The sequence below is a fragment of the Globicephala melas genome, chromosome 8 (assembly GCF_963455315.2).
Source record: "Globicephala melas chromosome 8, mGloMel1.2, whole genome shotgun sequence".
Lineage (NCBI taxonomy): Eukaryota > Metazoa > Chordata > Mammalia > Artiodactyla > Delphinidae > Globicephala > Globicephala melas.
This window is the reverse complement of record NC_083321.1, coordinates 83,469,456-83,541,544: the sequence shown is the minus strand read 5'-3', so window position 1 is coordinate 83,541,544 and position 72,089 is coordinate 83,469,456. Positions and strand designations below refer to the sequence as shown.

The window sequence follows — 72,089 nt, the reverse complement described above, 5'->3', positions numbered from 1 at the left end:
CTGGGGATTTTTTTTTTATTCAACAGAAAGTCACAAAAATTATAATCATCCTCATCAGTTCACTCAGTCCCATGTAATTCATTTTTTTTCATCTTGATCTTTTGTTAGCACTTTTATGAATTCATCAGTTTTCCATTAGAGTTCTGAAAATGGTTACTCATTCAGTTCAGCAGTATAGTCAGTTACCAGAAATCTGTACTTGTCAGAGTCTTTTCCATGCAAATTGCAATTCTTAAGACCCCAAATAACTCTTTTTTTTAAAGATTTTTTTGATGTGGACCATTTTTAAAGTCTTTATTGAATTTGTTACAATATTGTTTATGTTTTAGTTTTTTTGGCCACAAGGCATGTGGGATCTTAGCTCTCTGACCAGGGATCAAACCCACACCCCTTGCATTGGTAGGCAAAGTCTTCACCACTGGACTGCCAGGGAAGTCACTAAACTCTTCTTATTTTTGTTGACAGGACCCAGTCATAAACCTTCTGAGTAAAGCTGGAGGCTCAGAGATCTATATTTGAAGTGTAAATGTGAATAAAAAAATAAATCTCATTATGCAGAAGAGATCAGCAAAGAGAGTTGCCTGTTTGAAACTTGGTGGAGATGAAAAATAGCATTCAAAGATTCATAACACAAGCTAGCCAATATGAGTTTTGCAATTTGAATTCATGCTACCTGTGTGTGACTCAAAAAACCTCCAGTGTGGAATTTAATTTAAAATGGTCCTAGTCTGGTAGCTCCCCCAGGTAGAAGTAACTCATCTTCGAGGGAATTCAGCTCTAATCTAGATATCAAAATATTCACAGATAGGGACTTCCCTGGTGGTGCAGTGGATAAGACTCCGTGCTCCCAATGCAGGGAGCCTGGGTTTGATATCTGGTCAGGGAACTAGATCTCACATGCATGCCGCAACTAAGAGTTCACATGTCACAACTAAGGAGCCGGCTAGTCATAACTAAGGAGCCCACCTGCTGCAACTAAGAGCCAGTGCAACCAAATAAATAAATATTTTTAAAAATTCACAGATAATATTCTGAAGACTAGAACAGTTTAAAAGAAATCAGGCACCATTAATGAGAAATAATAGAAGCAATGAATAGCAGGCATTCACCTATAAAATTCCAGCTTTGGGGATTTTAAGGCAGAATGTAAAATAACTTTACTTAATGTGTTTTTAAAAAATGAGGGAAGCTTGAATATATGAGGAGGAAACAAATCGATTTGCATAATAACCTCTAGAAATAATTGATATGAAAATCTCAAAATTGGTTTAAACCACAATCACATGCAATTAAAAAGAGAATTAACATTCTTGAGGATAGATTTGAAGTAATTATCCAGAATAACTTCAGAGACAAGGATATGGAAAATATGAAAGAAATGAAGAGATTTGGAGGAGAGAATAAGAAAGTCTGATCTACATTTAGAAGGAGTTTCTGAAGAAGATAATAAATAGGGAAAGGGCAATATCCAAAGAGATAATGCAGAAAAAAATTAATTATTAAAAAGTATTTTCAGGTCCAGGAAGCCCAACAAAGCCAAACAAATCCCAAGCAAAATAATCTACATCTAGATACATCATAATGAAATGCACAACCCCAGGGAAAAAGAAAAGGTAGTAAAAAGTAACAAGAAAAAAAATCAGATCACCTACAAAGAAAAGGTAAATTAGACGGTTGGCTGGCTCTCAATTGCAACAGTGAAGACAGGAAAATATATTCAAAGTGGTGAGAGAAAATATTAGTCAATTTAAACTTCCATACCCATCAAAACTATCTTCAAAACAAAGAGGATAAAATAAAGTTATTTTCAGACAAGCAATAATAGAGAGATTTTACCATCAAAGCCACCCTCTAAAGGAAGTTCTAAAGATATAACTCAAGTAGAAAGAAAATAAATTCTTTTTTTTTTTTTTGCGGTACACGGGCCTCTCACTGTTGTGGCCTCTCCCGCTGCGGAGCACAGGCTCCGGACGCGCAGGCTCAGCGGCCATGGCCCATGGGCCCAGCCGCTCCGCGGCATGTGGAATCCTCCCAGACCAGGGCACGAGCCTGCATCCCCCGCATCGGCAGGCGGACTCTCAACCACTGTGCCACCAGGGAAGCCCAAGAAAATAAATTCTTGATGGAAGATCTGGCCACATAATTTTGGTGTCTCAGTGAAGGATTCTGAAAATGCAGAGCTCCTTGTTAAAAAATTAAGGATTTCAAGATGGTAACAGCAGAACATGAAATCAAGCATGGGGCCCTTCTGAGCAGTGGGCCCTATGTGACTGCACATGTCACAGACCCATAAATATGATGCTAATCAATAAGTCTGTGAAACAATAATAAATTTATCTACTTGTGAGGGAGAAAAAGCAAGCTAGAATTAAATTACTAGACAATATCATAAAAATTGGAGGAGTTATTAGAGTACTCTAATTTTCTTGTATTGTTTGGGAAGAGGATAAAAACTGATTAATTTTAAACTTTGTTAACTTTGCATGTTAGAATAGCTAGGACAACCATAAAAGAATAAGTGTAGAGTATATAACTTCCAAATAAGTAAAGGAGAAAAAACATAGCCAATCCAAAAGAAGGCAAGAAAGAGGAAAAAAAAGTGTCTCATGACACTTTGAGACAAGTTGAAACCACATAATAATTTGGTCTGAATAAATCCAAATATTCTGGTAATCACTCTATATGTAAATAGACTAAATTCCAATGAAATGACAAAGATTGTCAGATTGAAAGACAAAACAAAATCCAGCTATATGTTATTTCAAGAGATGTATAAACGTCATTATTATGCAGACATATTGAAGAGCAAAAAATGGAAAAAAAATGCCAGGCCAATACTAACCAAAAGGAAGCTGGAGAGACTATATTAGTATCAGGAAAAACTGACTTTAATATAAAAAGTTATTACTATAGATAAAGAGTACCATGTCATAATGATAAAATATTTAACTCACTAGAGATATATAACAATTTAAAATTACTACGTACCTGGTAACAAAAATTAAAAACATCCAAAGTAAAGATTGGCAAATCTACAAGGAGAAACTGATAAAGCTCCCATTATAGAGGGATTGTTTAACGCACTGGTTCAAATTTTAGTATACATACATCAGAAACCATGGAAGCCTTGTTAGAACACAGATTGCTGGGCCCACCTCTAGAGTTCCTGATTCAGTAGGCTAAGGGTAAAGTTTGAGAATTTCCACTTCTAAAAAGTTATCAAGTGCTACTGATGTTTCTGGTTTAGGAACCACATTTTGAAAGTCACTGGTTTAACAAATGTTTCAATAATTGATAGATCAAACAGACAAAAAATCAGTAGGAGATGCAATATTTGAAGAGCACCATTAATGTTTGGTCTAATAGACATTAGAATATTAGAGAATACACATTATTTTAAACACACGTGAAATATTTATGAAAACTGACTATGTAGTAGGTCTTAAAGCTAGTCTTGGCAAATTTCAAAGTTTTGGTAACCTATAGGCTACATAATCATTAATTAAGCAATTAAATTAAGACTCAATTACAGAAAAATAACTTAAAAATAGCTTATTATGCTTGGAAATCAAGGAATGTTTTAACTCATAGAAGAAATAGAAAAAATCATAATGGAAGCTGGAAAACACTTAGAATTGAACGATAGCAAAAATATCATCAACTTGTGAGATTCAGCTCAAAATTAATGGGCTTAGCATACAACTTAAGAAGTCAGGGATATAGAAGAATAAACCCAAAAAATGTAGAAGGAAAAAACAATATAGATTGGAACAAAAGTTAATGAAATAGAAAATAAATATAAAACAGGGAGGCTTTAAAAACATTTCCCTGAGGAAGGAACCCCTGAGCTGAGTTTTGAAGTATAAGAAGGCACTAGCTAGCCTAAGCAGATATCGAGGGTTATTCTAGACAAAGGGAAAGCATGTGCAAAGGCATAGCCATGCAAAACGGCATGGCATGTTTCATGAACTTCAAGTAACCTGGTATGGCTAAAGGAATGGGTGCTGAGAATCAGTGCAGGAGAGTGAAGAAAGAAAAAGGTTGTGAGAGGGGAATTGAGATTAATACATTAAAATTTGTAGAAGATATGTATGAAGAGATTTAAAAAACTTTCTGGAGGGGGGTACCTGAATGCTCTATGGTTTAACCTCTTTGTTGAGCTCTAACATGATTATCAAGGCACTTATGGGGCTGTTCCTACTAGAAGGGCAAGACTCGCTTTGTGGGCAGGGGAACACTAAGTTAAATAAACAAGACAATTTTAGCTAATTTCTGAATTAGTTTGCTTGGTTTGCCATAACAAGGTACCACACTAGGTGGCTTAAATAACAGAAATTTATTTTTTCACAGTTCTGGAGGCTGGAAGTACAAATTCAAGGTGTCAGCAGGGTTGGTTTCTTCTGAAGCCTTCTCCTTGGCTTGCAGATGGCCATCTTCTCCCTGTATCCTCACATTGTCTTCCTTCTTAAAAGGTCACCAGTCATATTGGATTAGGGCCTACCCTAATTACTTTGTTTTATTATCTTTGAAAGATCTTATCTCCAAATATAGTCACATTCTGAGGTACTAAGCATTAGGACTTCCACCATATGAATTTTGGTGGGACACAATTCAGCCCCAAACACTCTCCACTCTGCCCACCCCCAAATTCATGTCCTCACATGCAAAATATATTTGCCCTATCCCACCAGCTTCAAAAGTCTTAACCCATTCCAGCATCAACTCTAAGTCCAAAAATCTCATCTAGATATTATCTTAATAATGTATGGGTGAGATTTGGGGTATGACTCATCCTGAGGCAAAATTCCTCTCTAGTTGTGAACCTGTAAAACTGAACAAGTGTAGAGAGGGTGGGAGGGAGACGCAAGAGGGAGGAGATATGGGGATGTATGTATATGTATAGCTGATTCACTTTGTTTTACAGCAGAAGCTAACACACCATTGCAAAGCAATTATACTCCAATAAAGATGTTAAAAAAAAAAACCAAACTGAACAAGTGGTGGGCAGGCATAGGACAGACATTCTCCATTCCAAAAGGAATAAACTGGAGAGAAAAAAGGCATCACAAGTAAGTCCCAGCAAATCAAAAACTAGCAGGGGAAAATTTCATTATACTTTAAGGCTTGAGAATAATCCTCTTTGGCTTGATGCTTTGTTCTTTAGGCCAGCCAGGGTGGCCCTGCCTTCCTGGTTTACCAGGGTGATGGCCCTGCCTTCTTGGTCCTGTTTGACTTTAACATATAAATTTGGAGGGAACACAATTCAGCCCATAAAAAATTTCTATGGTAAAAATATAATCAATCAATTTGATAGAGAGAGACTGGGAGACAATGGATTAATTTATGTCAGGGAAGTCTTGTCTGAATATGTGACATTGGACCTGAGACTATGCTGAGATTATGCTCCAATAATCTGGAGGCAGATTTTTCCAGGCAGAGGAAATAAGACAGGCTTGGAATTTGAGAAATAGAAAGAAGAGTACCATGTGCAAGTTGAAGAGACAGGCAGGAGTATTGTAAACCAGAGTGAGGAGCCTAAACTTTATTCTAAATATAACAGGCAGCATTGGAGGCTTGTAAGCAGGAGAGTGGCCTTATTTCATAGGCATTTTGGCATTAACTTTACAGAAGCAAGAATAGAATATGTAAGAAGATATGGGAGTCTACTGCAGTGGTCTAGACTAGAGATTTTAGTGGTTTGGCCTTCAGTGGTGGACATAGAGAAAAGTTAGTGAATTTAAGATATATTTTGGAAATGGAAAAAGACTGGCTATTGGATTGAATGGGGAGGATAAGAGAAAAGGAGCATTCTTAGCTTGAGAACTGATTGAGGTTCTCTATACTGGGATGGGAGTGAATGGGAAAAGAGTAGGAAATGGGGAAACAAAGAGTTTTGTTTGGGCCACTTTTGAGATGCCTTTAAGATTTCCTCATGGAAATGTCAAGTAAGCAGTTAGATATATGAATCTGGAGCTCTGGGGACACCAGTATTGGAGTTAAAAATTTGGGAGTTGTCAGCCTACGGATGGTATTTAAAACCATGTAACTAAACAATAAGGTATAGTTATGGTTAATTACATACTTTAAATTTCTTCAGATGATTTTTTGGTTCCCTTATTTAAAAAAAATTTTTTTTTGTTCAACCCCACGTCTGTTTCCTTTTCACCGATGCTTAACTAATTATTTCAGAGGTTGGACTATCTCAGGAAAAAAGATTCAGACAATAGTAGTGGCAATAGTATATATTTAGTAGACCCTACAAACAAGATCTTTTACTTAAAAATTTTTTTTTTAATATTTTGACCTTGCTGTGCGGCCTGTGGGATCTTAGTTCCCTGACCAGGGATCGAACCTGGGCCCCCTGCATTGGAAGCATGGAATTTTAACCACTGGACCACCAGTGAAGTCCCAAGATCTTTTAAAATAAGGGTTTTCTCCCAGCTTTACAGAGATATAATTAACAAAGAAGTTTGTATGAGTAAAGCATACAATGCGATGATTTGATATATGTATATATTCTGAAACGACTGCCACATTAAGGTTAGTTAACACATCCATCACCTCACATAGTTATCATTTTTTGTGTGTGGTGAGAACATTTAAGATCTACTCTCTTAGCAGATTTTAAGTTTACAATAAAGTATTGGTAACTTGTCACCTTGCTGTACATTATATCCCCAGAACTTATTCATCTTATAACTGAAAGTTTGTACTCTTTGACCAACATCTCCCCATTTCCCCCAGCACCTGGTAACAACCATTCTACTCTGTTTCTATGAGTTAGTTCAACTTTTTTAGATTCCACATAGTGGAATTATTTTAAGACCATGCAAAGTTTGTCTTTCTCTGTCTGACTTACTTCAGTTATCATAATGCCCTTGAATTTCATTCATGTTGTTGCAAATGGCAGTATTTCTTTTTATGGCTGAATAATATTCCATTGTATTAAAATAAGGCTTTTAAAATATGGGCTTTGAGATGAACTTAAATACAGATTACACTTGGAAAGTTCCCATTTACTTTTCATAAAAATGACTTCAGGAATTAGGGGGATCAAGATGGCATAGTAGGAGGTCATGGAGCTCACCTCCCCCCTACAAACACAGCAAAAATACATCTACATGTGTAACAATTCTCATGGAAAACTAACTGGAAAAACTGACAGAACTCCTATACAACAAAAGCTGCAGGAAAGATTGCCACATAATTGGATAGGATGAAAAAAAGGCATCAGGTTGGACCTGAGCCCCTGGGAGGGATCTGTAAGGAAGAGAAGGTCCACACAGGGGGACCCTCATTCTGGGAAGTGAGCAGGTCAACCCACAATCTGAGCATCCCAGTCCTAGGGTCTTGCCTGCAAGGCCTCTTGCCTGCTGGGAAATCTGCTGAGACAGACAGAAGGGCTGGAGAAGCCTGGTTTTTATTTGTGAGGAGTGCACACATGCTGGCTTGTTAACAATCAGGGCAGAAAGAGCATTGCCCTGGCAGCTGCTGCTTCGCTGCACTTATCAATTCCAAGGCACAACACTCTGGCCCTGCTCACTCCACACCACAGCCTGGCAAAAGATCTGGGCAAAGATTTTGTCTAGCTATGTGGAGACATATTAGGGCACCTGAGGTGTGATCCAGGTGAACCTTGGAGCCCATTGTCAGCATGTGCACAAGGTGGGGAGGGGCTGCCCTGAACATCTTCAGTGTATGCACAGGGCAGTACCACAAGAGGGCACAGTGGCTAAGCTCTGCATCTTGGGCAGACAAGCCATGGGCAGGAGTACTCAATGGTTTGTTTTCCAGTGAGGGCACTTAGGCCCTGCCCACTCCATACCACAGCTTACAATAGATCTGGAGCAGACAAGTCCTGGGAGAAGTCTGCCGCAGAGGCAGCCCAGATCTCGGGGCAGCAGAGCCACCTTAATTCCTGCAGTCACAATGCCCTGACCCCCTGTGCCCTGTGTAGTCACAATGCTACTCCAAACCACAGCCTTGCACTAGATCTGGGATGAACACAAGAGAAAAAGAGATGCAACATTGGGCTGCTTCTGAGTGGAACCACAGATGCTACACAGGTGGCACATAGGTCCTCTGTGATCATATGGGCTTCACTTCCTTCAGCAATCACATCCTTTGTGGCAGGCCTTGCACTCAAGGGCAATGGAGCCTGATAGAACCTGAGCCTCAGGGCTTCTACTCCAAAAACTGGGGAGCAGAACTTGCCCCTGACAGGGCTGTGATAGCAACAGAGCACAGAGGAAGCCCTGCCTCATTCCTGCACAAGGTTTAAATCCCCTAACACCAACCACACCCATTCTGCACGGCATCCATAACAAAACCAGCCCTCACACAAAAAATACTGGACACACACAGTCTACATAGGGATGGCCCCACATAAAAACACCCCTTCAAGACCAGAGTAGATAACTGGTTCTCTTAAATTCAGAGACAGAAAAAGTTAAGTAAAATGAAAAGGCAGAGGAACTACTCCCAATTAAAAGAATAAGAGAAATCTCCTGAAAAAACAATGAATGAAACAGACCTCACCAGTCTACTAGACCCTGAGTTCAAAAATGAGGTAATAAAAATTCTAAATGAATTTAAAAGATTTTCAATGGAAATGCAGATCACTTTAACAAGGAATTAGAAACCAAAAAAATGAACCAATCAAAAACAGACAATTCAATTGTCATGATAAAAACCAATAGAGAAGCAATAAGTAGCAGACTAAATGACACTGGAGAACTAACAAGTGATCTGGAAGACAGAATAATGGAAATCACCCAATCCAAACAGTACACAGAAAGACAAATTAAAAAAAAAAAAAAGAAGAAAGTAACATACAAGATCTATGGGATAATATAAAGCATTCCAACCTACGCATAATAGGGGTTTCAGAAGGAAGAGAGAGAGAGAAGGGGATTGAAAATGTATTTGAAGAAATTATAGCTGAAAACTTCCCAAACTTAAAGAAGAAGGAAACAGATATCTAGGTATAGGAAGCACAGAGGGCCCCAAAACAGATGTACCTAAACAGACTCACACTAAGACATATCATGATTAAAATGTCAAAAGTTAAAGATAGAGAGGATTATAAAGGCAGCAAGAGAAAAACAAAGAGTCAGTTAAAAGGGAATCCCCATAAGGCTATCAGCTGATTCCTCTGCAGGAACTTTATAGGCCAGGAGGGAGTGGCATTATATATTTAAAGTTCTGAAAGAGAAAAACCTGCAACCTACGGTACTCTACCCAGCAAGATTATCATTTAGAATAGAAGGAGAAAGAAATAATTTCTCAGAGAAGCAAAAACTAAAAGAATTCAGCAATACTTAACCTACCCCAAAAGAAATATTGAAGGGTCTTCTCTAAATAGAAAAGAAGCAAGAGTCTACGGGAAAGGGGAAATCACAATAGGAAAGGCAAACATATAAAAGGTTGAAAATCACTTAAATAAGCCAGAACATAGATTAAAAAACAACTTTAAAAATTGTAAAATGACTTTTAACTACAATTAATAGTAAAAACATAAGCATGAAGGTTTAAAATAGGACATCAAAGTCACAAAATGTGGGAGAAAGGAGGATAAAAATGTAGATCATTTAGACTGTGTTTTAACTTGAATGACTATCAGTTTAAAGAAAATAGATATAGTTATGGGTCAACATACTTGAACTCCATGGTAAGCACAAATAGAAAACATACAATACATTCACAAAAAACAAAAAGGAAAGAACTCAAGCATACTACAAAAGAAAATCATCAAACCACAAAAGGAAAAACAACAAGGAGAACAACAAAAGAGAACTACAAAGACAACTGGAAAACAAGGATTAAAATGGCAATAAGTACATACCTATCAATAATTACTTTAAATGTCAATGGACTAAATGCTCCAATCAAAAGACACAGAGTGGCAGATTAGATAATAAAACAAGAAACTATGATATGCTGACTACAAGAGACTCACTTCAGGGTGAAAGACACAAACTAAAAGTAAGGGGATGGAAAAAGATATTTCATGCAAATGGAAATGGCAAGAGAGTGAGGGTAGCAATAAACATATCAGACAAAATAGACTTTAAAACCAAGGCCATAAAAAAGACAAAGAAGAGCATTATCTAACGATAAAGAGATCAATACAAGAAGAGGATATTACACTCATTAACATATATGCACCCAATATAGGAGCACCTAACTATACAAAGCAAATACTAACAGACATACAGGAAGAAATTGACCATAATACAATAATAGTAAGAGACATTAACACCTTACTGACATCAATGGAGAGATCATAAGGCAACAGAGATCCTAAATGGCACAATTGACCAGTTGGACTTAATTTATATCTACAAGATCCTACATCCAAAAAAAACCAAAAACAAAAACGAAAACAAAACCAAAATACAGATTCTTTTCAAGTATGCATGGAACCTTCTCTAGGATAGAGCACATACTAGGTCACAAAACAAATCTCAACAAATTTAAAAGGATAGAAATTATTTCAAGCATTTTCTCTGAACATAACTGTATGAAACTAGAAATTAACACAGAAAGAAAACTGGGAATAGAATAAACACATGGATAGTGAACAACATGCTACTACAAATGGGTCAATGATGAAATCAAAGAAGAAATCAGAAAATACCTTGAGACAAATGAAAATGAAAACACAACCTTATAAAATTTATGGGAGGCAACAAAAGCAATTCTAAGAGAGAAGTTCATAGTGATACAGGCCTTCCTGAAGAAACAAGGAAAATCTCAAATAAACAACCTAACTTACCACCTAAAAGAATTAGAAAAAGAAAAAACAAAACCCAAAAGCCCATAGTCATCAGAAAGAAGGAAATAATAAAGATCAGAGAGAAAATAAATAAAATAGAAATTAAAAAGCAATAGAAAATATCAGTAAAAACAAGAACTGGTTATTTGAAAAGGTAAATGAAATCAACAAACCTCTAGCTAAGCTCACCAAGAAGAAAAGAGAGATGACCCCCCAAAAAAATAAAAACAAAATAAGAAATGAAAGAGGAGAAATAATAACTGATGCCACAGAAATACAAAAAATAATGAGGGAGTTATATGCCAACAAATAGGACTACCTACAAGAAATAGACAAATTTCTAGAAACATACGGCCTGCCAAAATTGAGTCAAGAAGAAACAGATAGTTTGAACAGACTGATCACTAGCAGTGAAATAGAGTCTGTAATAAAAAACTCCCTGCAAACAAAAGCCCAGGACGGGACAGCTTCACTGGGGAATTGTACCAAACGTAAAAAGAAAAACTTATACCTATCCTTCTTCAACAATTCCAAAAAATGGAAGAGGAGGGAACACTCCCAAATTCATTCTGTGAAACCACTATCACCTTGATACCAAAACCACACAAAGACACTACAAAAAAATATAAATTACAGGTCAATATCCTTGATGAATACAGAATCCTTAACAAAATAGTAGCAAATCAAATCCAACAATACTTAAAAAGATCATACACCATGATCAATTTGGATTCACTCCAGGGATGCAAGAATGGTTTGGCATAAGCAAATCAATCAATGTGATACACCACATTAGCAAAAGGAAAGACATAAACCACAAGATTATCTCAATAGATGCAAAAAAAAAAAAAAGCATTGGACAAAATTCAACATCCATTCATGATAAAAACTCTCACCAAAATGGGCATAGAGGGAACGTATCTCAACATAATAAAAGCCATTTATGGCAAACGCACAGCCAACATAATCCTCAATGGTGAAAAGCTGAAAGCCTTCCTGCTAAATTCAGGAACAAGACAAGGATGCCCAACTAACTATCTCTATTCAACATAGTATTAGAAGTCCTAGCCACAGCAGCCAGACAAGAAAAACAAATAAATAGTATACAGATTGGAAGGGAAGAGGTATAAATGTCACTATTTGAAGATGACATGATACTTCATATAGAGAACCCTAAAGTCTCCACACAAAAACTGTTAGAACTAATAAATAAATTCAGCAAGATAGTGGGATACTAGATTAATATACAGAACTCTGCTGCAATTCTTTACAACTAATAACAAAATATCAGAAAGAGAAAGTAAAAGAAAATAATCCTTTTTAGAATTGTGTCCAAAACCAAAAACAAAACAAAACAAAACCAAGGAATAAACTTAACCAAGGAGATGAAAGACCTATACACTGAAAACTATAAAACATTGATCATGGAAATTGAAGATGATTCAGAGGAATGGAAAGATATCCCATGTTCTTGGATTGGAAGAATTTACATTGTTAAAATGGCTATACTACTCAAAGCAATCTGCATATTTAATGCAATCCCTATCAAAATACCCAGGACAATTTTCACAGAACTGGAACAAATAATCCTAAAATTTATATGGAATCACAAAAGGGCCAGAATTGCCAAAGCAATCCTGAGGAAAAACAACAAAGTTGGAGGCATAACAGGTTCAGACTTCAGACTATATTACAAAGCTCCAGTAATCAAAACAGCATGATGTTGGGACTTCTCTGGTGGCACAGTGGTTAAGAATCCACCTGCTAATGCAGGGGACATGGGTTCAAGCCCTGGTCCAGGAAGGTTCCACATGCCATAGAGCAACTGAGCCCGCATGCCACAACTACTGGAGCCAGTGTGCCTAGAGCTGTGCTCTGCAACAAGAGAAGCCACTACAATGAGAAGTCTGCACACCTTAATGAAGAGTAGCCCCCGCTCACATCAACTAGAGAAAGCCCACGCACAGCAATGAAGACCCAACACAGCCAAAAAAATAAATATATAAATAAATTAATTAATTTTTTTAAAAAACAGCATGGTATTGGCACAAAAATAGACATATAGATCAATAGAACAGAATATAGAGCCCAGAAATAAACCCAGGCATCTGTGGTCAATTAATCTATGACAAAGGAGGCAAGAATATACAGTAGAAAAAAGATAGCCTCTCCAACAAGTGGTGTTGGGAAAGCTGGACAGCTACATGTAAATCAATGAAATTAGAACTCTCCCTCACATCATATACAAAAATAAACTCAAAATGGTTTAAAGACTTAAATATAAGACATGACACCATAAAACTTCTGGAAGAGAACATAGGCAAAACTTTCTCTGACATAATTGTAGCAATATTTTCTTAGATCAGTCTCCTAAGGCAAAACAAATAAAAGCAAAAATAAATGGGACCTAATCAAACTTAAAAGCTTTTCATAGCAAAGGAAATCAACAAGACAAAACAACCTACAGAATGGGAGAAAATATTTGCAAATGATGCGAATGATAAGGGGTTAATATCCAAAAATATGCAAACAGCTCATACATAACTCAATATCAAAAAACCCCAAACAACCCAATTAAAAAATGAGCAGGAGACCTAAATAGAAAAATTTCCAAAGACATACAGATGGCCAACAGGGACATGAAAAGATGCTCATTGTCACTAATTATTAGAGAAATGCAAATCAAAACCACAATGAGGTATCACCTCACACTGGTTAGAATGTCTATCATCACTAAGTCTACAAATAATAAATGCTGGAGAAGATTTGGAGAAAAGGGAATACTCCTACACTGTTGGTGGGAGTGTAAATTGGTGCAGCCACTATGGAAAACAATATGGAGTGTCCTTAAAAAACTAAAAATAGAGCTACCATATGATCCAGCAATTCCACTCCTGGGTATATATCTGGAAAAAATGAAAAGTCTAACTCAAAAAGATACATGCACCCCAATGTTCATAGCAGCACTATTTACAATAGCCAAGACATGGAAACAACCCAAGTGCCCATCAACAGTTGATTACTTTAAGAAGATGTGGTACACACACACACACACACACACACACACACACACACACTGGAATATTACTCAGCTGTAAAAAAGAATGAAATATTGCCATGTGCAGCAACATGGATGGATGGACTGATATACTCAGTGAAGTAAGCCAAACAGAGAAATACAAATACTACAAGATAAGAGTTATATGTGGAATCTAAAAAATAATACAAATGAATCTAGGGAATTCCCTGGCGGTCCAGTGGTTAGGACTCCATGCTCCCACTGCAGGGGGCACAGGTTTGTTCCCTAGTTGGGGAACTAAGATCCTGCAAGCCTCGTGGTGCAGCCAAAAAAGAAAAAAAAAAAAAAAAAAGAATCTGTATACAAAACAGAAACAGACTCATAGACATAGAAAACAAACTTATGGTTACCAAAGGGGAGACGGAGGGAGAGAAAGACAAATGAGGAGTACAGGATTAACAGATACAAACTACTATACCTAAAATAGATAAGCATCAAGGATTTATTGTAGAGCACAGGGAACGATATTTGATATCTTGTTATAACCTGTATTGGAATATAATCTGAAAAAATATATAACTGAGTTGCTTTGCTGTACACCTGAAACTAACACAATATTGTAAATCCACTATATTTCAAATTTTTATAAATGACTTCAGTTTATCTTAAACGTTGGTTCCAGTTTAAGGGAGTCTTATATATTGATATCTGCTTTAGAATTTTTCTTCTTTTTGATCCTTTTCAATAAAAATGTTGAAGTTCATTACTATTATGGTATTTTTAGTATTCAAATATGCCTCTCAGGGACTTCCCTGGTGGTCCAGTGGCTAAGGATCTGCCTTCCAACGCAGGGATGCCGGTTCGATCCCTGGTTGGGGAACTAAGATCCCACATGCCACAGGGCAACCAATCCCGTGCACTGTAGAGCCCCCGCACCACAAGTAGAGAGAAGCCCGCACACTGCAACAAAAAGCCCATGCGCCACAACAAAAGATCCCGCATGGAATCTCTCCTGGTGGCGCAGTGGTTAAGAGTTCGCCTGCCAATGCTTTTTGAGAAGCATTTTCTGTTTAGAAAATACATATAACTTTGCGCATAACTTTAGAATCCACATTAGTGGTCGACTACGTTTCCTGGCCCCATTTTCCTGTGGGGGTAATATGTTGAGCCAAACATGACTTACTGAAAAATATCTAAATTGAATACTTTTCAAATTGCAAAAGTAGTATATGCCCATAGTAAAAACACAAAACAAAGATGTATAAAACAATTCTCCCTTATTCCCCTCCTCAACTCCCCCCCATTCCCACCACCCTCACAACTTAAACCTGTATCAATATCCTGGTGTGGGGCTTCCCTGGTGGCGCAGCGGTTGAGAGTCCGCCTGCCGATGCAGGGGACACGGGTTTGTGCCCCGCTCCGGGAAGATCCTACATGCCGCGGAGCGGCTGGGCCCGTGAGCCATGGCCACTGAGCCTGCGCATCCGGAGCCTGTGCTCCGCAACGGGAGAGGCCACAACAGTGAGAGGTCCGTGTACCGCAAAAAAAAAAAAAAAAAAAAAAGCCTGGTGTGTATTCTTTCACACCCTTCTTTTGCTCATATAAACACAATTGAGCATAAAGATATGCATATAGATGTATATGTTTATATAAAGATATTAAGTTACTTGGTGTTTTTTACTAAAAAGGAATCATATTATACAATTATTCTGCAACTTACTTTTTTCACTTGACAGTACCTCATGACCACTTACAAGTTAGTGTATATACTACATCTGCAATTGTTTCTTATGGTTGTTGCAACAAGTCACCACCAATTTAGTAGCTTAAAACAACACAAGTCTATTCTCCTACAGTTCTGGAAGCCAGAAGTCCGAAATCAGTTTTACTGGGCTACAGTTAAGGCTTAAGTCGGCAGGGCTACTTCCTTCTCAAGGCTCTAAACTTCTACTGGCTGACTTTATTCCTTGGCTTGTGGAGACCCCTCCATCTTCAAAGCTATCCCTCCAAGCTCTGCTTCCATTATCGTATCACCTTCTCTCTTCTTAAACAATTAAAAAAAAAATCATTTCATTTAAATTTTGGAGTTTCTGTAGTTGCTAAACTTGGGGTTCCTAAAGCTACATTTCATTTTTCAAAATCTATTTTCTTTCTTAGAATCTTCTCACAGCCTGCTCCCCACTCCTGCCGCCCGGACCTTGCCCGGGAAGGAGGTGGTCAGGAAAAAAACGGTCTCAACACCTTTCCTTTTGTCTTCCTGATCTCCTTTCCGGAAGTAGCAGTCTACCAGACCCACCAACGTCCTTTTTGTCAGTGAGTCAGGAACTTTTGGACCCCAGTTCCTAGTCCCTCCTTGGCCCGCAGAAGCATCGGAAGGCGTGACCCAGGCCCAGGACACCCTAGCTGAGCGCCAGGGGTTGACACTCTTCTCTAGCACCTCAGAGACAATTCTGAATATTGAAAGACAAACCAAACACACCCGTAAGGAAGGAGACACACCACAAGGACCAAGAAGACATGTTTCCGGCATCCCTTTACGTATAGGAAACATAGGATTTTACCTATGTTTTGCGAAAACAAGAAACACAGAACTAAGGCGTCTTCAGTTCTATTAGATGGGAAATATCTTTTATAAGTTAGTCAGAGGGAGGGAGACTAGGTCAAGAGAGGGGTCAGCCAGACCTTCCCAGTTAGCAAAGGTCAGGCAGTAGCTAAATCACTGCTTCTTAAGTTAGTACACGCTGGCATAACCTCGATTCACCTCATTTGCTGATTTTAAATAAGGGACCATAAGAACTTGAAATGCATATTGGGTGTCAACCAACAGTGAAGCTCGACTGCCAAGGTGGAAAAAAAAAAGCGCCCTTTCTCCTCCTGCTCCTGGCCCCCCGAGGTGCCAGGTTGCAATCTGCAAATGTATTGTCTGGCCCTAGGGGCTTGACAGTTAATGATTTGCCGCAGAAGGAGCCCGCCGGCCGCGGTGCGAGAAGGACGCGAGCGAACCCGGCAGCGCGGACTCACTGGCCGAGCCGAGCCGCCACCGGCAGCACAGGCACCGCCTCCCGTCTTCCGGGACCCGGCACGTCTAGGGGTTCCGGGCGCCGGAGACCGCGGGGCTCCCATGGAGGCCACCTCGTCGGCGGGATCCGCCCGCCCGCAGCCGCACGCGCAGGGAGCAGCGGGCGAGTCCGCCAGCCTGCTGCTCTGGATCAAGGGCAAACTCTTCACCTGGTGAGTGGAGGCCGCGCACGGCGACCGGCTGGGCGGCCGGCGCTGCTGGGAGCTCCCGGGTTCGCAAGTGGCGGCGGCAAGCACTGGGGTGCTGGTTCAGGCGGCTGAACATGTGCTGCAGGGATGTAGCTGTTTACTGGCTTTATGAAGCTCTTGGCGTCCCTCCCTTGACTCCCTCTTAGAAATCGTGGGGATGTATTTCAGAGGATTTGAGGGGAAATTCACTGTCTTGGCATTGTTAGGTCAATCCCCAGTGGCCTCCCAGCGGGGAGGGGACGAAGTCCCCAGGGATGCTGTGAAGGAGGGGTGCCCAGTCTCGGGCTTGGTAGGTGGGTGAGCTCCTCTTCCTGCCGCCGGTGCCCACATTCCCTGCTGCGGAGCCCGGCAGAGTGGGCGGGTGATCCCTCACTAACAGTTGAGTTCACCCAAGTGAGAAGTCTGTGTTGAGTTTTGTGGTGCCGCCCCGAGGAAATCCAGAGCCTGCCTCTTTCCCGGGCTGAGCGAGGCGACGTAGCCACCTTCGGGTCTGAGGTCCAGGGAAGCCTGCTTCTCTTGTCACTGTGTTACGTGGAAAATAGAGAGAAATGTGCTCAAAGGATCGGCAGAGACTCTGGGACAGGGAAAGCATTTCTGTGGTTACTGGACGACTCGCATCCTGGAAATACAGATAACTCAGGATCTAAATAATGAAAGCGAACGTTCACTGAGCATTCACTATGTCACGTACTGTGCTTAGCGATTTATATGGATACTATCATTTAATCCATACCATTTTATGAGATGACACTGTTGTTATCCCTGCTTTGCTGATGGAGAAACAAAGAAGGCTAAGCAATTTCCCCAAGGCCATGCGATGACCTGTAAGGGGTGGCGCCTGCCAGCCCCAGTCTAAACTGGGCTTAACTACTCCTGGACGCTGGTACCCTTTTTTTTTTTTTTTTTTTAAGGTTAACAAAGTGAATTTTCCTTTAAAGGTTGTGAAAACTGTCTTAAAAAGTCATACTATATTCAAAACTAGATCAATAATGGTGTATGTATTTTTTCAAGTAAATAAGTTTTAAATAGCTGTGTGTGTTTAAAGGGCCAAAAATCACCTTGTATTATCCAGCTATATACAGTATGTCTGATAAATTTAGCCATAAGTTCTCAGCTGGGAGGCAGTGTAGTGTAATGTCTAAGGGTACAGATTCTGGACTCAAATCCTGTTTTTGTGCCACTTACCAGCTAGGTGACCTTGGGCAAGTCACTTAACTTCTCTGTGCCCCACTTTTCTTACTTGTAGAATGGGGATAATAACAGTACCTACATTGTTGGGTTATTGTGGAGATTAAGTGGCTGATTACGCAGGAGTGGCAGACAGCCTTGTTCATGGTACTATGCATGGGTTAGTTTACACCCACCATCAGCCCTCCATTCCTGGGTGATAGGAAGATGTGGTGTTGCTTCAGGAGATGAGAAGCAACCCTGATGAGGAGACAGACAATATGGTGGATTAGTTGAGCAAGACATAACAAGGATTAGCAATAATTGTTTTTTTCCTAATGCTCTAATATTTTCAAAATCTGGTATGTTTTACCAGGAACATCTGATAGCTTCCTAGATAGAAGATTTCTTCTGTCTCTGAACAGACTTTCTTTGTGCCTCCCTTATGGATTTTTACTTTCTTCCCTGTGTGATAGCTATTTATGTGTATCTTGCATTCCTGATGGACGAAGTCCTTAACAGCCGAAATCAAGTCTTTTAAATTTTTGTATTTCCCACAACCCCATAAATGAATGAATGAGGGATGACTAAGGTTCTTGAGGCTTCCTTTCCATTCTGCCATACTCTCTACAGTCTTCCCTTTATTGATCTTTATTCTGAGGGTCTTGGGCTGGAGCTTTTTTTTTTTTTTGGTTGGCTGAGCTCTTTTGTTCATTAAGATTTTCAGTCCTACCTCTGGCAACCATCCAAACATGAATTCTTGTTTGCAGTTTCTCCTTGTCTAACCCAGCAATCAGAAAAATGCAGTTTACCTGATATCCAGGACTTCTTATATTCAGTATTTTAAACTCTCAGTATTAAAACTCATCCCCTAAATTTGAGTTTAGCTCCATGAATCCCTAACCGTTATGGGATGGAGAGAGGTTGGTAAGTAGATGTGTTATCACTATATGGATAGGATATAAAGGAATAGTTTGTGACCACACAACTGGTTTCTACTCGTTTTACCAAAAGGGGGCAATAATACCTCTTTTGGCAACTGGGTACTAAATAACAGAGGAAAAGTTTAGGACCTTGAGCTGGTTCTGTTTTCATTATGAGAGGGATATATTCTAGGTAACACCAACTCCTGATATGCCTGCCTCAGTAGTAGACAGATAACTTTTTCTCTATGATTAAGAATATCAGGTCACTCGTTCAATAAAAATTTATTGAGGACCCACTACATGCCAGGCATTCATGATAGTGAGCACTCTATGTTTCCAAGTAGATTCTGCTTGTAATTTCAGCTTTTGTCACTTATTGCTATCAACTCAAATGACAAATACTACAATAGGAGGATATGGATTTCCAGGAATACCTGAGGATATTTATTTAATCGTATGGATACTATCTAGCAGATTATATCCTAATGTATACTCTAATTCAAATATGAAAAAATGCATGTTTATTATAATGACTATCAAATTTATATCTCTAGCAAAAATTGTTAATTATTATTTCACATATTTGTCCTTTTCCCATCAAATAGATGGTAAGCTTTTTGAGGGCATAGGTTTTATCCCATTCTTTTCGTAGTACAGTGCAGGACATGTATTCATTCATTCAGTCTTTCATTCGATAAACCTTGAGCATCTATGATGTTCTAGGTTCTAGACTAGTCTCTGTGCTATTAAGATGAATAGGATATAGTTCCTGTTCCCAGAGAACTCATGATCAAATTATGGTAAGAAGTTATGATAAAAACATCATAAAAAAAAGAAGTTATGATAAGTACTGTAGAGGTGAGCACAAAGTACAGATGGCACAAAGTAGGCCAGAGATCATGTCCACCAGCATGAGGGAGCTCGACAGAGAAGGTGATCGGGAATTTGACGCATGAATGAGTTTTCCAGGTGGACTAGGTGAGGAAGGACAGTCCAGGCTTAGAGATGCCAAAGAGTATTTTGCTCAAGGAACTGCAAATAGCTTGGTTTGAGGGGGGCACAGTCTTGAGGAGGAATGAACAATAGTATTTGGTCAGTCTACACGTGTACTCCTTGTTACTGTCTAGTAAAGGGCCTGGCCCTTTGGTTCTTCTTTTCTGTTTGGTTTCCTCATTTCAAAGGTTAAGGCGCAGAAATTTGGAAGGAGTCATTTAGTGGTGTTTAACTGTACAGCCTTCATCTATTCACTCAACAAACATCTATTGAGCACTCACTGTGCACAACACAATCCTAAGCCGGTATGTAGCCCTCCTGAAAGGTACTGTAAATTGAAGAACTTTCTGTGGCCTTTGCAAGTGAGGGATTAGGGAGCTCTAGATCCTACCAGTCTCCAAAATATCTTCTCCCTTCCCCTTTAAATTTGCAAGATTAATTAATACCTGCCTCTTCTACTAGACTTCAGGAGGTAAGGAATCCAATCTAGTTTTGGTCACGATTGTATTCTCTGCCAAGTGTAGCGCTTACCTTGCAAATACATACACAATGAATACCAGATGTGACTATATGAATCCTTAATTCCAAATAGGAATTTTATAATAGATCACATCTCTTAAAAATTTTTTTTTTTCTATTCAGCACTATATGTTTATGACCCAGTCATGTTTTGTTCCTCTACTCCATCGTTTTTCAATCTCAGCCTTATTGACATTTTGGGTCAAATAATTCTTTGCTCTGGGGGCTGGCCTGTACATCGTGGGATGTAGCAGTATCCCTGGCCTCTACCCTCTAGATGCTAGTATAGCACTCTCTCCACCTCCTTACCTCTGAGTTGTGATAATCAAAAATCTTTCCAGACATTGTCAGATGTTTCTTGGGGGACAAAATGACCCTGGTTGAGAATCACTGATCTAGCCTGTTGTTTCTAACTATCTGTGGTTCCATGGTCCTTCAGTGATGGACACTCAGATAGTTTCCAACTCTCAGCCACAAACAACACTGATGAGCATTCTCATACATGTCCCCTTGTGTACTGGGGAAGAGTCAATGGCCAGGCCTGGCCAAGTCCCTCCAGGTGGCTTTAGGTAGAAGGGAGGGGATGAATCCCAGAATGGAGAATCCTTGGGCATTACAAAACCACTGTTGATTGCTTTTGTTTGGCACCCCTCCATCAGGCTGTTCTGTGACCATGGCTTTATCACCAGCTGCTCTGGAAGAAGGAGGAGGCAGTCTTTCTAGGTTGTAACCCATTAGCCCTAGGAGCTTGGAGGGAGGTGGGTGGAGGAATGGCTCCTGGCTAGAAAGCCTGAACCTTTTTAACTTCTCAACACTGCAGGAAGTTGTTAAAGGGATAGGCAGTAATGCAATGTAGGGGAGAGGTAAGGGTTGACATTAAAAGCCTTCCACTTGGCCTCTGGCTGTTCTGTGCCCCGGGTATAGTCCTGTCCCTCCCCCAGACCAGTTCTAGGAATAACCTTTGGGTTATTCCTGCTTATCTCTGCTCCTTTCTTCAGGTTGATTTGGAGGAATATGAGATGGCTGCCAGTGCTTATTTCCCATCTTGACAGCATTTCCAGAATATTTCTGGAGTCCACCTTCCCCTCCAATCCTTATTATCACTACTTCAGTTTAGGCCTTTATCATTACTTGGACTTTTGTCGTAGCTTCCATCCATGCCTCCACCTACCCTAAATCATCTTATTTCACAGGAACCAGAGTAATGTCAAATAAAATTAAAGGGTACCAATAGCTGCCATCAAATGAGAATTTACCACCTATCAAGGTATCCTACTAACATTTCATCAGTCCTTATATAAAAAGTTTTTTTAGTCCCTTTATAGCATAGAAGTAACTTGCCTGAGGGCACATGGTTAGTGAGAGGCAGAGTTGAAATAGTTTCATTTGATTCCAAACCAGACTGTTTTACAGTACTGTCTCAGAAATCTCACTGCATCATGTTCAGGCTGAAACCTTTTGGCTTCCTCCCATCACCTGCATCAGTGGTTTGCAAATTGAGGGAGCTCTTGGGGTTCCCTGGAGACTCCTCTGGGTCCATTATGGGGGCAAGTTAGGAAACAGACGCTGGTGGCTCCTGGGCTGGCCTCTGGCCCCCACCAGTCTGTTGCTTTGCCTGGTTTATAGTTGGGCTTCTGTGCAAGATGTTTGAAGAAAGGGTTCTGCAGCTAAAACAAGACTGAGAGCCACTGGTTACTGGATGGAGCTCAAGCTGTGGCTGTTGCTACTGCTTCTGGCTGTTGTTCCCCTCCTCCCTCCTTCATTTTCTTCTTTACCTGAACACAATTATTATATTTTTAGTGGGTTTTATTATGGTAAAATATATATAACATAAAATTTACCATTTTAAGCATTTTAAGTGACATTAAGTATATTCAAAATGTTGTGCAACCATCACCGCTCTCCATTTCCAGAATTTGTTTATTATTCCAAACAGAAACTCTGAACCTGTGTAAACACTAACTCTGCATCCCCCTCTCCCCTCAGCCCCTGGTAACCACCATTCTACTTTCTGTCTCTACAAATTTGACTATTCTAGATCTCTTATATAAGTGGAATCATGCAATATTTGTCCTTTTGTGAGAACTCAAGGTTCTTGACGTGAACTGTAAGGCCCCCTATCACTGGCCCACTTCCCTCTCCAAGTTTATCTCCCAGAACATCCATCTCTCATGTGGCGGCCCAGCAATAACGGCATGCCTCTGAGTCCCTTGCTGTCTGCATCTTTACACCTGTACCTCCCTTCTTGAATGCCTTCCTATCTGACCTCATGGCTGCTTAAAGACTCTTTGTAGACAGAATCAAGTCAGGCAGTCTTCTTCCCTGGCTCCTTGCTGTACTCTGTTGGATGCCCTTCCTTTATGCCCTTCAGTTACCTGTTTCCTAACTCGTTACATTTACCATATTATGACAAAAAAGGTAATTTTCACTAGCCATAGCTGTGGAAGAAGCGAACTGGCTCTCAAGGTAACTGCTTGTGTATATAAGTTTTGGTAAGTTTGTTAAAAAGTTATAAAGCTTCCTTATATTATTATTTACTGAGGAACATCAGAGAAAATGAATCATTTCATGCAGGTGAATTTTACAGAAAACTTATGACCCACTCTTTTAAAGTATTAAAATTTACTTTTAAACCCAATTAAAATGACACTGTTTATGTAATGGATTACTCACTTCTGTTAATTAATTTATTCATAATTTTGGGCAGCAGTTCTTCAACATTTAATTGGTTTGTATCAAACAACTTTCTAGGGTAGGCCAACCCATTGAATTACTTAGTGGGTCCATTTGCAACTAATCCTGGAGATTTTACCAAGGGAAAAAAACCCATTATTTAGAAGTCTTCATGGTATATTTAAAACAGATATATGAGACTACTTGCCTTTTAATAAACAAAGTGCATTCAACATATCACCTTTTCTTCATGATTCAGGATCATCATTATGATGATTTTCTTTTTTTTGCGGAACGCGGGCCTCTCACTGTTGTGGCCTCTCCCGTTGCGGAGCACAGGCTCTGGACACGCAGGCTCAGCGGCCATGGCTCACGGGCCTAGCCGCTCTGCAGCATGTGGGATCTTCCCAAACCGGGGCATGAACCTGTGTCCCCTGCATCGGCAGGCGGACTTGCAACCACTGCGCCACCAGGGAAGCCCCATTATGATGATTATGATGATTAAAATTATTATTCTGAGTGGTTGTAATATAATCAGAGGTTAATTTTTTGTCTTATTTTTTTCTGACTTCTTTCTGACAGTTTTCACACATGATTTTTTTCTGTATTACTGAGCATATCTCTGAAAGTCTGCATTCTTACTAAATTATGACTTCTAACCTGTTAATGCTGTAGAAACCAGGTAACCCAGTTTCTTAGAATTGCTCGTAGTGAAAGTATAAATAGGCCCTGTATAAAGATTTAAATGGTTTTTATTTTAATAAATTATAAAAACTTTAAGTCCACAAATTTTGGGACATTTTTTTGGATGGTTACAGGAGTCTATGTTAATTAAAGTCATCAGATAAGTAATATGTCACAAAAACTTGGTTATTTATGCTAATGATGCAGAGAAAGATTCCATGAGAAACCACCTTTGAGTCCCAAACTTCTTTCTAGTCATTTCTTGGAAACCAGAGTATTTAAGGAATGTTTTAACTCAGTTTTTTCAGTCCAACAAATCCTACTGAGAGCTTGAGGCTAGTATTATTGAGAGCTTGAAGCTTAGAGCTTCCCGGAGCAGTACTGAACAAAAGAGTTTAGGAGAATATTTCTTAAGCTTTTCACTGTGGTATCAAGCCAGAGATAAAAAAAATAATAAAAGCTAATCTTTGTTGAGTAAAGTTTACTTAGTATACCTAGAGCAACTTCACTATTCCAGCACCTCATGTGGATTAACTCATGTAATCCTTACAATAATACTCTGCAGTAAGTATTATACTATCATCGCCAGCCTACTGAACACATTTGGAAGCTGAGGCACTGAGAGGTTAAATCGTATTCCCTAACAGGATTAGTCACACAGTAGTAAGGAAAGCAACCAGGTTTCATCTCCTCCATCAAGTCAGTCTGGCCATAGAGCCTGTGCTACTAACCAGTGTGGTGACCCTGCCTCCTATGAGCTGGGCAATAAACAGAAAAAAAAGGACTTGGAAAATTTACCCCCTAGGGTTTTTGCTCTGGGTTATTTGTATCGCCTTGGGGTGCCAGAGAGTATATAAAGTCACACGATAAATATAATGCTCTTTCTGGGGCATCATTTAATTTATTTTTTAGATTTCAGTTGCACAGAAGTGGATTAATCATAATCCCTGGCTCATGACACCCTTTCGTTGTTGGTCCATGAATAAGTTAATTTTTTTGTGTGCAGTAAGTTCCTGTATACCTACAACCAGCCTTAAAGGTAATTTTAATCTACCTATTAGTCATCTCCTCCTTCATATCCCTTCTTCCCCAACCAAAGATAATCACCATCCTGAATCCTCCTTTCACCATTTCCTTGCTCTCATTTTGATATAGTTTGGTACCTCTATGTATTTCTATATATAATCTGTTGGGATTTTTTTACCCATTGCTAACTTTCATCCATATTGTTACCTTATGCTGCAACACACTCTCTTTTGCTTCATATAATGTTCTTTCCTGTGAGTATACCACACTTTATTTACTCATTCTGTTGATGGGCATTTGGGCTTTTTTCTGTTTTTTGCAATAGTGAACAGTGAGCATTCTTCTACATGGCTCCTATTGATCACTTGTAAGAGCTTCTTTTATACACACACATGCACATATACATACATCTAGGAGGGGAATTACTGGATTATAGGGTATGTGATTGTTCAACTTTATAAAATAATGCCAAACTTTTTCCAAAGTGGTTGTATCAATTTACACTCCCACTAGCTGAGTATGAGAGGTCCTGTGAAACAAATAACCTTTCTAACACTTGATATTATCAGACTTTAAAATTTTTGACAGTCAGATGAATGTAAAAGAGTATCTCTTAATTTGCATATCCCTGATCACTAATGAAGCTGGGTCTCTGTGTATGTTTATTGGCCTTATTTGTTTCCACTTTTGAGAAATACTCATATTACCTGTGAAATACCCATATTTTGCTATTACTTTTATATTAAATAGTGTCTCTATACACAATGCAATTTATATAGATTTTAAAGATACCACCAGAGAGTTGAAAACATTGGGGCTTGTATCAGGTTCCCCACTAATGCTCATTTACTTCTCCTTGCCTGATAGTGGGGGTTCAGTTGAAAAGGCTGAGAGTAGTTGAGAGTTGGGAGGTGTAAATTAGGAGCAAATGAGTCAGATTAAGGAGGGGAATGAGTTTTTCTGGTTTGAGGCCTGTGGAGTGTTGAAAGACTCACATGACTCACAGGAAATCTCCCTTACACCTCCATTTGCCTCCCAGGCCCAGTCCTCAGGAACTTTCTAATTCAGGTTTAGACTCCTGTTTTCTTTTGGTGCCTGGCTGGTGTTTAAATAGTGTATTAGTTTGATTGTTAGCAGAGAAATCCAGCTCACCACTGTTGTAGGTAAAATAGAGGGTTTATGACTTCACAGAGTTCAAGGAGGGTAAAAGTGCCAAACCACAGAGAGCAGAGAAGCAGCTGGAGGCAGGAACCCAAACCACAGTGGGATTCTCTGCCTGTCTCTTTATTTGTGCTTTGCTTTCACTGTTGATTTCATTCTTCTAACTGCAGACCAGATGATTATCTTCATTTGAGAATTACATTTTACAGTTTAAACCACAAAAAACAGAAAAAAACCCCAAACCCTCAAGTTTTGAAGTCTGTATTTTTGTTTGATAATCCACAAGGGATGTACATTTAGATTTTCCAATGGTTAAAAAAAAAAAAAAAAACTTCTTCAAACTTCCTATTCAGCCTCAGCCTCAATGGGCAGGCAGTATTAGCAATTAAAAATTTTATGGGTCGTGGCTTCTTGGCTGCCCATTGAGAACAGGGTTAGTCTGTTTTCTTCCATGCATTTGCCAGACTGGGCTGGGTAGAGAGAGGGCTGTACATCTGTCACAGGGTCATAAACTCTAGTCATCTAGACTCTTGAAACAGCAGCACACTCATTACCCAATACTAATCCCATCCTTCTGAATCTACCCTTCCCCCATCCCTGAGCCCAAATTGTCAGCCCTCCTGGAGCTCCTGTTCCTAGCCTTTGGAGGGTGTTCACATTGGTGCCCCTCTTAGAATTCTCACACAGGAGACTGGGGAGAGGGAGAATCCTGGAGGTAGAGGCCATATCCTCTACATGTTGCCCACAGTTTAGTGCTGCCCCCTCCCCTCTTGTAGGCTGTAGGACTCAAGTTTCTCTGACCTGTGTCCAAAGAGAATAGGTGAGTTGAATATGTGTTTCAGACTTTCTTATTTCAGCCAATCAAAAATTGGAGGACAGAGGGAGGATATCATAAATAGATTTTATGTCATCTTATTTTCATTAGAACATCCCTTATTAAAATAATTAATTGTAGAACATATAATCAAATGAGTGTGTTAATGCCCATTGTTAGAGATGCAAGGTAATTTGTATCAGTTGGTCTCCCTGTATGGTATTATAATCCTCAATATTGTATATTTTATTTTTGTTCTTATCAGGGAGGCAGTGTGTAGCATGAGAAAATACAAACTGAACAGCTAAAACTCAGTTTCTCACCTATTCAATTGTACTTGTAATCCCTTTCTTACAAAAGTTTTTGTGAGATTTAAATGAAACAACATATATAAGCACTTAGTATGGCACCTGACACACAGTTATTTTTATTAAGCCACCTCACTTTTGTTAGGATAATAATAAAGGATTTTTGAGTTCATAATAAATGCAAGTAGTATCCCAACTGTCCTCAGTTTCAGTTACACATGGTCAACTGAGGTCTGAAAATATTAAATGGAAATTCCAGAAATAGACAATTCATAAGTTCTAAATTTCGTGCTGCTCTGAGTAGCATGATGAAATCCTGTGCCGTCTGCTCCATCCCACCTGGGACTTGAATCATCCCTTTGTCCTGCGTGTCCTGCCCATTAGTCACTTGTAGCATCCTGGTTATCAGATTGACTGTTCTTGTGTTCAAGTCACCATTACTTTACTTAAAAATGACCCCCAAATGAAAGAGTAGTGATGTTGGCAATTTGGATATACCACAGAGAAGCCATAAAGTGTTTTCTTTAATTGAAAAGGTGAAAGTTCTCTACTTAATAAGGAAAAAAATTGTCAGCTGAGGTTGCTAAGATATATGGTAAGAACAAATCTTCTAGATGTGAAGTTGTGAAGAAGGAAAAAGAAATGTGTGCTAGTGTTGCTGCAGCACCTTAAACTGCAAAAGCTACAGCCGCAGTGTGTAATAAATGCTCAGTTAAGATGGAAAAGGCATTAAAGGCATTAAATTTGTACCATAAGATATTCTGAGAAGGATCACATTCACATAACTTTTATAACAGTATATTGTTGTGATTGCTCTATTCTATTAGTTACTGTTGTTAACTTCATTTATAAATTAAACTTTATCGTAGGTATGTAGGTATAGGAAAAAACATAGCATATATAGGGTTTAGTACTATCCACGTTTTTGGGCTTCCACTGGGGTTCTTGGAATGTATCCCTCATGGATAAAGGGGAGGGGGCTACTGTACTTCCAATATAACAATGATTATGAGCCACACTGCTTGGGTTGCTCTCCAGGTTCTACCACTTACTAGCTGTGTGATATTGGGCAAGTTGCTTAATGTCTTGTGCCTCAGTTTCTTTATCTATAAAGAGCCATAAAAGTAGTACCTACCTGGGACTTCCCTGGTGGTCCAGTGGTTAAGACTCCATGCTTCCACTGCAGGGGGCACGGGTTGGATCCCTGGTTGGGCAACTAAGATCCCACATGCTGCATGGCGTGGACAGAAAAAAAAAAAATAGTACCTACCTTTAGGATTATTGGGAGGATTAAATGCATTAGGATTATGAAATTGTGAAATTGTTAGAACAGTGCTTTGTACATAATGTGCACTCAACAAGTGTCAGATATTGTTATTACTACTGTAAACAATAACAGTGGTAACAGTAATAATAGTAATGGTAACAATAGTAACAACAACAATAATAACAGTACTAGATATTGTGTGGATATGTATATAACGGGGAGGCACAAAAATATCCGTGACAGTTTCTGCATTTATAATCTAGTAAAACAAATACAACAGGCATATAAAACACTACAGACAGTATGTAGAAAATGGGAAGGAAGTTTACAATGCAAATGCCGTAGGAGTTGAGAGGACATGATTCTGGAACTGGGCACCCTTCTTACTATCTTTCTTCCCACAATTATTTGATTTTCTTAGCATAGAGGAATGGAAAGAACACAGGCTTTAGAATCTTGTTTGGATTTTAATCTAGTGTTACTATCTGTTTGTCATATCAACTTGGTTAAAAAACTTTGAACTTTTGCAAAATTTTGCCTACATTTTAGGTTTGTATGAAAATCCAGTAAGATAATATATGTAAAAGCTCAATACAGTGACTGACACTTGTCTCCCTTTTATTGTATAGACAGTGAGTATTAATGTTTCCCTTGTATTCTTGACTACCTAGGAATCATGCAGGACATAATATGTAAGGAAATCACTGGATTTCCAATTTTTACTTTTGTTGGTTTGAATAAATCTAGTTTGGTAGATTCTGTCTTGATGGCATGGTTTCATTTTTTTCCCAGCAAATGATGAAAGTGTTTTAATCCAGGATGGCTCCTGATCAACTTTGTCTGAAGTTACTTAATAGGCTTTTTACTTGATGTGATTATCTTGTTACTAAGGCCATTCATTGAGATTAATGTAAATAGTTAAATAATATTATGATTCAAGTATGATTTTAAGTGTCATATGCAACTAAGTTGACTTGGTGTATTAGTTTTCTAGTGCTGTCATAACAAATTACCACAAATTTAGTAACTGAAGACAACACAGATTTATTATCTTACAGTTCCTTAGGGCAGAAATCTGACACAGGTCTCACTGGGCTAAACGCAAGGTGTCAGCAGGGTTTTGTTCTTTTCTGGAGGCTCTAGGGAGAGTGGATTTCTTTTCCTTTTTCAGTTTCTAGAGGATACCTGCATTCCTTGGCCTTTGGCCCCTTCCCCATCTTCAAAGCCAGCCACTTTGCATCTCTCTGACTTTTCTTCTGTAGTCATACCTTCCTCAACCGCAGATGGGAAAGATTCTTCCTTTTAAGGACTCATCTCAATGTACTTAACCATAATCACATCTGCAAAGTCCCTTTTGCCATGTAAAAGGAAAAAAACTTCTGACAACAAATGTCAGGGTGGGGGTGCGTGGTTTTCTCACATCAACCGATTCTTCAACTCTCCAGACACAAATTGGGTGTCCTACAATTTAGTTTGACACTATTTGGAGCTAGTGCAGATGACGCAGGTTAAAGACTCAGTCCCAAAAGATTGCCCCCGTCCCCCAACCTCCCATTTCAGACACCACTCACAAGTCCCAGGTTGTCACCTTGTACTTCTGACCAACCAGCTATAAATCAGAGGTTCCCATAACCTCCTTCTCGGGTTTGATAATTTGCTAGAGTGGTTCACAGGACTCAAGAAAAGTTTACTTGTTAGATTACCAGTTTATTATAAAAAGATACAACTCAGGAACAGTAAGATAGAAGAAATGCATAGGGCAAGCTATGGAGGAGGGGGCATGGAGCTTCCATGCCCTCTCCAGGTACATCACCCTCCCAGCACCCCAATGTGTTCACCGACCTGGAAGATCTCTGAAAACCTTGGTTAGGGATTTTATGAATGCTTCGTTATGTAGGCACGAGTGATTAACTCATTGATCATTAGTGATTAACTCAGCCTCCAGCCCCTCTCCCCTCCCTGGGGGTGGAGCTGAAAGTTCCAGCCCTCTAATCACTGGCTGGTTCCCTTGGCAGCCAGTCCTCCATCCTTAGTGGCTTTCTTAAAGTCATATTATTAACATAAACTCTGGTGTGGTTGAAGAGGGCCTGTTATGAATAACAAAAGATGATTCTTTCACCTTTATCACTCTGCAGCTATTTCAGGAATTGGGGACAAACAAACAAACAAAAAAAGGTGCTTTTCACTCTTATCATTTAGAAAATTACAAGGGTTTTAAGATCTGGCCAGAAAACAAGACTAAAATATGTATTTCTTATATCATAATATCACACTATGTAAGGTGAACTATTCACAGGTTCCAGGGTACTAGGACATGGACAGTTTTGGGGAGACATCATTCTGCCTACTACATTTGGTGATAGAGTCTAAAATTAGTTCCAATAAAAAAAAAAAACAGCTTTAGAGCACAAACACCACCTGGATGCTGGTAAAAATGTAAGCAATAATTCATAAAATGTCAAGGAAACCTTTTTTAAACCTTTTCTCAGCTCATCTAACCCACACCTTCTGCACATGGTCAGTGTTTGAAATAACCAACCAAGAATTGGTACTCTTTTCAGGTTGTACCACAGGTTTGAAAGAGATTTGGTAGCTGCTAATTTCTTTGGATGAGCTGCATCTCTAGGCTCCAGGCATGCTGGAGAATTCACAATACCATTCTCTCTGCTGAGACCCTATAAGCGGATAGGGTAGGGGGTCCCTGGAGAAAGAGAACCAGGCATGGCTTTCTTGACATTAGAGAAAGACCTAAGCCATTTTGTGATCTAAGCCTGGACACAATGCCCTTGAACAGGTCTCAGTAATTAGTGATCTTAAGGGAACAAAAAAACAAATGAGTTCTTAGGCAAGAGAAGTAACAGTAGCAAAGAATAAATCAGTTATAAAGGCTCTCAGTTCTGTTTCAATGGTAAAGATAGCCTGAAGCACATTCTTGGGCTGTTTTACAGAATTGAGCCCCCCAACCCCACCCCCTGCCTAGTGCAGCTGGAACCTAAGGAATGATGATGTTGAGCTTTTCTGACCCACGAGATTTCGGTCAACTAAAGCTTGGACTCTGTCAACCTTTGTCCCAATTCTATGCTGAATTCTTCTCTGCTCAAGCCCCTTCATGAATATGCATATACCCTCAGCTTCAGACTTCCCCAATTTTGCTGTTGGGGAGACACTGCTTTGGGAAAGATACCTGTTGTTCTTACTTGCTGCAAGTAATAAATCCTTCCTTCTCCCACTCTTTGGCTTGGCAGTGTCTTTTAGCTCAAAACCCACTAAGAAGTGAACCCAGTTTTCGGGTAACAGAACAGCAGTTCCTATTCCCTTTCTGTTAACCTGAGCAACTTGACTTCATTCTTTGTGTCAGATGAAATATTACTTCATGAGGAAAGCCTTGCATGAAATCTCAAATTAGGTTAGGTCCCATCCCAATTGTTTCTTTACTGTTTTTCTTCACTGCTGTGTTGTGAATTTCATGAAGGCAGGCTCTCTATTATTTTTCTATATTCCCAGAGCCTGACATACTGTCAGGAAGTAAAAAAATATTTGCTGAATTGAAAAGGATACCATTAAGAAGATGGTAATAAAGGTCACCATGGGTTATTGCAATTGCCTGCCTTGTGGACTATTTCCACTAAGCAGTTTCTAGGTAGGAGTGGTGTACTACTGCAAAGGCTACCCCTCTTCTGAAAAAAGACACAGTTATTAACTTGATTTGATCATCCCTGAGATCATCTCCCTTGAACAAGCTGCAGCTTTCTACTCCACATGTGCAGTTACCTTCAAATACCTCAAATGCTTTTCTCTCTCCACACTTCTCTATTTATGTGAGGATGAGTGTGTGTGTGTGTTTCTGCTTAACTCTGATTTTCTAGAGGGCTTGATATTGGTAGCCTTCTCTTTTATTGGCTGTGGGATGATACTGTGATGATGAAAGTTGCCAGGTATTGCAGAAGGTTATATACTTCAGTAGTGTGCATAGTATTTATTAAATTGCTTGGTGTGTGTTAGGATATATTTGTATACAAAATTCCAAGTAAAATGTAAAATAATCATAATTCTATGATAACTGATTTAATTCTATGCAAACCCAGTCTGCAGTTATTATGGAATATTTTATCTATTATAAAAATATGGGGAAATATAATATTGAAGACATATTCAATGATCACATAAGAAGTCAGGCATTTATATAGAGAGATGGCACCAAGCTGTATTTTTGCAGCCTCATCCATTGTCATCAAACATTTGGTTATAGGAAAAAAAGAAGAGATTAATCCTCTACTTTGAAGTTATTTTAACAGAATCATGTAGGAGGGAACATGGTGGGCTAGCAGAAGCACTCTACTTAGTGTTGGGGTTTTGTATTTTGTACCTAATTCTGCCACTTTTGAACAACGTCGGTTAAGTGACCCATTTCACCTCTCTCAGTCTTGGTTTCTTCGTCTGTAACTCCACAGCACTGTCAAATGGATCAAAAATCAAAGAGAGTAGAGAGAAGTTTTTGTAAATTGTGAGGCACTATAAAAAACATAAAGTTAGGTATTCTGATGGGGTCCATTTATGTGAATGTAATAAATAAATAATATTTGATGATGACGGATGCCCCATTGGCGAGTCCAGGGAGCTTTAAGTCAGCAGTTTGGAAACCTTGAATTGTCAGCTGAGAATCGCAGGTAATAAGGAGGTTGGGGGAGAAGCAAAGGTGAGCTGTGAATCAACATTAGCACAAGGATTCAAAATGAGGAGTCAAAAAAGTCTTCTAATGTTATGTTCTCTTCTGGTCCCTTCACTTTACAGGTTTTCATAGAAAGAAAGGATTTTTTTTTTTTTTTTTGCGGTACGTGGGCCTCTCATTGTTGTAGCCTCTCCCGTTGCGGAGCACAGGCTCCGGGCGCGCAGGCTCAGCGGCTCCGCGGCATGTGGGACGCTCGCGGACCGGGGCACGTACCCGTGTCCCCTGCATGGGCAGACGGACTCTCAACCACTGCACCACCAGGGAAGCCCCTCTCTCCTGGCATTTTTTACCTTTACAGCAATTCAGCCTGCCCGTATTGATTCACATACTGGATAAACAAAGATGAATAGGACATTGTTTCTGCCTTTTAGTAGCCTACAACCTACCTGGGGAGCTAAACACATACTAAGTAGTGTATAATGTGAGACATTTTATTAGATCAGCAATCTTTAGGGTTTTCCTCCATTATAAACCCCTTTTCATTACTTCTCTGCCAGGAATTAATGTATATTGAAACTCCTGTAAATTGCATTTGTTAAGTAATAATGAATTTATTTTTCCTTCTCTCTCTTTTAACTAATCAGACACTAAAACTTCTGATAAGCAAGAGAAAATGAGTGTTACCATGCTTAGTTGGTAACTGAAAGTAAGTAAATGTGATGTTTGGGTTTATCATGGGTAAATGTGGGGGTTCTGTTAGGCTTAAAAAATATGGAAACGTTTAAATAAAAATAGAGACTATTACCTGCTGTGATGTACTCATCACCCAATAATTATCAACTCATTTCATTTGCACTGCTCCACTTCACCCCTTCTGGATTATACTAAAGTAGATCTCAAGCATCATATAATATCATGCATAAATATTTCAGTATTGATCTCTGCAAGATAAGGGCTTAAGAAACGTAGTTATAGTACCATTATTCCCCCTAAAAATTAACAATAGTTCCTTACTATCATATATCTTGTCCATGTTCAGATTTCCCCAATTATAGCTTAATTTTAAAAATAGTGTTTTTAAACCAAGATGCACATAAGGCCCATGCATTTCAACGGGTTGTTATATCTACATCTTTTTCTTCTATACGTTTCCTCTTCCTCTTGGCTCTTTTTTGTTGTTGTTGTCTTTTTCTTTTCTTGGCTCTTTTTTTTCTTGCAGTTTATTTTTGAAGAAACAGTTCATTTGTCATGGAGAGTTTTCCACACTCTCAGTTTTGCTGATTGTATCTTTCTGGTGGATGTACAGTATTTCCTTCTCAGAATACTGTTTTTAAATGCAGAAAATAAAATATATAGGATTATAGTGGAAACACATTACATCTGTTTAGGTATTAAACTATTAAAACATATTATGATGTTAATATATGTGCTTCTTTTCTTTAAAAAAAAACACGTTAAATAACAAGATCTCACAATGGGTCTTTACCATGATTTTGGAGTAGTGATGATATTTTGAAATTTCAGCAACAGTTGTCATATGATATGAAAATATCTGTGAATTCTTTGGCAGCAAAGTCATAGGTACTGCTAATACTTCTACAGTTTGTTACCCACGTTCACAATCGAAGGGAACGTATTGTGATGTATTTTTTTCCCATCCAAGTTCATGTATTTCCCAGAATATTTTCATGGACCTGATCAGTGGACCCCTGTTAAAAACCCTGTGGTCCTACATTTTTGGCAAGACTATTTCATAGATATTGTGTATTATCTTCAGGAGATGCATAACGTTTGCTTGTCTTGATTGTTGTTGTTGTTATATTAGGAGCTATCAAGTTTTATTGCCTAGATTATTATTTTATTAGGGGTTGTAAAATGATATTCTATTTCTGTCATTCCATTTTTATTTATTATATAAGTATTTCTACAAACTCCCTGTCATTAACTCATTACCCTGAGGTATAATTTGTATAGGAAGGGAGGGATTGCCCTTTGAGTTAATTCTAACTTTTAATAAAGTTCAGAACCATAGGGTTTTTAATATAACCTCTTCAGTCTTACATCTTCATCTCCTTTTTCCTGTACCCAAAATCAATACATTAATATCATTTCTTGTTTGCTTTATTCCACAGTATGCACACAGTCTCAAAATAATATCAACACTACCTCTAAAAAGTTTAAGATATTTTACAGTTCTTATTGTTTCTATGGTATATTCTATTAGGAATGTACTGTCAAATTAGTGTGTTTTAAAGTCGCTTGAAATAATTCCTTTCTATTTGGTTTTGCCACCAACTTAAGACATCCTTAAGTTCATTTAAAATTTTGTTTTTAATTTTATATGTAGCTTTTAAAAAAATTTAATTTTTGTTTGATAATTATGTAAAATACATGGCTCCTAAGACAAATCTATAAAACAAGGCATATTCAGACATAATGTACCTCTTACTTTCTCTCTCTCCTGACCTATAGGTAACTGTAAAAAGTTACCTGTTTTCATTTAAAAATACTAACAAATATAGGTAAATGTTTGCATTCCATACCCATTTTCCTCCTCATTTGGTTCTTTTTTTAGTATCTCCTGGCCGTCATTTTATAGAGTGTATAGAGATATTTACTTTGCTTTTTATAGCTGCACGGTATTCCTTTGTGTTTATTAAGCTAGTCCCCTGAGACAGGAAGGCGGCAGGGCACAACCTTTAAAAGAATGACAGCCATTGAGGACACGACGTAAACTGTTTAGAACGAACTGGATCCAAGATGGTGGGTGATTGACTTCCACTAGACCTTGAACCTCAGTATATGTTCATTGCAATACATCAGCAAGCTAAATGACACACCCACAGGCGCCATGACAGTTACGAGGCCGACCATAAAAGGCAAAAAAGTGGGCAGTGGCCCAATTCATGGAAATCCCCACCTCTTCCCCAAAATAGTTGGAATAATCCTCCCACTCATTAGCCTATGAAATTATCCACCCCTATAAAAACTGACAACTGCATACCCTAGTGCCTGTCATCTTCTGAGGTGGTCCACACTCTGTCTACGGAGGGTGTATCTCCCTGAATAAACCTTCTGTCACTTTACTATGGCTCACTCTTGAATTCTTTCCTGTGTGAAGCTAAGAACCCACACTTGGCAGCCGTCCCAGGGACTCGCCTGAGACCAGGGACATGACCATCCTCTTGTGCTCACTTTCTTTCCTGCAACAATATTTTTAGACATACAGGTTTTTTTCTTTAGATTTTCACTATTATAAATAGTGCTGCAGTGAATAGTCTGTATATATTTACTGAGCATGTACAATGAGTAAGGCATAATCCAACGGGGGAAAAAGAAAATTACCTTTCCCTACTTGCCTTCCTTTTGAGGTAATAATATATACTACTGCTCTTTCTATTCTTTGAAATTTGGCTTGCTTGGCCACTTTGAGTTTTGAATATGCCTTTATTACATCAGAATGTGTGTTCTTCAAAACTGCTAGCTACTTATGCTTATTAGCATTAGATGATACACTAATGGCTAAATTTTTGAATCATAGAAATGTAGATAAGGAAAGAATATAACAGGTCATCTAGGCTGCTACTCACTATATAAAGAAAAACTATCATATTTTAGCTTCCTTCCAGTCTAATTTAAAATACTCTACTAATAGACGCTGGATAATCTATGTGCTAAATGTGATGATTTATTCTTTCCAGATTTGTAATAGGATTTTTTTTTTTTATGTTGGGGGGTAGGAATTTATTAATTAATTAATTTATTTTTGCTGTGTTGGGTCTTCGTTTCTGTGCGAGGGCTATCTCCAGTTGTGGCAAGCGGGGGCCACTCTTCATCGTGGTGCGCCGGCCTTTCACTATCGCGGCCTCTCTTGTTGAGTAGCACAGGCTCCAGACTCGCAGGCTCAGTAGTTGTGGCTCACGGGCCTAGTTGCTCCGCGGCATGTGGGATCCTCCCAGACCAGGGCTTGAACCCATGTCCCCTGCATTAGCAGGCAGATTCTCAACCACTGCGCCACCAGGGAAGCCCCTGTAATAGGATTTTTATAGAAGTGCTCAAGTTATTATTCTATCCCGGGTATTTACAGATGGCGGTATGATAGATTTAAAAATCTCCCCAAGGAGACGGCTCCATAGATGTCTTTTAGCTTTGATACTAAATCTTGCCTTTAGATGATAATGTACAACCTAGCAGCACGGATTTGAGACATAAAGTGAACAAAAATGTGTGATTTGCATTCAAACAATGCATTGTATCAGTCATTTGACACTTTTTTTTTTCTTCAAATAATTCAGTGGTTTGTCATCTTCATTGTGTATTAGATGCATCTAGGGGACTTTTAAAGTAGACTGATATTTGGATGCCACCTCCTAAGAATGTGATTCAACTCGTTTGGGCTGATGTCTTAGTTCTGGTGTTGTTTTAAAGCTCCCAATGATTTTTAAATGTACCCCCAGGTAAAGTACTATCAATCTAACCTGACATTCCAAATGAAGAAGAGCTGAATAAATGAATCAGTCCTGTCATTGTGTCTTGTGTATATTTTATGTAAAGCTAGTGTTTGAATTAGGCAAAAATCCTTCATTCCTGAATCTTCCTGGAAATTGTTCACCTTTCTGGTCTATGATCAAGTGTCTCATTCTTTGTGAACGTTTTCCAGGCAGTCTTGACTTTTCCTTACCCTGGCCACGCATACAACTCTGTTTTGACACTTTCCCATTTTATTGTGGTTCTGTGTTGTGAGGTCTGTTTCCTCGACTAGACAGAAAGCTCCTTAGCACGTTCAACAATGGCAAATATCCTTGAAGCACTTATTCTGTGCCAGGCACTGTGTTACTCATGGAGAATATAATGTCCCTGTCCTCCTGGAGCTTAGAGTCCTGGAGGAAGAAGAACCACAAGCAGCATGGTAGGTGCTAGGATAGAGGGATATGGTATTTTTTCAGGGCACACAGCAAGAGCCTGCTGACCTGTTCTGGAGAGAAGTGGGCCTGGGACCATGAAATACATGGGCCTTCTAAATTCCCTGTGCTTATTAGCACATATTAGGCACCCAAGAAACTTTAGTAAGTACATGACTGAAGAGTTTACTGACTGATTAAATGAATAAAAGAAGTTATAGTTTCATTGGAAAGCATGTGCATGAGTATGTGTTTTGAAATGGAAGGGATGTTAAAATACGTACTTTAGCTTTTCTGGAAGAAAGAAGGGGGGAAATAAAATGCCTTAAAGTCTTTTCTTCTTTTATTCCTTAAATTCATACAATATATCCAGATAGTAATGTGGTCAGAAGTGATGTTATTTAGTTTATTTTCTACGTGTTTTCCCACCCCTACCCCTGATGATCCATGACTTGTTTGCCCTGCTTTCTGGTGTCCCGGCTCCCACAGCATGAAGCTGCCTTGGAAAATATGTCTTGGAGTTGGATCATATCCTGCCATTGAAGTTCACTTCAGTGGAGGTTCCGTTTGAAAAACAGTGGCAGGATATGTCCTATGGTTAGATGCATGTTGCTTCTGTCAGCTTCCCTTAGAGAGTAACAGGTTTTATTAAGGTGTAGAGAGAGTCCCTTTGTTTAATTCAGAATTCATATGCATTAGGACCTTGTGAAATCCAAATGCTTAAATAGGAAGCCATAAGTAACAAAAATTGTTTTGAGGCCTATGGTATCTCTACGAGTCTGAGTGGTTTTCTCTTCTTTCGCCCTTGTTCAGCCTCCACCCCCTTCAGTTTCTCTTTCTTTCTGTCTTTCTAACTTGCTCTCATTCTTGCTCTCTTCCTCTTCCATTATAGATGAGGTCATTATGATTTGGAGCCAAGAGAAGTGCATTCCTGTAACTTTAAATCTCCATACTCAATTTATGACTTTTTTTTTTAGAAGATGGTTATACTTTATAGTTGGAGGACAGCTTGCTTAATTGTGCTATTTTTTAATGTAAATGTGAGCTTATTAGAGGAATTTTCTCAATTTGTGAACAGGGCTTACTGCTTCCACATTTCTTATTCTCACATATTTCACATTTATTATTGCTTTTGAGCCCATTATGTTCTGCAAAGAATGTTCTGAATTTGATAAAGTTATCAGCCCCTTGATTAGCTTTTTAGTGTCCTGTACTTTGGACATCCAATGCCCTCCTGACATACGGAGAAACAGTGTTAATACTGGTAGCAGGGAAATTAGGCTAGACCCTTTGTTTCCTGACTGCAAGGTGAGGTGCAGGGATCCTTTGAAGAAGGTGTTTCCTAATATAAGCTCTGTTATAAAATCTTGGAGAAGTGAAGGAGGGTAAGGAGATGAATGTAGGGAAAGGTGAGTGAGGACAAAGAGGTACAGGAGGTAAGAAGATATCAGCCGTGAGAGATGACCTCACTTACTATCCTAAGACCATGTATAGCGGGCACAGCAGATGTTCAGTGGTCAGACAATTTGTGCACAGACTCTGCTCCTGAGATGATCTTAGGGAAGACACACCCCTCTTCTGGGCCACAGTTTCCTCAACTTAAAAAAGTGGGCATTAGCAACAAAATCTAGCAATTCTGAGACTTTGTTCCATGGAAAAGAGGAGGAGAAGTTTAAAGAAATGAGGTCATTAAACAATGAAATACCAGAAAATTGGAACCATTTCCTTGGCCAGGTACCCTTCCACACATGATTCCAGAGGGAAGTATGTGGTTGGGGACAATGACACAAAGTGAATGCACTTTTTCACTCTTTGGCTTTGGCCTATACTTCTGTAGGTTCCCAGTACACTATACAGGACCCAGTGGTGAATTTCTTATGCCTAGGATAGGGCAGCATAACATCCAGAATTGATGCAAACTATGCCTCCTTCAGGAAGAAATGAGCATAAGAGAAAGAGGTAGCAACCCACAGATCCAGTTTGCCTCATCAGCCTGTGACAGGTAGAACATCCCTAGAAAGAACACTGCTCTGGGGCTTCTCTGGTGGTGCAGTGGTTAAGAATCCACCTGCCAGTGCAGGGGACACGGGCTGGAGCCCTGGTTGGGGAAGATCCCACATGCCGCGGGGCAACTAAGCCCGTGCGCCACAACTACTGAGCCTGTGCTCTAGAGCCTGCAAACCACAACTACTGAAGCCTGCATGCCTAGAGTCCATGCTCCACAACAAGAGAAGCCACGGCAATGAGAAGCTCGCGCACTGCAATGAAGACGCAACGCAGCCAAAAACAAATACATATATAAATAAATTTTTAAAACAAGAATACTACTCTGTGGGAGCAAGTCCTTAACCTCTTGCTCACCTGGGTGAAAATTTCCTTCAGTAGTCTAATAAAATGTCTTTGGGTCTGGCCATTTCCTGATATAATTTCTGCCTGTTGAAGGGTGAAGTTGCTTCATTTCCTTCCTTTTGAAAGTAACAGAGTAAACTGGAGTGATATAACCCTTTGAAGAGCATTTTAGCAAAACAAGTAAAGTTGAAGACATGCCCTAAAACCAATGATTCTACTCTTAAATATATCTCCAGAGCAAATGATTTCTTTAAACTTCATGACACAAATAGAAACTTCATGACACAAATAGAAACTCATGACACAAATAGAAACTCATGACACAAATAGAAACTCATGACACAAATAAAAACTCATTATAGTTGTAGAGTACTCTGAGTTCACTGCTTCTAGCAGATGTCTAGATGGTACCCATCAGGCCATCCTGAGTGTGGAGGAGATTATATGTTAGCACATAGTTTGCTAAAACCCAGAAAAAGTCTTAGATATGTATGTCAGGAGACATACATATGAATGTTTGTAGAGGCATTGTTTATAAGTGCAAATAGAAACTTCATGACACAAATAGAAACTCATTATATTTGTAGAGTACTCTGAGTTCACTGCTTCCAGCAGATGTCTAGATGGTACCCATCAGGCCATCCTGAGTGTGGAGGAGATTATATGTTAACACATAGTTTGCTAAAACCCAGAAAAAGTCTTAGATATGTATGTCAGGGGACACACATATGAATGTTTGTAGAGGCATTGTTTATAAGTGCAAAAATAAATTGGAATACAACCTAATAATAAGGGAATGGATAAATAAAGTGTGATATAATCACATAGTGGAGTACTATACAGTAGTGGAAAGGAATGAACTAGAACTAACATCAATATAGAGGACTCTCTTGAACAATGTTTATCAAAAAAGCAAGTTGCAAAAGTATACATTTAGTATGATGCTGTTTATATAAAAAATTAAAACAGACAAAACAATTGTATACATTGCATAAGGATACTTCTGTAAATATGAAAATATATGGAAATGCATTGAATGTTAAATACCAAGTTCTAGAAAGTACTTATCTCAGGAGGGCTAAGAGATTGGGGAGAACACAAGGGGGATATGTTGATTTTGGCAATATTTGTGGAGAGAGAGAGTAGAGCAGGAAGAGCAGTTAGGAGAAATTTGCTGCAGTTCAAACTGTAGAGCGCTTCCTCCTTGAAATGCCACTTACTCTTGCTTCCAGAGTGTTTTTCCTTGTTTTCTCCCTGCGTCTCTCTGGCCATGCCCCTTCATCCCCATCTCTAATTCCTCTTCCTCCTCTGCCCCTTAAATGTTGCTGTTTCCCAGATTGATCTTTTAAAATAATTTTATATATTTATTTTTAAATTTATTGGCTGCATTGGGTCTTCGTTGCTGCACGTGGGCTTTCTCTAGTTGTGGTGAGCGGGGGCTACTCATCATTGCGGTGGGGCTTTTCACTGCAGTGGCTTCTCTTGTTGTGGAGCACGGGCTCTAGGCACATGGGCTTCAGTAGTTGTGGCACACGAGCTCAGTAGTTGCTCTGCAGCATGTGGGATCTTCCCGGACCAGGACTTGAACCAGTGTCCCCTGCATTGGCAGGAGGATTCTTAACCACTGAGCCACCAGGGAAGTCCCCCAGGAAGTTTCTTTTTTACCCTCTTTTCTTTTCAATTTTTAGGTATATGTTTTAGTGACCTCATTTATATCCCAACTTCGATTACCACTTTTATGATCATGATTCCCAAATTTATTTCTCCAATCCAGTCCTTTTTCCCAGCTCCAAACTGTCTACTGGACATTTCTTCTTGACTGTCTCATAATTAAACAAAATCCAGCATGTCCAAAATGGAGTTAATCTCTTTTCCAAATGTGCCTTTTCCTTTTGTCTTTGGGATCTTGATTAATTACATTGTTATCTACACAGGTGTCTGATCCAGAAAACTGGGTATTATATTAGGTAGATCTGTCTCTGTCAATTTTCCTCTTTAATTGGCTTCCATGGCAGGAATTAAGGGTTAGGTTTTGGTGTTCTGTGTTATGACATAATGTGCTATGACATATTTAGGGACCCAGGAATGCTCAATTCCTACCTTGCTAATCTCTTTACTCTCTCCTATTCAGAAGATTTCAATGAGCTTACCACCAGCAAAATAAGATACCAACTTTAGAACCTATTTTAGATCTCTTCTTGATCTCGATTCTATTGACTTTTCCATCATCTGCTGCTCTTGTTTTTCTCTTACACTCTGGGTTATAGCTACACCAACCCACTTGAAATCCCTGAACGTGCCATATTGTTTTAGAACTCTGTGCCTTTGTACCTGCTATTCCTTCTGCTTGAGATACCTTTCCTTACTGTGCCTGTCTAGTGAACCCCTGAGGTTCTTGTAAGTAGCCCATTTTTGTACTTGTCTGTCTGTGCCCTAATTACTAGTTTATATGCCTACTTATCCCCAATGGTCTCTGAGCCTCTGAGGCACAGAGAGTGCCTATTCAGTTTTGTATCTTCATGGCCTGGCACATGGTAGATGCTCTATAAGTATATATTTAGGGTTGACTTACCCAGCAAATTTCCCCTTTTTCTTTTTGCCTGTGTTAGGATTGTTTGAGATTAGTTGCAAATTACTGAAGCAAATATTCCAAAGAAAAAATACATTGTAAACTCTTAGAACAGATATTCTCTGTCTTCTGCAATTTGGGTATTTTCTATTTTGCTTAGAGCAACTCTGGAAGGAAGTATTTATGTAGAGAACATTTAAATAAAATTTGCAGTATTCTCAATCCTGGTCCCTGAACCTCCCAGGAACTATATGTCTTCATCATCTCTTTTAATTTCTTTTAAGTTTCTTTCAAGTTTTCACCCATATTGCCTTCTGCTCATCTCCCAAACTTGTTTAAGTTTCCCTGCTTCTTTAACAAGATAATAATTAAACAAACAAACAAACAAGCAAAAACCCTGTCCTCAACACTGCTGCTAATAAGCAGAATACTTCAAACTCTTTCCCCATCGCTGTTCTCCTTTTCATCATTAAAAAGAAAAAAAGAGCTATTTATGTTTGCTGCATTAATTTGCTCATATTCTACTCACTCAGCCCACTAGAATCTGACTTTAGTCATTACCACTAACAAAATGCTTTCCTTCCAAGCCATCTAGCAGCATCCAGCTTGCCAGTCCAACTGTGTCTATTTAGCCATGATGACATCTTTTCTCTCTGCAGTTTTTGACACTGTAGTATTGATGAGCTCATCCTTCTTGAAATGTTTTTCTACTCTTAGTTTCTGTATCATGGCACTCATAATTTCTTGTCTTTCTCTGACTATTGAACTTCATTGGATAAGTGTGGAAGTGTCTTATATTTGAGGTAAACATATATTTGGGCATATGTGGTAATTTCTTTATCCATTTACATTCACTTGACAAATATTTATTTATTAAGTGACAACAAAGTGCCAGCACTGGATATGTAGTGGAGAGTAAAACAGATATGGTCTTTCTGAAGTCCAGAGTTTCAACCTTGTATTTGTTATCTGTTGCTACTGTGTAACAAATTACCTCAAATTTAGTGGCTTAAAACAATACACATCTGTTATCATAGTTTTTATGGATTAGGCATCTGGGCATGGCTTAGCTCTGCCCTCTGCTTCAGGGTCTCTCATAAGGCTGCAGTCATGGTGTCGGCCAGGGCTAGAGTCTCATCTGAAGTCATGACTGGGGAGGGAATCTGCTTCCAAGCTCATGTTGATTTTGGCAAGATTTATTTCCTTGGAGACTGTTGGACTCAGGGTCTCAGTTCCTTGCTGGTTGTTGACCAGAGGCCACCCTTAGTTCCTTTCCATGTGGTCCTGTCTATATATAGCAGCTTGTTTGATCCGAGCCAGCAAGGAAGAGAATCAATAGAGTTGGGTAGCAAGATGGAAGTTATAACCTCAGGTAGTGTATCCATGGAAGTGGTATCCTGGTTTTTTTTTTTTTAATTGAAGTATAGTTGATGTACAATATTATATAAGTTACAGGTGTACAATATAGTGATTCACAATTTTTAAAGATTATACTCTATTTATAGTTATTATAAAGTATTGGCTATATTCCCTGTGTTGTATAGTATGGTATCCCATTAATTTTCTTGTATTCTATTGGTTAGAATCAAGTAAAAGATCCAACCCATGTTAAAGTGGAAGAGATTACACAGAGTAAAACTACCCAGAAACAGAGATTCACTGGTGGCCATCTTAGAGTCTGCCTGTCACAAACCTCTTTTTTTTTTTTTTTTTTTTTTTAAACATCTTTATTGGAGCATAATTGCTTTACAATGGTATGTTAGTTTCAGCTTCACAACAAAATGAATCAGTTATATATATACATATGTTCCCATATCTCTTCCCGCTTGCGTCACCCTCCCTCCCACCCTCCCTATCCCACCCCTCCAGGCGGTCACACAGCACCGAGCTGATCTCCCTGTGCTATGCGGCTGCTTCCCACTAGCTATCTACCTTACGTTTGGTAGTGTATACATGTCCATGCCTCTTTATTGCTTTGTCACCGTTTACCCTTCCCCCTCCCCATAGCCTCAAGTCCATTCTCTAGTAAGTCTGTGTCTTTATTCCTGTTTCACCCCTAGGTTTTTCATGACATTTTTTTTTCTTAAATTCCATATATATGTGTTAGCATACGGGTCTCTTGCAGACAGCAAATATATGGGTCTTGTTTTTGTATCCATTCAGCCAATCTGTGTCTTTTGGTGGGAGCATTTAGTCCATTTACATTTAAGGTAATTATCGATATGTGTGTTCCCATTCCCATTTTCTTAATTGTTTTGGGTTTGTTATTGTAGGTCTTTTCCTTCTTTTGTGTTTCTTGCCTAGAGAAGTTCCTTTAGCAGTTGTTGTAGAGCTGGTTTGGTGGTGCTGAACTCTCTCAGCTTTTGCTTGTCTCTAAAGGTTTTAATTTCTCCATCAAATCTGAATGAGATCCTTGCTGGGTAGAGTAATCTTGGTTGCAGGTTTTTCTCCTTCAACACTTTCAATATGTCCTGCCACTCCCTTCTGGCTTGCAGAGTTTCTGCTGAAAGATCAGCTGTTAACCTTATGGGGATTCCCTTGTGTGTTATTTGTTGTTTTTCCCTTGCTGCTTTTAATATGTTTTCTTTGTATTTAATTTTTGACAGTTTGATTAATATGTGTCTTGGCGTATTTCTCCTTGGATTTATCCTGTATGGGACTCTCTGTGCTTCCTGGACTTGATTAACTATTTCCTTTCCCATATTAGGGAAGTTTTCAACTATAATCTCTTCAAATATTTTCTCAGTCCCTTTCTTTTTCTCTTCTTCTTCTGGAACCCCTATAATTCGAATGTTGGTGCGTTTAATGTTGTCCCAGAGGTCTCTGAGACTGTCCTCAGTTCTTTTCATTCTTTTTTCTTTATTCTGCTCTGCAGTAGTTATTTCCACTATTTTATCTTCCAGGTCACTTATCCGTTCTTCTGCCTCAGTTATTCTGCTATTGATCCCATCTAGAGTACTTTTAATTTCATTTATTGTGTTGTTCATCGTTGCTTGTTTCATCTTTAGTTCTTCTAGGTCCTTGTTAACTGATTCTTGCATTTTGTCCATTCTATTGTCCATTCTATCTCCAAGATTTCGGATCAACCTTACTATCATTATTTTGAATTCTTTTTCAGGTAGACTGCCTATTTCCTCTTCATTTGTTAGGTCTGATGGGTTTTTATCTTGCTCCTTCATCTGCGGTGTGTTTTTCTGTCTTTTCATTTTGCTTATCCTACTGTGTTTGGGGTCTCCTTTTTTGCAGGCTGAAGGTTCGTAGTTCCTGTTGTTTTTTGTGTCTGTCCCCAGTGGCTAAGGTTGGTTCAGTGGGTTGTGTAGGCTTCCTGGTGGAGGGTACTAGTGCCTGTGTTCTGGTGGATGAGGCTAGATCTTGTCTTTCTGGTGGGCAGGTCCACGTCTGGTGGTGTGTTTTGGGGTGTCTGTAGACTTATTATGATTTTGGGCCGCCTCTCTGCTAATGGGTGGGGTTGTGTTCCTGTCTTGCTAGTTGTTTGGCATAGGATGTCCAGCACTGTAGGTTGCTGGTCGTTGAGTGAAGCTGGGTGCTGGCGTTGAGATGGAGATCTCTCGGAAATTTTTGCTGTTTGATATTATGTGCAGCTGGGAGGTCTCTTGTGGATCAGTGTCCTGAAGTTGGCTCTCCCACCTCAGAGGCACAGCACTGACTCCTGGCTACAGCACCAAGAGCCTTTCATCCACAGGGCTCCTTAATTTGGGATGATTGGTTGTCTATTCAGGTATTCCACAGATGCAGGGTACATCAAGTTGATTGTGGAGCTTTAATCCGCTGCTTCTGAGGCTGCTGGGAGAGATTTCCCTTTCTCTTCTTTGTTCTCACAGCTCCCAGGGGCTCAGCTTTGGATTTAGCCCCGCCTGTGCGTGTAGGTCGCCGGAGGGCGTCTGTTCTTTGCTCAGACAGGACGGGGTTGTCACAAACCTCTTAATGTTTTTCTCTTAGACCTTCCAGCCACCTCAATTTCTAGTGTTCTCAAATTAAGCTCAGTACTCTCCCCTTGCCCAAACCTGCTTCTCATCCTGTATTCTGTGTCTTGGTCAGCAGCCTTATATCTATCCAGTCATCTAGTGCAGAAACCCAGAGATCATTTTCAATACCTCCTCCTGAGATTTAATGGATCACTAGGCTCTGTGAGTCTTTCACATCATTCTCTACTTAACATTCACATTTATGTGGCTTTAGTTCAGTCATGGATCATTATATTAACCTTCTAACCTTCAGTAGTCCTTCTCATAGTAACCAGAGTTACCTTTTTTTTTTTTTTTTTGCGGTACACGGGCCTCTCACTTTTGTGGCCTCTCCCATTGTGGAGCACAGGCTCCGGATGCGCAGGCTCAGCGGCCATGGCTCACGGGCCCAGCCGCTCCGCGGCATGTGGGATCCTACCGGACTGGGGCACGAACCCATGTCCCCTGCATCGGCAGGCGGACTCCCAACCACTGCGCCACCAGGGAAGCCCCAGAGCTACCTTTTTACAGTCTGGCCTCTACTTACTTTTCCAGGCTTCTTGCCCTCCACTCTTTGCAATTGACCTTATGCCTTAGGCATAGGCCACTCGATATTTCCTGAACCCACCATTGCATGTTTGTGTCTCTACATTTGGTCCTACAGTTACTTCTTCCTGGGTTCCCTTCTCCCTACTTCTTCCTCTAGATATCTCTTATATACATACTTCCAAACCTAACTGAAAAATCACTTCTTCCATAAAACTTTTCTCAGTTTTCTCCCTGCCTGCTAACTCCCTCACTCAGAATTAACCAATAGTACCTGTGTGCTCTCTCAGCCCCTTAATCACACCACTGTTACTGTTGTAACAGTGTACACTGTTGTTGTGTAGTTTGCTTTCTGCAGTTTCGTAGTTGGCTGTTAAGGTACTTCTCTTTTAAAATGCCAAAGGGTAGGGTCTAGATCTTATTCTTCTCTGGATCCAAAGTGCCAGCCTCTGGAACAGTGATTCACAATCTTGGCTGCATTTGGAATTACTTGGGGACCTTTGAACTCCACCGAGGTCTGGACCCACCCCCGAGGCGACGATATGATTGGTCTCAGGTGCAGCCCGGGATATTAGCATTTTTAAAAGCTCCATGATTCTAACATGTAGGTAACATTGAAAGCCTCTGCTTCTAGTTGAAGGAACCAAGTCTCTGGGAGAATGAGAGGATGAGAAAATGTTAAACAATGAATAGGAAGACTTTAAAACTAGAGTTAAAGTTGAGCTTTAAAAAATCATACACACAGGGCTTCCCTGGTGGCGCAGTGGTTGAGAGTCCACCTGCCGATGCAGGGGACACGGGTTCGTGCCCCGGTCCAGGAAGATCCCACATGCCGCGGAGTGGCTAGGCCCGTGAGCCATGGCCGCTGAGCCTGCGCGTCCGGAGCCTGTGCTTCGCAACGGGAGAGGCCACAACAGTGAGAGCCCCGCGTACTGCAAAAAAAAAAAAAAAAAAAAATCATACACACATAATTCAAATAAAATATGACATAGCAAAGTAATCAAAAGGATCTCTAAATAAATCATCAGTGAACTGGGGGAATATGTATTTTTGTGGTAATGAGGGGAAAATTAGAAATGTAAAAGAGAATAAAACTGTAGTCTCTCAAAATCCAACGCTTTAATTTTTGTGCATATGAAGTAAGCGATAAAATGAAATAAAGAACCACCTGGAATTATTAGCATTTTCCTTTTGGTTTAGCCCTAAAGTGTGTGTGTGTGTGTGTGTGTGTGTGTGTGTGTGTGTGTGTGTGTGTGTGTGTGTGAAAGATATAACTTACTTGCCAGTTCCTCTGATTTCCTCCTTTGTTTTCTAGGAATATTTTGAAAACAATTGCCCTGGGTCAGATGTTGTCCTTGTGTATATGTGGGACAGCCATCACCAGCCAGTATTTGGCAGAAAGATACAAAGTGAATACCCCCATGCTTCAGAGCTTTATCAACTATTGCTTGCTGTTTCTAATTTATACAGTGATGCTGGCATTTCAATCAGGTATGTCAAATGTTGGAATTACCTTTTCAACAAATTATCTTCATAAAAATTTTTGGCTCTTGACATTCAAAAAATAAAATATGGGGCAAAATCAAGAACAGGAAACTACTGCTGTTTTTATTAAAGTTATTAGAAAAGTATGACACCTTTGAATTCTATGAAATTGGTGACTAGAGATTTGTGTATAATTCTCTGAAATTGTTGATTAAAATAAGTAGCACCAAACTGTAACGTAGGAGTTGTCTAAAAAAAAAAGTGTAGGGCTTCCCTGGTGGCGCAGTGGTTGAGAGTCCACCTGCCGATGCAGGGGACACGGGTTCGTGCCCCAGTCCGGGAAGATCCCACATAACGCGGAGCGGCTGGGCCCGTGAGCCATGGCCGCTGAGCCTGCGCGTCCGGAGCCTGTGCTCCGCAACGGGAGAGGCCACAACAGTGAGAGGTCTGCGTACCGCAAAAAAAAAAAAAAAAAAAAAAAAGTGTAAATGCCATTACAAATTAGGTCTTCTATTTTTCCCCCCATGGTTGATAAATTTAAAAGACAGTATTAGAAACACTTAAAAAGTCAAGAACCTCACTGTCCAAAATATGTATTTCCAGCTAAGTGGAGAATGCTAAATGGACCACCAATTGCATGTATTGATAGATCAAGTCTATGTTGTGAGAGAAACAAAACAAGGAATTGGCAAGGAATTAACATCTTATCACTGGCTGGTTAAGTTGTTTTAGAATCATTGTAGAATTATCATTTCTAGCTAACTATTTATAAATGGGAAAAACTAGGCTAACATTATTGCGCCAGGTATCATTTTAATTGCTTAACTCATTGAAGCCTCCTAACAAATCAAGTGAGTATTATTATTATCTCCACTTTATAGATGAGTAATCTGAGGCATGTAGTACTTAGATAACTTGCTGTAAATCATGCAGGTGGAGGCAGATTTCAACCTAGGCAGCCTGCCCCAGAGCCCATGCACTCACCACCATGCTGTATTAGGGGCTTCTTGTCATGATAAGAGTCATCCTTCCCACAAAAGAAGAACATGGTACTATAAAATAAATTAAATAAGATTGAATTCAAGAGTGTAAAGACAATGGGTAACCCAGACTGATAGGTAGGGTGCAATACTCCCATTTTCATCACATTTAAGGCAAATAATAAAATCACCAGTGTGCTATTTGCTAATCGTCTTTTAATATGAACCTTAATACATAATGGTATTTCTATGTGTCAGGATAAATAACTTATTTTGAAAGAAAATGGAAACCAGCTGTGGGAAGGGGTAAAGAGATATCTTAAGGGGAAATCTTCAAATTTGGCAAGAACTTTAGGAGTTGGAAATAGAACTGGTACATGGTTAATAGCCCCAGACTTTTCTCCTCTATGTAAGCACTGGCCTTTAGGAAGTCAGTGTGATTCATAAGTATATCAGTGTAGTCCTTCTAAGGGATGGTTATTAGGTGCGTTCCATGCCATCTTATCTTGGGGAAGACAAACTGTGTTTTCAGGATGTTCCTGCTGATTGGGATTTCATGATAATTATTTGGCTACGAGTCTCACTACCTTTATTTCCTTGCAGGTTATCTTACCCATAAAGCCTTCTTGTATATGTGCCAACTCTATATCTCCTTGTGATGCTAGATTCTACAAAGAAATGAATCACAGTTAACTTGAATAAATAGAATTTAGGGGATAAAAGGTGTTTCTTCAGTGGGGCCACTAAATCTTTTTTCCATACTTACCACTGGCTTAATTTTCTCTTGAAAGCACATCTTTTCCAAAAGAATGACCACATGCAGAGTTTTCTTTGAAGAAGCTCATGAACAGAGGTTAAATAACCAATGAATTCATAAGCAAACATTTCATTTCCTAGGGATCTGGATGTTATATTTCTGTTGCAGTAGGAAAGGGAATTTAACCACTTTTTTCTTATTTCCTTTCTCTTTGGTGTTTTCATTGAACACTTGGTCTATGATGACACCTTAGCTTGGGCCTCATACTAGAAAAAAATCTGACTGCTGAGCTGTTGCAGGAGTTTGGGTTATGAGTAATGGAAATTAGGAGGGTCCACATTCAAAATACATAGTAAACCCTTGCTTTGACTCTTTATCTCTAAATTAACATGCAAGGAATCATTTTAAGTACATGTACTAATCTAGATTTCTTTCAACCAGGTAGTGATAACCTTTTAAACATCTTGAAAAAGAAATGGTGGAAGTACATCCTGCTTGGACTAGCAGATGTAGAAGCTAATTACCTGATTGTCAGAGCATACCAGTACACAACTCTAACCAGTGTCCAGGTAAGGAGTCCTCTTACCAGTTTGGGTTTTATAGCTTTAAGAGAAGAATCTGAGCTCATATGCGCTCACCTAATTTTATTAAGAACCTGTTCATTTGAAGAAAACCTCAACACAGGTGGATGCTATCTGTTTTCCAGTGGAGCATATATGCTAATGAGTAAGGCTTCCTGGAATTACTGAAAATGTGTACAAGTTAATCAGTTCCCAAACTGCTAATGCTACAGCAGAATAGAACAGTTGCTATGAAAATAAACATAAATATTTAGTTGGCAATGGATGCTGTGATGTTGGCAAGAGTTCTGTTTTATGTGTTGCTTAAACATGGCATATAAAGTGGATATTACCATTGTGCTACAGAAAAGTTGGAGGTTTGCAAGTAAAGTGGATATTCAAGACAAAGGAACAATTAGAAGGAACCTATTAGACATCTTGGTTAGAGATGGTAGCCAAAAGTAAAACTTATATCTCTATTCCTTTTCTAGGTTTATTCTCACTGGATTGAAAGAAAAATGTTTCTACATAGCAGTACTTTTCAACCTGGTGGAGCTGAGGAAGATTGTTTAAGTTGTCTTAATGTTAGGGAGTTTGCTGGTGGCCTAGTGGTTAGGATTATGGGCTTTCGCTGCTGTAGCCTGGTTCCATCCCTGGTTGAGGAACTGAGATCCCACAAGCCGTGTCATGCAGCCAAAAAAAAAGAAAAGAGTTGTCTTAATGTTGGCAAACTGTGTGATGTATCATAACACTGACTCCCCATTGCTAACAACAAAATATCTTATAAATGGAGATGAAAGTAAGATAGATTCCAATACCAGGTTTTGCGGTACGCGGGCCTCTCATTGCTGTGGCCTCTCCCCCTGTGGAGCACAGGCTCCGGACATGCAGGCTCAGCGGCCATGGCTCACGGGTCCAGCCGCTCTGCGGCATGTGGGATCTTCCTGGACCAGGGCACGAACCCATGTCCCCTGCATCGGCAGGCGAACTCTCCACCACTGTGCCACCAGGGAAACTCCTGAATTTAAGACTTTTGATGCATCACTTTTTTTTTGTTTTGGCTGCACAGCATGACTTGCGGTACCTTAGTTCCCCGACCAGGGAGAGATTGAACCTGCACCCTCAGCAGTGTAAGCACGGAGTCTTAACCACTGGACTACCAAGGAATTCCTGATGCATCACTTTTTTATATAAAACAGATATGGTCTTATCTTCAAATATTAGGAACATGGAAAAATTTAGCTGTCCAGTTTTCCCAGCACCACTTATTGAAGAGGCTGTCTTTTCTCCATTGTATATTCTTGCCTCCTTTATCAAAGATAAGGTGACCATATGTGCGTTGGTTAATCTCTAGGCTTTCTATCCTGTTCTATTGATCTATATTTCTGGTTTTGTGCCAGTACCATACTGTCTTGATTACTGTAGCTTTGTAGTATAGTCTGAAGTCCAGGAGCCTGATTCCTCCAGATCTGTTTTTCGTTCTCAAGATTGCTTTGGCTATTTCGGGTCTTTTGTATTTCCATACAAATTGTGAAATTTTTTGTTCTAGTTCTATGAAAAATGCCAGTGGTAGTTTGATAGGGATTGCATTGAATCTGTAGATTGCTTTGGGTAGTAGAGTCATTTTCACAATGTTGATTCTTCCAATCCAAGAACATGGTATATCTCTCCATCTATTTGTATCATCTTTAATTTCTTTCATCAGTGTCTTATAATTTTCTGCATACAGCTCTTTTGTCTCCTTAGGTAGGTTTATTCCTAGATATTTTATTCTTTTTGTTGCAATGGTAAATGGGAGTGTTTTCTTAATTTCACTTTCAGATTTTTCATCATTAGTGTATAAGAATGCCAGAGATTCCTGTGCATTAATTTTGTATCCTGCTACTTTACCAAATTCATTGATTAGCTCTAGTAGTTTTCAGGTAGCATCTTTAGGATTCTCTGTGTATAGTATCCTGTCGTCTGCAAACAGTGACAGCTTCACTTCTTCTTTTCCGATTTGGATTCCTTTTATTTCTTTTTCTTCTCTGATTGCTGTGGCTAAAACTTCCAAAACTATGTTGAATAAGAGTGGTGAGAGTGGGCAACCTTGTCTTGTTCCTGATCTTAGTGGAAATGCTTTCAGTTGTTCACCATTGAGGACGATGTTGGCTGTGGGTTTGTCATATATGGCCTTTATTATGTTGAGGAAAGTTCCCTCTATGCCTACTTTCTGCAGGGTTTTTATCATAAATGGGTGTTGAATTTTGTCGAAAGCTTTCTCTGCATCTATTGAGATGATATAGTTTTTCTCCTTCAATTTGTTAATATGGTGTATCACGTTGATTGATTTGCGTATATTGAAGAATCCTTGCATTCCTGGAATAAACCCCACTTGATCATGGTGTATGATCCTTTTAGTGTGCTGTTGGATTCTGTTTGCTAGTATTTTGTTGAGGATTTTTGCATCTATGTTCATCAGTGATATTGGCCTGTAGTTTTCTTTCTTTGTGACATCTTTGTCTGGTTTTGGTATCAGGATGATGGTGGCCTCGTAGAATGAGTTTGAGAGTGTTCCTCCCTCTGCTATATTTTGGAAAAGTTTGAGAAGGATAGGTGTTAGCTCTTCTCTAAATGTTTGATAGAATTTGCCTGTGAAGCCATCTGGTCCTGGGCTTTTGTTTGTTGGAAGATTTTTAATCACAGTTTCAATTTCAGTGCTTGTGATTGGTCTGTTCATATTTTCTATTTCTTCCTGGTTCAGTCTCGGCAGGTTGTGCATTTCTATGAATTTGTCCATTTCTTCCAGGTTGTCCATTTTATTGGCATAGAGTTGCTTGTAGTAATCTCTCATGATCCTTTGTATTTCTGCGGTGTCATTTGTTACTTCTCCTTTTTCATTTCCAATTCTATTGATTTGAGTCTTCTCCCTTTTTTTCTTGATGAGTCTGGCTAATGGTTTATCAATTTTGTTTAACTTCTCAAAGAACCAGCTTTTAGTTTTATTGATCTTTGCTATTGTTTCCTTCATTTCTTTTTCATTTATTTCTGATCTGATCTTTATGATTTCTTTCCTTCTTCTAACTTTGGGGATTTTTTCTTCTTCTTTCTCTAATTCCTTTAGGTGCAAGGTTAGGTTGTTTATTTGAGATGTTTCCTGTTTCTTAAGGTAGGATTGTATTGCTATAAACTTCCCTCTTAGAACTGCTTTTGCTGCATCCCATAGGTTTTGGGTCGTTGTGTTTTCATTGTCATTTGTTTCTAGGTATTTTTCGATTTCTTCTTTGATTTCTTCAGTGATCACTTCGTTATTAAGTAGTGTATTGTTTAGCCTCCATGTGTTTGTATTTTTTACAGATCTTTTCCTGTAATTGATATCTAGTCTCATAGTGTTGTGGTTGGAAAAGATACTTGATACGATTTCGATTTTCCTAAATTTACCAAGGCAAGATTTGTGACCCAAGATATAATCTATCCTGGAGAATGTTCCATGAGCACTTGAGAAAAAGGTGTATTCTGTTGTTTTTGGATGGAATGTCCTATAAATATTAATTAAGTCCATCTTGTTTAATGTATCATTTATAGCTTGTGTTTCCGTATTTATTTTCATTTTGGATGATCTGTCCATTGGTGAAAGTGGGGTGTTAAAGTCCCCTACTATGATTCTGTTACTGTCGATTTCCCCTTTTATGGCTGCTAGTATTTGCCTTATGTATTGAGGTGCTCCTATATTGGGTGCATAAATATTTACAATTGTTATATCTTCTTCTTGGATCTATCCCTTGATCATTATGTAGTGTTCTTCTTTGTCTCTTCTAATAGTCCCTATTTTAAAGTCTATTTTGTCTGATATGAGAATCGCTACTCCAGCTTTCTTTTGGTTTCCATTTGCATGGAATATCTTTTTCCATCCCCTCACTTTCAGTCTGTATGTGTCCCTAGGTCTGAAGTGGGTCTCTTGTAGACAGCATATATACGGATCTTGTTTTTGTATCCATTCAGCCAGTCTGTGTCTTTTGGTGGGAGCATTTAATCCATTTACATTTAAGGTAATTACCAATATGTATGTTCCTATTCCCATTTTCTTAATTCTTTTGGGTTGATTATTGTAGGTCTTTTCCTTCTCTTGTGTTTCTTGCCTATAGAAGTTCCTTTAGCAGTTGTTGTAAAGCTGGTTTGGTGGTGCTGAACTCTCTCAGCTTTTGCTTGTCTGTAAAGGTTTTAATTTCTCCATCAAATCTGAATGAGATCCTTGCTGGGTAGAGTAATCTTGGTTGTAGCTTTTTCTCCTTTATCACTTTAAATATGTCCTGCCACTCCCTTCTGGCTCACAGAGTTTCTGCTGAAATATCAGCTGTTAACCTTATGGGGATTCCCTTGTGTGTTATTTGTTGCTTTTCTCTTGCTGCTTTTAATATGTTTTCTTTGTATTTAATTTTTGATAGTTTGATTAATATGTGTCTTGGCATGTTCTTCCTTGGATTTATCCTGTATGGGACTCTCTGTGCTTCCTGGACTTGATTATTTCCTTTCCCATATTAGGGAAATTTTCAACTATAATCTCTTCAAATATTTTCTCAGTCCCTTTCTTTTACTCTTCTTCTTCTGGGACCCCTATAATTCGAATGTTGGTTCATTTAATGTTGTCCCAGAGGTCTCTGAGACTGTCTGCAGTTCTTTTCATTCTTTTTTCTTTATTCTGCTCTGCAGTAGTTATTTCCACTATTTTATCTTCCAGTTCACTTATCCGTTCTGCCTCAGTTATTCTGCTATTGATCCCTTCTAGAGTATTTTTAATTTCATTTATTGTGTTGTTCATCATTGCTTGTTTCCTCTTTAGTTCTTCTAGGCCCTTGTTAAATGTTTCTTGCATTTTCTCTAGTCTATTTCCAAGATTTTAGGATCATCTTTACTATCATTATTCTGAATTCTTTTTCAGGTGGACTGCCTATTTCCTCTTCATTTGTTAGGTCTGGTGGGTTTTTACCTTGCTCCTTCATCTGCTGTGTGTTTTTCTGTCTTTTCATTTTGCTTATCTTACTGTGTTTGGGGTCTCCTTTTTGCAGGCTGCATGTTCGTAGTTCCCGTTGTTTTTGGTGTCTGTCCCCAGTGGCTAAGTTTGGTTCAGTGGGTTGTGTAGGTTTCCTGGTGGAGGGGACCAGTGCCTGTGTTCTGGTGGATGAGGTTGGATCTTGTCTTTCTGGTGGGTAGGTTCACGTCTGGTGGTGTATTTTGGGGTGTCTGTGGCCTTATTATGATTTTAGGCAGCCTCTCTGCTAATGGATGGGGCTGTGTTCCTGTCTTGCTAGTTGTTTGGCATAGGGTGTCCAGCACTGTAGCTTGCTGGTCATTGAGTGAAGCTGGGTGTTGGTGTTGAGATGGAGATCTCTGGGAGATTTTCGCTGTTTGATATTACGTGGAGTTGGGAGATCTCTTGTGGACCAGTGTCCTGAACTTGGCTCTCCCACCTCAGAGGCACAGCCCTGATGCCTGGCTGGAGCACCAAGAGCCTGTCGTCCACACAGCTCAGAATAAAAGGGAGAAAAAATAGAAAGAAAGAAAGAAAGAGGATAAAAGAAAGTAAGATAAAATAAAATAAAGTTACTAAAATAAAAAATTATTAAGAAAAAAAAATTTTAAGTAAAAAAAAAAAAGAGAAAAGAAAAAAAACAAAAACGGACGGACAGAACCCTAGGCAAATGGTGAAAGCAAAGCTATACAGACAAAATCTCACACAGAAGCATACACATACACACTCACCAAAAGAGGATAAGGGGAAAAAATAATATATCTTGCTCCCAAAGTCCACCTCCTCAATTTGGGATGATTCGTTGTCTATTCAGGTATTCCACAGATGCAGGGTTCATCAAGTTGATTGTGGAGCTTTAATCCGCTGCTTCTGAGGCTGCTGGGTGAAATTTCCCTTTCTCTTCTTTGTTCGCACAGCTCCCGGGGTTCAGCTTTGGATTTGGCCCCTCCTCTGCATGTAGGTCGCCTCAGGGCATCTGTTTTTTCACTTAGACAGGACGGGGTTAAAGGAGCCGCTGATTTGGGGGCTCTGGCTCACTCAGGCCGGGCAGAGGGAGGGGTACAGATGCGGGGCGAGCCTGCGGCAGCACAGGCCAGCATAACGTTGCACCAATCTGAGGCGCGCCGTGTGTTCTCCCGGGGAAGTTGTCCCTGGATCACGGGACCCTGGCAGTGGCGGGCTACACAGTCTACCCGGAAGGGAGGTGTGGATAGTGACCTGTGCTCGCACACAGGCTTCTTGGTGGCGGCAGCAGCAGCCTTAGCTTCTTATGCCCGATTCTGGGGTCCGCGCTGATAGACGCGGCTCGCGCCCATCTCTGGAGCTCCTTTAAGCAGCCCTCTTAATCCCCTCTCCTTGCGCACCAGGAAACAAAGAGGGAAGAAAAAGTCTCTTGCCTCTCCGGCAGCTCCAGACTTTTTCCCGGACTCCCTCCTGGCTAGCTGTGGCGCAGTAGTCTCCTTCAGGCTGTGTTCACGCCGACAACCCCAGTCCTCTCCCTGCTATCCAACCGAAGCCCAAGCCTCAGCTCCCAGCCCCCGCCCGCCCCGGTGGGTGAGCAGACAAGCCTCTCAGGCTGGTGAGTGTTGGTCGGCACCGATCCTCTGTGCAGTAGTCTCTGCGCTTTGCCCTCTGCAGCCCTGTTGCTGCACTCTCCTCCGTGGCTCTGAAGCTTCCCCCTCCGCCACCCGCAGTCTCCACCCACGAAGGGGCTTCTAGTGCGTGGAAACCTTTCCTCCATCACAGCTCCCTCCCTCTGGTGCAGGTCCCGTCCCTATTCTTTTGTCTCTGTTTTTACTTTTTTCTTTTGCCCTACCCAGGTACGTGGGGAGTTTCTTGCCTTTTGGGAGGTCTGAGGTTTTCTGCCAGCCTTCAGTCAGTGTGCTATAGGAGCAGTTCCACGTGTAGATGTATTTCTGATGTATCTGTGGGGAGGAAGGTGATCTCTGCGTCTTACTCTTCCACCATCTTCTCAAATTTCCAGAATGCCTTTTAATATTGTGCTAAGCATTTTCCTCAGCAAATCTCTTGGGTTTCGACTGGCATGGGTTAAAAAGCCAAGATAGGAAATATTTGTTAAGACAGACATAATAGGAGGCACGTGAAAAACCCAGAATTTCACAAAAATTAAAACCAGGAGTTACCTAGAAGATGCAGTTCATCACAAATAGTATTAAGTGTACTTTTAGCAATGAATAATGAGTATAAGTATATAGAAAATGGCATTTTTCTAGTCACATCTATCCTCATAATCTCACACACCGTTTAATTACTTGATTACAATTTGCAGAAACTTTGATCTCTGACTAATGACAATTAGAAGTTATGAATTGGTACAAGGTCTAAACACAGCTAAACAAAACACAGCTGGGTTATTGTGACTAAAGGTCATGCCTTAAACTAATCTCAAACAATTTCTTTCGTCTTAGCCTCTTAGAAAAACCTAAGCATTTGGTTGTCAAAAGTTATGCATTTATGGTCCTAGCAAGCCCTATTATAAAAAGCACATCTAACAACTAGAGGTGCTTGCAGCAGTAGAAAGTGCCTCTCATTGGAATTCTTCAAGCGGATTCTCTCCTTGAGTAAATCTCTGGCCTGGTTAATCTGAAAGGGTGGAAGTTATTTACTGATTGATTGATCACCATGCGTGACATGTGGGATCTTAGTTCCCTGACCAGGGATCGAACCTGTGTCCCCTGCAGTGGAAGCTTGGAGTCCTAACAACTGGACCACCAGGGAATTCCCCTTGAAAATGTGGAAGTTTAGATTGGATGGTCTTTGAAACTCCTTCTTAAGGATTCCTTCAAAGATTCTGTAATTGCAAATAGTAATGTAGTAGTTCTTTATGTGGCCATTGACATTGCTGGCCTAGGTTTCTACTCATGTCTCTTCTCACTTCACTGCCACATCTACACATTCCGTACCCACAGGCGGCTTCTCTCTCTTATGTTGCTCTATTCTTTCTAGAATGAATCCTTTTTAAAGCCCCTTCTCTAAGGCCTAATTCAATTTCACTTTCTCCTCTATACTCCACTGTATCTCTAATAAAGTCTAATTCATGTTTATATCCATGCCTTCTCCTCATTCCAGGTTCTTACTTAGTTCCTTGCTTACTGTGACTGTACAATAATTTTTAAAGATTAAATTAAATAGGGAGGCTCTTAGAGCTACAAGCATCAAACAGAAGACATCTGTCACCAAGAACACATTTTGAAAAGATCCAATGTAGATAAATGACTGAATGTGATAGATATCAGATTAGAAGTCATGGAATTTTAGAGTGGGAAGGTACCTGTGAGATCATTTAGTCTGACCTCTTGATTTCAGATTTTGACTCAAAGGGTGACTAGCTAGAGATCACACAGCTGGTCAATGGTAGGTCTGGGGCCTGAGGCCTTGGGAGCTCTTACCAAATGTAGGTGCCTCCCTTATATGGCTACTCATTGCCCACCAAAAATTGTTTAAAATAGAGCAGATTTAAGTTTGACTTTAAGACACAATTTGAGGATAGGGAGTCTCCTGTAATAGTTTTTAGAGTGACTTTTTCCACTTTTTTTGTTTAAGGAATGTAGTTTAGACTTTGTTACTTCATTATGGCTGGATTCTGTTGGTGTCTTCCAGGACAAGCTATTATCATTTGCATCGTTTAATGGTTTGTTGTTCAGGCAGGCTCAATAAAGCACTTAAGAGATTGGAGTTCTAAAAAAAAAAAAAAGAGAGAGAGATTGGAGCTCTGCAGCTGGAATAAATAACACAAGGCAAGGTGCCCATTCCTATACTTAACATTGCAGTGAAAGGCAATCAGTAAACAACTGTGGACAGGATCAAACGGGCTGTTGGAGATTTAGGGGCCTGCCTTCTCCAAGACTAAACAGATACAGAGCAAATCAGGGACACGTTTAAAAAAAGAACAGGATGAGCAATCAAAAAACATCATCAGGAACATTATTAGTAAAAGGAATATATTTTATCCTTGAATGCACTTTACCAAATTTGTGACTTTAAGAATCCAGTGAATGGAATCTCTTTTTCTTTTATCTTACAAAGATTTTGGATTTACTATAATTTTGGCACTCTTAATCCCCCTGCCTTTCAGACTGGCAATATCAAGGGTGTAGCAAGTATTTTCTGGATGCAGGACCAACAGGTGATGGAGGAGTATATGATGAAGATGAGCAAGAGTATTTGCTGTGAGCAAGCATCTGTCTTATATGGTGGGGTTGGACACTTTGTCAAGGAGATGGTGTCTGTTTGCTCTCTCATAATAACCTGTACTTTTTTGTAGCTCTTAGCCCAATTGCATTTATATATTGGTTGTGTGATTCTTCTGTGTCTGTCTAGCCTTCTGTATACTCCTCTTTGTGTCTCTCTTGTTCTCCTCTATATTTCAGCTCCTCTCACAGTGTCTCCCACATATCATATACTTAAATATTTGTTGACTGACTGAATGGGCACATGTCTACTGGACTTAAAGATAAACACAGGTGGGAGTGTAGAGGTAAACTGCATAGGCTGTTGGGCAGAATTCCTGGGTTCATCAACTGGCTCCAACACTTTTATTTATTTATGGCTGTGTTGGGTCTTTGTTGCTACACGCGGGCTTTCTCTAGTTGCAGTGAGTGGGGGCTACTCTTCGTTGCGGTGCATGTGCTTCTCATTGCGGTTGCTTCTCTTGTTGCAGAGCACGGGCTCTAGGCACGCGGGCTCAGTAGTTGTGGTGGACAGGCTTAGTTGCTCCACGGCATTGGGATCTTCCCGGACCAGGGCTCAAACCCGTGTCCCCTGTATTGGCAGGCGGATTCTTAACCACTGTGCCACCAGGAAAGTCCTCCACCACTTTTAACTATGTGAATTTGGGCAACTCATTTAACCTTTCTGTGCCTTTGTTTTCCTCCTGTGTAAAACGGAGATTGCAGTTATAATCTCATAGAATTGTTGTGAGGATTAAATGAGTTAATCCAGGTAAGGCATTTAGTACAGGGCTGGCAATAATAAATGCTCAATAAACACTGACTCCTGTTATTACTTAATCATCTTGTAGCTAATGAGAGATGTTTTAAGCCATCTGTTTCTCCTTCCATGCAGCTTTTGGATTGCTTTGGGATTCCTGTGTTGATGGCTCTCTCGTGGTTTATTCTTTATGCAAGATACAGAGTGATCCACTTCATCGCTGTGGCTGTCTGTCTGTTGGGCGTAGGAACTATGGTTGGTGCAGACATAGTAGCAGGGAGGGAAGACAATTCAGGTGAGACTGTGTTACTTGTTTCTGGTTTAGTCACAGAAAAAGTTTTGCTTATGTCCTCACTTTTATTGTGCAAAGATAAAGTAAAAGGCAGAGAACGTGTCCTGATTAACTATCTTTAAAATTTTACTTTTAGATTTGCTTGCTTCTGGTACTATAACCATTTCCACAAAGCAGTCTTTATGTTTCTACCTGCCCTGAGCCCTTGCTGTGTTTTGTCACACTAAATGGTTTGTTTTGTGTCATGAGAGAGAAGTTTCTTTATATATTTGCAATAATCTTTTTTTGGCCCATACATTTGGATTAGTTACTGGAAATCCTACTGTAGATTCTTGGGTTTTGTTTTCATCAAAAAGGAGACTTTGTGTTCACTGAATGACCTCTTTTTTCAGTTACTCTGTGGATGAGAACATTTTGATATTCTTTATGTCAAGGTTCAGATAGTTGATACTGTAAAATCTAAATAAGGTCTATGATTTCACTCAATATACAAGTGACTTCAGTGTCTCCTTTGATTGAGAAAATTACCTTGCTTACCTAGCTTCCTTCCCTATAGTTTTCAATGAATTCCCATCAATAATTTCCATTAATTTCTCATGTCATAGAATCATTTTCTGAGGCCTTACATTATGGTATACACCACCATCTTCCAATCTGTTAGTCTCCTGAGGATCCAAAATAAGAAAAATGAAAGCAGAATTGTGCCAGAAAGTGAGACGAGCAAGAGTCTTTAAACTTCTAAAAATCAGGGTTTCTTCTTCTGTAAAATCTTACTTAAATAAATATGAGCCAGATAATTTCCTGGAAGCAAGCTGGAGTTTTCCCTAGTGACAAATGTATTCCTTTTTGTGGCTTATCTCCTTATAGGTAGTGATGTACTGATTGGTGACATCTTGGTCCTTCTTGGGGCTTCCCTCTATGCTGTTTCTAATGTGTGTGAAGAATACATCGTGAAGAAGCTGAGCAGACAGGAGTTTTTAGGAATGGTGGGCTTGTTTGGAACAATTATCAGTGGCATACAGCTGTAAGATTCTAAACTTATCCTTAAAAACAATATAAGCAAATATGTCATAGATGATTACTTTCCAGCTACTAATATTCATTGTTTATTTGGCCCAAATTCAAATTTGAAATCAGTAACTTGCTAAATATCTATTAGAAGATTTTTGAAACATCAAGAATTATGCCTCATTTTCTTATACATGTGTGATGCTTGATTCCTGCTTATAATGTGGTAGACTTTATATTACCAGTGAAGACTCTTTTTCAATTATTCCTAGAAAATATTAACTTCCTGTTCAAAGGGAACACATAGTGTAATGTTTTCCTCCTGTAGTTGACTACTGTAGAGTGCTTCTAAGGGAGTCAAACATGTGTTTATGGACTCCTCTGGGTTTTATTCTTTGTCATTTTAATTAAAGATAGTTATTTTTATACTCTAAGAAAAATTCAAAAGTCAACATAATTAATCACCTTGGTGAAGTACTTAAAGCTTGAAGCAATTTAATTGCTTATAAAATAGTAAAAATTAGTATAAAGATCTCTCTGTGACCTCTTGTTTTAATCACAGATTGATTGTGGAATATAAGGATATTGCCAGCATTCACTGGGACTGGAAAATTGGTATGTACATACATAATAATCCTTGTTAGTCTTTCCCCTGACACACATCAAGAAATAAATACTTCATTTTAGTAATACTATTAAACATTTTTATATAAAATCACAGAGTAATTTAGTACACAGAGAACTATAGTGGTTTATATTGAGTTTTCTCTGAGAACTTGTAAACAAACCCCCCCATAAAAGTTAATCCTTAATCTTTACCTTCAGGAATAGCCTTTCTTTACTAGGAATTCTGAACAAGACTGACCTTTGGTCACACTAACTTTCAACTAGATCTGTATCTCGAGTCCTCAGACTTCTTGTAAAGGTTGTCTGCTTGATGTAATTTGTGAAGTATTAACCTGAATAATCTGATGGTGTGTAATCACCACCACGTTCCATTGCTACTCTCATCTGATAGGAAAGATTTGAACCTTATTTAATGATGCGTGGAAAGAAATTAAGTACTACATGAAGTGTCATTGAAATTCATTTACCATGCTTGGATGATTTCATTCAAGTAAATAACTTAGATTGCCTGTGTGTGTGTGTGTGTGTGTGTGTGTGTGTGTTGAGTGAGGTTGGAGAAGTGGTTGTGAAGCAGAGATAACTGCTATAAGTAGTTGCTGACCCACATGACTAGCTCTTATGAGATGAACAAAAGATAATGGGCCTAACGACTATCTTTGATACCCTAAAAATACTTTATTTTGATTCAACCACACAAATCATGTCCAACCATGATGCCTTTTATCATTGGCATCTCTCTGCCCTGGGCAGGTGGATAACATGGGGTGATAAGAGCTGTTGACTTACACCATAAGCAAGATTCTATGGCCTCGATCATTTAACACTCTGTTGAATTTTTTAAGTTCTTCATCATATCTTGTTGTTATTTTTTCTGAGAGCTTTGTATGTCTCATTTGCAATACTTGCTGTTAACAAGGGGCTTTGTGGATAGTATGTTAAAGGATCAGGGAATTTTATATATCAGTCAAGCTTTAAAAGCACAGCACCTTTAACTTTTGGTTTCTTCCTATAACATTAGATATTCCATTTTTTTCACAGCCCTGCTGTTTGTAGCATTTGCCCTATGTATGTTTGGCCTGTACAGCTTCATGCCACTAGTGATTAAAGTCACTAGTGCCACTTCTGTCAACCTGGGCATCCTGACAGCTGACCTCTACAGTCTTTTCTTTGGACTCTTTCTGTTTGGCTATAAGGTGAGCAAATAGATCTTGTTCAAATCAGAACACTTTTTTGGTTTAAAAGAAGTAATGGGTTTCTTTAAGATTTTAGATCCCAAAATGAAACCTTCTCACCTTCTTGGCAAGAATTTCTTCGGACACTCTCACTCCAGGCAAATAGCATGTTAGTGTTATTATAAGAGTCTTGCTTTGAGAACTACTGCCTTAGAAATCCATCTTTCCGGGACTTCCCTGGTGGCGCAGTGGTTAAGAATCCGCCTGCCAATGCGGGGGACACGGGTTTGAGCCCTGGTCCAGGAAGATCTCATATGCCGCGGAGCAACTAAGCCCATGTGCCACAACTACTGAGCCCGTGAGCCACAACTACTGAAGCCCGTGCACCTAGAGCCCGTGCTCCGCAACAAGAGAAGCCACTGCAATGAGCAGCCTGCGCGCCACAATGAAGAGTAACCCCCGCTTGCTGCACCTAGAGAAAGCCCGCGTGCAGCAACGAAAACCCAAAACAGCCAAAAATAAATAAATAAATTTATTTGTTTATTTGTTTATTTTTCTTTTTGCGGTACGTACGCGGGCCTCTCACCGCTGTGGCCTCTCCCGCTGCGGAGCACAGGCTCCGGACGCGCAGGCCCAGCGGCCATGGCCCACGGGCCCAGCCGCTCCGCGGCATGTGGGATCCTCCCAGACTGGGGCACGAACCCGTGTCCCCTGCATCGGCAGGCGGACTCCCAACCACTGTGCCACCAGGGAAGCCCAATAAATTTATTTTTTTAAAAAAAGAAAGAAATCCATCTTTCCATAGTATAAAGCTTGTTGACTTGGCTGCTATTACAGTCATTTGAACAAATAGTTAGAATGTCGGCTGTTGCTTGATAATTTTGATTTTAGCTGGGGATAGTGACTATATTTCTTTATCCGTGTAAAATTTTGTATCTGGGTGGAAATTGCTTGGCACTGATTTACACTGTTCCCAGGAATTGGCCAGGAACTCACAATGCCTAGTTCAGTGTGTTCTCAGAAATTTCTGCTTAAGAAGCATAAACCATTTTTGCTTTTACATGTCACAGGAACCAGCTGTTATCTTCACAAACTTGCTGGTTAAGGTATTCCTGAACTAAGACTGAAGAAGTATTTATAGCTTTTTGGTGGCATCATTAAAAAGTAACAAATGTCAAAGTGAATCAGGGAAGTGATCCTGACAGCCCTAGATTTTTTTTTTCTATGATAGCAATCATTAAGGGGTACAAAGTGGGCCTTAAAAGTGAGTTAAAAAAAAAAAAAGTGAGTTAGCTGTTCTGTGGTGCTGTTCTTGCATTTCACATGGCCACCACTAGGGGACCATGGTGTTTTTATTCTGCAGTTCAAGGCCAGTTGATGGCTACCCATACCCAGAGAAAGCTTGAGAGCTCTGCAGTATAACATGTGGCCCCGCTTACCTGTGCTTTTTTTTTTTTTTTAACTAAACATATTGAGGTAGCTTTAGTAGTTTAACTTTTACTTTTCCCTCATTAGTAAAATAATGTCCAAGGAGGAAGTAAGGTTAAAGAAATAAAAGCTTCAAAGTGAAAGTACACTTGTCGCTACCTATTATAAGCTCCCTTAATGTACATATTTGCTTTTTAACTGTATTAACTTTAATGAGAAAAAGCCTTCTTGTGTTGTCATTTTTTTGGCCACATGACTTACACTATTATTCTCAAAAGTGGAACATGCAAACTATAAGTTCCTTGCAGTTCTTTTGCTTTATGTTTCTTTGTCCCTGCATGTCTAGCAGCTCACTCATAACTCATATCAGATTTTATTCTTTTTGGTCAAAGGCTGTTTCAAGACTTGTAGAGCAAAGAGGAGGTCTGCTGTTATCTTCAGAGTAAATTACAGAGGTGGGAAATCATTCAGAGCATAAAGACGATATCTAGGATCTTAGAAGAAATTTTTAAAGACAGCATCATAAGTTCAATATATCACTAATTAAAAAAAATTATAGTATCTAAAATAACTTCGGCTCTGATATTTTAAAACACAGTTGAAAAAGACATTAAACAATTTCTGTATTCATTGGTGTCAGACTCTGCCTCCTCTGGATTGATCTTGAGTAAATACTCACTGAACAGTTTAGCCACAAGAAATTTCCTGTATAGATCCAGACACAAAGGGTAAAATTTTAAAAACAGCCTCTGATTCAGGAGACTTATTATCTCACTCCCTCAGAGTCTCTCTCTTCTAATAAAGGTGCCTCCATTTAATCATGTGCCTTCTTAAGAGGAACAAGATACTTTTTTCTTATAAACATTTAAAACCACCAAACCAAACAGGACATGTTTTGAATAAGTTACTTAGGTTTTCCCACAGGTAACAGTGAACATTCTGTTGGAGAGCATGATTGACCTTCATGATACTGACTTTAAAAGTTTAGGGTACTCTAAATAGCTTTAACTCCCTTTAATCTTTTCTGAATCATTTTTCCCCCAAAAAAACATTTATTCAATACCAGCTATGTGCTGGGTGCTGTGCTGAGATTGGATCCAAGAATGAAACCTGTGGAGGAAATTAGTTTGGCTGCTGCTCCGGTTGACATTATCACTGGCTTTGCATCATCACTGAATCCAGTGGAGGCCTTCCAGCTTTGGGGAGGGCTGTAGGTATTCCATTCCTTAAAAAGTTCTAACGGTTTAAGGTTAAGAACTAATTGAGCATCTATGAAACATTAACATGTTGAAGCCAATGGTGACCCGTAGAAGCCCACACCTGGAGATGACTATAATCTACTTAATACTCATTTCAAAACCCATTTCATTTTTTCCTTCTACCTTTGGGAGTATGTCTTTTTTTAAAAAAATTAATTTATTTTATTCATTTATTTTTGGCTGCATTGGATCTTCGTTGCTGCGTGCAAGCTGTTCTCTAGTTGCGGCCAGTGGGGGCTACTCTTCATTGCGGTGTGTGGGCTTCTCATTGCAGTGGCTTCTCTTGTTGCGAAGCACAGACTCTAGGCGCGTGGGCTTCAGTAGTTGTAGTATGCGAGCTCAGTAGTTGTGGCTCACGGGCTCTACAGTGCAGGCTCAGTAGTTGTGGCACACGGGTGTAGTTGCTCTGTGGCATGTGGGATCCTCCTGGACCAGGGCTCGAACCCATGTCCCCTGCCTTGGCAGGCGGATTCCCAACCACTGCACCACCAGGGAAGCCTGGGAGTGTGTCTTACTTTTTCTTCTCTCTCATCTTCTTTCTCTTCTCCTTCTCCAAACCATTCTGTTTTCTTATTGTTTCACACCAGTGTTGTAAGCTGTGCCTAGGGTCTGAATCTGGGTCTCTCATGGTACCATGCTAAATTTTTAGTCTCTCCACTAAGTAAGTGGGACTAGTTGTGAGGTGGGATGCAGCTGGGTTATCACAGAGAAAGGCAAAAGTCCATTTCCTAAAGATCCAAGAATCCAGTTGGCTGACGTGGTGGGTGATATGGGCAGAGCTCACACATTCACCAGTACACACACACAGAACGGTTTTGGTCATTAGCATCTCCTTGGGCAACTTTCAGAAAAAAAAATTATGAGAAGGTAACCCTCAAAGCTCTGTTGACAAAAGGCAGCAGTAAAGATGTGTATGTGAGGGAGCACTGTCCACATAGCCTATTATTTCCTCCTAGTTTTCAGGACTCTACATCCTGTCTTTCACCGTCATCATGGTGGGGTTCATTCTGTACTGCTCCACTCCAACACGCACTGCAGAGCCGTTTGAAAGCAGCATGCCACCAGTTACCAGCATTGGAATCGACAACCTGGGACTGAAGCTTGAGGAGAACCTCCAGGAGGCCCACTCTGCAGTCTTGTAGCTGGAGAAGAAGGCACACATGTACACCTGGGGTTTCCTGGGAAGCTGGAAGCTGTCACCTGGATAAAGCAGAGCCTACTGCCTTGGGATACTTGGAAAATTATCAGACTCAGAGTGAATACTCTGTAGCGTTGGGTTGGATCCAGTGGTTAGATTTTACAAAGGAATACAAAATAATGTATCAAAAGTAGAAATTCCAAAATAGGGCAGAAGCCAAGGCCAGAATTGTGTTTCTGTGTGTTTGAGGGCCAATATCTATTAGTGTCAGGGAGACAAGGAGTGGGGCCCACACTGGGGTCTTAGAGGTACAAGTAGGAAAGCAGGATTGGATAGATACCTGGGTGTGAGCCAGCCTCAGGACACAGCCTGAAAGCAGGCTGTCCAGGCTGGGCTAGGTAGTCAGGAGGAGGGGCAGCCCAGGTTGGTTTTGGAGTAGGTTTCCTCATTTGGAGGCATCTGAGTTTTGTCCTGCTGAGGCAGTTATTGTCCTTGTACGAGCCTCGTGGCCTTTAGGCCACTAGATGAGGTCTGGTGACTGATTGCACATGTTGGGAACATGGGTGGGCAGTACTTGAGAAATCCTGAGATACAACTGTGAGTACCATAGAAGGCGTAGAGTACAGTAAACCTAGGAACCTTCTCCCAATTGTTATTATGCTACTTCTTAGCAAATAATGTGCCATGAGATTTTTATGATACTTCTTCAATACAGAGTGTTAATATGTAGCATCATTATGATATCAACTACTAGTATGCCACTTTACAAAAACTCTGTATGTAAACTTTTTTAGGTAAAAATATAATAAAGAAATTGAGGGTAAGTGTTCATATTATTAAAAGATTTTGATTTCATGGAAATATATTTACTGTGTGGTTTTTTTGATTACCTAATTCCCCTTGTGGATTTTAAATGACTTAATATATTCAAGCTTTCCTCATATCCAACTTTTCAGAATCATGTCTTCTTAAGGCGAAGCAAACCTATCTATTTGGGGCTCTGCCAGAATGGAGGGGAAATCAGAGTAAGCTCCCAGATCATTTTCTGGAATAAACATTTAAAAATGTTTAATGGGTTTTTAAAAAAACCTTTTTGAGTGAAATAACCTTTCATTTCCTGCAGCCAATTAAAACTGATATTTGGTTTTCACTCCTTACCATTAACAACTGTCAGCGAGTGGAAAAAGATTATGTTAAAATGTTTGGCCTTTTGGAGAAGACTTCCAGTTTGATTAATACACTGATTATTTCTTAAAATATCTTGCTTAATAATAAACCGGTATATATAGGGATAGTGGTGAAGTAGAGAATCTCAGGTGACAATATCCCACATGTCTGTCGAGGCTAAGCTCAAATGTCATCTCTACTATGAAGCCTTTTTTAGGCCATCTGGGCTGGGTCCCCCACCTCCTCTAGGTTCCCAGGGCCCTTGCTTGTTCACATCTTCCTCGTAGCACTTATTGAATTGAGGTGTTGCTGTTTACCTGCCTCTCCTCACCACGGGTTGAGCTCTTCCAGGTCAACAGCCTTTTATCATCTTTCTAGTCCTTTGGTCATCTTACTTCTTCAGTGATTATTAAATGAACTTTGTGTTTGGTCTCAGTTCGGAACATTTAAGGGGAGATTGATCTAAAGTAAGGCCTTTTATGCAGATACATGTCTGTAGGGAGTAAGTTATCCTACCCTACTCTCTTTCTACCCATCACCCTTAATCCTGGTGTTTCCCCTTGCTTGCTCCCTTTGGAAAGGGGCAGAGGAGTTCCAATCTGGGCATCCCAAATTAAAACTCAGAATAGTGTTCCAAAGAAGCAATTCTATGAATGACATTCAGCAACTGAGTAATAGTACTGCAAGGCTGTGCAAGGTTTAAGGAAGTTGTGAAGACTGTCAGTTTAACCAGCCTGCATAATACCACTTTCATGGAAGATGTGTCTTCAAAAATCTGGCTTACACACGAGCTTCTTTTTTATTTATTTATTTATGGCTGCATTGGGTCTTTGTTGCTGCGCGCGGGCTTTCCTCTAGTTGCAGCGAGCGGGGGCCACTCTTCTTTGCGGTGCGCAGGCTTCTCACTGCGGTGGCTTCTCTTGTTGAGGAGCGTGGGCTCTAGGTGCGTGGGCTTCAGTAGTTGTGATGCACGGGCTCAGTAGTTGTGGCTCGCGGGCTCTAGAGCGCAGGCTCAGTAGTTGTGGCGCACAGGCTTAGTTGCTCCGTGGAATGTGGGTTCCCAGACCAGGGCTTGAACCCGTGCCCCCTGCATTGGCAGATGGATCCTTAACAAGTGACCACCAGGGAAGCCCGACACACAAGCTTTTGAAACACAACACGTTCTTAAGTTGAAAACCTCCTATAAATTCTTTCTCAGCCTATTAGAGCAATATCGATTTTTCTATATTTTTTGTAGATATTCGTGCCATTAAAAAAAATATCCTGCTGAATAATATAATAGAGTTGCTACGTCATTCCCTAGTGTTGTATAGGGGTAATAACTTGTGCAATTGGACTGTGGTAACACTGTAAGAAGAGAGGGCTTTGCTGGCGCCATTTTCGTTATTTGCGTTTTGAATCTAGGTTCTCTTTTGTGGATGAGTAGTTAACATTTCTCACCTTTCTGATACCAATGTCTCACAGAGAATTGGTATGTAAGATCAGTATTTCCAGCAGGTGGCGCTTTAACAATTATAAAAAAGACCTGTGACATAATCTTTCATTTTGTAGTGCCTCCATAACATTCTGTTAAATCAAAGTGTTTTGTTTTAAAAGAGGGTATTATGATGACTGTCCTCAGCAGCGATTGCCTTTGATTAACAGTTGAAGAATGCAGGTGTCAGAAAAGTTGAAATATCCTTTGCAGGTCACATAGTTTGGTGGCTAAAGTGAATACAGGATCCAGGATTCCCTTCAGTTTAGTTGGCAGCCTGAAGTTCCCACTGCTTCATGAAACTGAGTTCTGAGGGGGCCGTAGTCCCTGTGGAATGTACCTCCAGTGAGTGGAACTGGGAAGATTTTCCATAAAAACTAGCTTGATGGTGCAGTTTTCTCTGCGGCTCTGGAGCCTGCCCTTTTAAGAAGCTGTAGACATGCATCTCTGTGAGGTGTTCTGTATGCCTAGTCATGATTCTCTTTTCTGTCGTTATTATGGTAATGTACCATTTTCATCCACATTTAATCACTTAGTATCTGGATATATCCTCAGCCCTCAAAAGATACCAATAAATCAGGGAAATTCAGCAAATAGCCACTTAGCTTATTAAAAGGCAAGAGATTTATGAGGAAATTAGGTAATGCTGAACATGCAGTTCTTCAATAGTATTTTTATAAAGAGTGTTTTGAGAAGTCTGTCTATGTATATGTGGAATATCGAGAGGAGTAAAGCCTCTTTAGGATAGCAAAATTTTACCTGTAGGATTTAATGTCCCAAAGTTTCTTCCCCCAATGCTTTCTTCATACACTTTGTTCCTGGTTTAAATATTGCCCTCTTTAGCAATCTTAAAGTGCAGACACTTCTGGAGAAGAAAATTGGAAAGGGGAGAGAAATGATATGAATAAAAAACATGGGCCATTTGAACAATTATTGGCTCCAACTTACCATAACAAGCATTCAGATGGTGCCATATAATCATCACTCAATGAGCTATTCTTCACAGCCTGCCCAGTGGGGAGGCCAGACTCTATATACCAGGTGAGATGTAGAGGACTTGCAGTGCTAGTAGCCGGAGCTTGGAGTCCCACTTTCCTTGACCTCAGATGTTGCCTTCTTTCTGCTTGGTGACAGTGCTTTTCCACTTTTCCCTGAGTGTTTCACATTCTTTCAGATTCATATTC

The 72,089-nt window shown here is 39.7% G+C and overlaps 1 protein-coding gene across 1 annotated transcript; it reads left to right on the top strand.

Annotated features, from left to right (window-relative positions):
* The first annotated feature begins 16,741 nt into the window (after positions 1 to 16,741).
* On the top strand, positions 16,742 to 69,078 carry SLC35F2 (solute carrier family 35 member F2). Its single transcript, XM_030836139.2, has 8 exons — positions 16,742 to 17,027; positions 48,916 to 49,091; positions 51,264 to 51,391; positions 61,476 to 61,635; positions 62,500 to 62,656; positions 63,203 to 63,255; positions 64,306 to 64,460; positions 68,083 to 69,078. The coding sequence occupies exons 1-8, from the start codon at positions 16,744 to 16,746 to the stop codon at positions 68,266 to 68,268; spliced, it is 1,299 nt and encodes a 432-aa protein (XP_030691999.2). The 5' UTR covers positions 16,742 to 16,743; the 3' UTR covers positions 68,269 to 69,078.
* The last annotated feature ends 3,011 nt before the right edge of the window (positions 69,079 to 72,089 follow it).

Excerpts from the sequence above, each read along its gene's own strand:
- SLC35F2 (XM_030836139.2), top strand. The coding sequence starts at position 16,744 with ATGATTTGCCGCAGAAGGAGCCCGCCGGCCGCGGTGCGAGAAGGACGC. Across the intron at positions 17,028-48,915 it reads AAGGGCAAACTCTTCACCTG|GAATATTTTGAAAACAATTG; the intron begins GTGAGTGGAGGC and ends TTTGTTTTCTAG. Across the intron at positions 61,636-62,499 it reads AGGGAGGGAAGACAATTCAG|GTAGTGATGTACTGATTGGT; the intron begins GTGAGACTGTGT and ends ATCTCCTTATAG.